This window comes from Aplidium turbinatum, chromosome 2, assembly GCF_918807975.1.
Source record: "Aplidium turbinatum chromosome 2, kaAplTurb1.1, whole genome shotgun sequence".
Classification (NCBI taxonomy): Eukaryota; Metazoa; Chordata; class Ascidiacea; order Aplousobranchia; family Polyclinidae; genus Aplidium; species Aplidium turbinatum.
In genome coordinates, this window is record NC_137473.1 from 10,916,031 (window position 1) to 10,970,736 (window position 54,706).

At 38.7% G+C, this 54,706-nt stretch overlaps 2 protein-coding genes and 1 long non-coding RNA gene across 3 annotated transcripts; 2 read left to right on the forward strand and 1 right to left on the reverse strand.

Annotated features, from left to right (window-relative positions):
* Positions 1–14,132: 14,132 nt before the first annotated feature.
* LOC145765394 (DNA-directed RNA polymerase II subunit RPB1-like) lies at positions 14,133–33,136 on the reverse strand. The gene is made up of 30 exons (XM_082577212.1): positions 32,750–33,136; positions 29,784–29,899; positions 29,492–29,645; positions 28,855–29,018; positions 28,224–28,368; positions 27,940–28,083; positions 27,279–27,440; positions 26,933–27,082; positions 26,500–26,703; positions 26,115–26,227; positions 25,635–25,857; positions 25,090–25,299; positions 24,497–24,634; positions 24,282–24,407; positions 24,067–24,149; positions 23,853–23,973; positions 23,542–23,628; positions 23,241–23,376; positions 22,666–22,847; positions 22,200–22,373; positions 21,784–21,992; positions 21,270–21,372; positions 20,745–20,969; positions 18,983–19,184; positions 18,742–18,865; positions 18,493–18,622; positions 17,813–17,995; positions 17,365–17,586; positions 16,949–17,108; positions 14,133–16,622 (listed from the first exon to the last, which is right to left on the reverse strand). Exons 1-30 carry the CDS (start codon positions 32,828–32,830, stop codon positions 15,100–15,102), a joined length of 5,994 nt encoding a protein of 1,997 aa, XP_082433338.1. The 5' UTR covers positions 32,831–33,136; the 3' UTR covers positions 14,133–15,099.
* Positions 33,137–33,602: 466 nt separating this feature from the next.
* Positions 33,603–53,421, forward strand: LOC145764549 (uncharacterized). Its single transcript, XR_014288488.1, has 4 exons — positions 33,603–33,738; positions 46,194–46,398; positions 47,578–47,681; positions 52,780–53,421. It is a non-coding gene; the product is annotated as an uncharacterized LOC145764549 (long non-coding RNA).
* On the forward strand, positions 35,424–44,003 carry LOC145764803 (uncharacterized). The gene is made up of 8 exons (XM_082576480.1): positions 35,424–35,800; positions 36,529–36,643; positions 37,211–37,439; positions 38,698–40,065; positions 40,332–40,502; positions 40,999–41,169; positions 41,324–41,476; positions 41,635–44,003. The coding sequence occupies exons 1-8, from the start codon at positions 35,550–35,552 to the stop codon at positions 42,009–42,011; spliced, it is 2,835 nt and encodes a 944-aa protein (XP_082432606.1). The 5' UTR covers positions 35,424–35,549; the 3' UTR covers positions 42,012–44,003.
* Positions 53,422–54,706: the final 1,285 nt, after the last annotated feature.

Consider the following 54,706-nt stretch of genomic DNA (forward strand, 5'->3'; position numbering starts at 1 on the left):
ATTTTTAGGGAGCGACAGTTAGTATATTACTAGGAGCGACAGTTAGTATAATACTAGAATTTTCTTGATAGGCATATGGTACAGTTTCTTATACTACACTATTGTATTCAGGGAATAACTTACGGTAATACTAATCTCCAAGTGAAATGGAGCATGATAATACAAATCCATGGCCCTACAATCATGGAAAAGTATTTTAAGCTCTCTTCTTCGAAAGGCAAAAACTTATATTTTCAATGCCAGATGTGCCTTTCGGCCAAAAAGATAATTTCTTGTAACGAGAAATCGCGAAGTGGCTTGAAAAGTGTGTTGTTTCAAGTGGTTTATACCGTGTGAATGTTTGGCACCTAGCAAACAAAATGAGTTTGCGCTAGAGTATGCGCTAACGCTGACGCCGCCAACTTTTTTTACAAGTTGCGTTGACGCATGCGGCGTATAGTTTTTCGAACGTTTACGTTTGCGCTGACGGCGTCAATATTTTTTGTATGCGCGTACATCACTGCTGTAACTCAGTTACTTTTGAAAGTAACTTTGCCCACCTCTGGAAATGTAGTGTTAATGCTGGGTTACGTCTGTTTACATGTACAAGAATCTCAGAATGCGGAAAGCATTAAAACTTCACACTTCCAAGTGACCTTGCACTGTGTTATCCAAAAAAATTAATGGTTGGCATTGCAAAATGAGATTTGTTGATTGTAAGATTGCGTGGTTGAAGCTGCTTATTTTTTCAGGTTCATATAAGCACAATTTGTAAGATTTAAAAATCAGAAGCTTACTTGTGTCAGTTTCAAAATTCTAGTTTAATCTGCATCACTCCTGATCGCTGCAAGCTGTTACTTCTGATTCTCGATGTAGCTTAGGCTACAGTAGATCATGTAGGCTAGGCTACGCTGCAAGTCAAAGTAGCCTAAATAGGTTGTGCGCTAACAGTGCCGAAACAGTTTGCTACTAACCAGGGCTTTCGAAAGAAATCAGGACTAGTGCAAAAGTAATATGAAAAATGGGTTCCCAAAAAAGGTTTCAGCAAAAATGAAAGCAACAAATTTATACAATGCGCTGCATGTTCGTCTTAAGCTCATCATCTCAACCTACTTTCTTAGTTATAAAATTGAATTCCTTTAACATCCGATTTTAACATTGTTACGATATCAAAAAGCTATCTTTCGATATGAAAGTCTTCAAAAGTTACTTTGTGGCAATCCTTATAAACTTCACTTACCGCAGACTACTTTCAATAAAAATGCCATTATTACCGTACCGTAGGCCTATTGAAGTCACGCAGGCGATTGAAGTCAAGAAAAAGTTTCCTTGCTTCAGCTGTTCAACTGGGTCAAGATGAGGTCGCCGCCAATGTGCGGAGGTTGCATGATAGGCCTACTCAGGGCTACGGCCGTGTGACACACGATGAAGAAGAAGACCGTATTGAATATTTTATCTATAGTTTCTAGAAGAAATTATAAACACACAACACAGACATCGAAAACAGCTCAACAAAGCATTCAACCTTTAGGGACCTTTTAAATTGCAAAGTTACGGATCACGGCATTAAATGATAAAGATTTTTTTTCAATTGATGCACAGCGTGCCTTGGTTGCCATGGTGGAGCGCAAACAGTTCTTTGCAGATTTCAGTATGCTATGTAGGCCTACTCCTCTAACAGTTGGAGGATGGTTAGTTAGTTAATTGTTACTTGTTAGATACCGCATAGCCTAGCCTACATATAAGCTACAAAAACCCTCAAAGCACAAAAATATTTGGAAAAACGTTTCACAGGTTACAATCAATCTGTGTTACAATCAATGATATCCTTGAGTAGAAATTGTGGAGTGGTACATTCAGCTTTACTTTATCAGATAGGCTATACCTAGGTAGCCTACGATAAACTTCCAATAAAACTTATCAACAACATGTTTGAGTTTGTTGATATATTTGTCAATACCAACAACTGGCAAATCCATCACAACATACGGTAGAATACTTTTTGTTTGAATAATCCAGTTGGCTATTGGAACGTTTCGTCCTCAGAATTTTTTTTTTTTTAAATTTACAGTCGCTATAATTTTAGCTTACGAGTAGATTAGCCTAATATAACCCTACTCTTCCAAGCTTACTATAACTTTGATTAGCCCACTTCTTTTAATTTCATCAGCTTATTATTACTTCAACAGTCCTTTTGCTGTATGAATAGGTTATTAGAGTAAATTTTTTTAAAACTGTAGGCCTACCGCCTACCTACTCCACACAGCATGGAGAAGCACAGATTTGAAATTTCTCAAGTATTTTAGTGCTGACTCAACTTTTGGTTTAGCTGTTGGCTTGAAGTTGCTACATTCAAATAAGGCTATCTAACCAGTAGGCCTAGGGCCTAAGGTCTTTTGAGCTTCAATTAAGTTACAAAAAGGGTAATGTAAAGCCATGGATTTGACTGTGCCATGCCGTTTTCCGTCGCAGCGGATAAGGAATCCGTTTTTGCCTAATGGTAACTTATTGGAAACAACTTGCTGGCTACAGTGGGGTAGCCTAAGTTAAAATACTCTACATAAACGTTAGGAGAAAGTAAAATAACACTTGATTTATTCAAACAACGTTTATCATTAAGTTGATAGGCTACATTTTTTGCGGAAAATGCTAGGGAAGAAAATTGCTCGACTCCCCCTCAACTCGAAGCCCCTGCAAGTACTGTAACATACATGGTCGATAAATGTAGTGTTGCGTTAGAACCAGGGCTGCGGAGTAGGTGGGATTTTGGGGTGTCCGGAGACGGAATCGTTAAAAAAAAGACCGACTCCGACTTGATACAAAACGATGAACACAATTTTTGTTTGCATTTTTTTTTTCAAAATATTGTTTTTTGTTTTCCGTTTTGCACTCTAGAATTTTACTTGAAAAGAGAAGTATTGGTTATTGTCAGTTTTTGTGACAGTAGCCATTACAATTTTGATCACAACTTCAGTGAAAATAATAAAAAAATTTAAAAAAATCTGGCAACTTTCAAGCTGGAGTAGGCCAGTTATAAATCGAGGAGCCAAGCTGTCAAAGTCATAGCCTATATTTTTCGTCCGACTTCACAGCCCAGGTTAAAACTAATTCTCTTTTTCAGTCACAAAAAGCTAACACAAATGCTGGAAAAAACTTTTAATGAAAAAAAACTCAAAACGGTGGCACGGTTCTACATGTCTGATGGATTAATTTAACGCTGTATCGGTACCGGATTATTTGTCTATTGTGGGCTACATCCACGATTGAAGACATAAAGCAGCGGCACAGTACAGAAAACTATTGCAATCTCAGACGAGTTTCAAACAAGGTTTTCGTTGCTCAGATACCACGAACATTTCATCGACACAAACCTTAAAAACTAAACAGCCTTCCTCAGGGAGGAGAATTTTTCTTTGTTCAGTTTGTAAACATCTGTCGTTTCAGTCCAACAGTATTTGCTCTATGCTTGTAGACAGCTAAGCAATATTAATAGCCTACACTGGTTAACCCATAGCGATGTATAGCCTATACACAGGCATGGTCGTTGAAAGGATATTAATATGATCTTGGGGCGCTAAATCCGGAAACTTTTAAGAAAAAATTAATATACCCTACATCTAAAAAATGCACGGTGGTTTTTTCAAGTTTCGGGACCCTAAGTCTACCCGGGGCTAGGTACAATTGGTACCGTGTACATGCCATGTACAAAAGTACTTAGTGGCCCCCCTTATCAACGCTGCTGTACACACCACACAGGCCTCGACACCGTGCGAACTGCTGGAGGTCTGACTGAGGCCGATGCAATTGCAATTTTGAACTCTAAGCTAAATTTACTTTATATCCTTTTCAAACGATATTTTTGAGAATCTAAATTGCCAAAATGCTATCGCTAAATCTCAAATTTCTACAAAACTCCTACAGCCTACTTTAAACAATGCCAAATCTTTACCCATTAGCCTACAAGTGTTGCCAGACCCTTTTTGGATTGCCAGCGCATGTGCCAAAACCCAGTCCATTATCGGTAACAAAAGACTCAAAATCACACATAATACACACAGAGGCTTTATTAACTAACCTAATATTAAAGCTATCAACTTATGGCCTACTAGCAATTGGCTACTAACAGATCGGCCTTCGGTCAAATTTCAAGCTGTACGTTGTCATGGCCTGTGTATATAAAGGTCGCCATGGGTTAACCATAGCTTGCGTTCTTCGTTTTTAGTTTATTGTTGTCCAAACCGTTTGGTTGCCAAATAAAAACCCAAGATAAGGTTTATACCAAACGATTACTACCATGTATCCCATTTTATCTAAATAAACAACTTCAAATTAATTGAGCATTGAAAGGTTAAGTCTGTGATTGACATTTCCATAAACAAGTGATAACACCCACTCAGTCAGAAAATCATCGCATTTTTACTTTGATTCAACGTTTGCAGACGTTAAATGTTGTTGAAATGGACTGTTTTTTTTAAATTTTAACCAAAGGAAAAGTTTGTTGATTTGAGACAATGGGCTAAGATACAGCACGATAGCCCAAATGCAGAAGTTCCATGCTTTCTACATGTAGCCTACTTTGTACAGAAGTTCCACGCTTTGTACATTGTACAATGTACAATGTACATGCCTAAGAAAAATGAATTGGCAAAAAATTGAAGGATATCGTTAACAACTGCACTGTGCATGAGAAAATTGCAATACAACGCTCTGGTTTTAACAACACCACACACAAATCGAATATGTACAATTACTTAACCGAAGTCATATTACGGTACTGAGTTATAGAGAGTAGCCTACCGTACGAATTTCTTAAAGTAGCATACAGCTGAGGCACTTTTGTCCATCTAAACTTCCAGAATGTTCAATCCTCGTCGCTGTCAGCATTGACAGTATACTGGCCTGTTCTACCAGGAGTTCTTGGAGTGTATCTAGGAGAGATCTGCCTGTAAGCAGAACTAATAGGACTGTATCCTGAGCTGATTGGTGAATAAATGGGCCTGGCAGGACTGCAAAACGGGATGCTGAAACTGTATGATGGACTGGCTGGACTTTCATCATCCGGTAACGTAGGGCTGTACCTAGGAAACGATGGAGACATGTCATCACCCGCAGTGTAAGTGGGACTCGTGGGAGTGTAATGAGGGCTACCTGATGAGTAAAACGGCCTGGTCGGCAAATAATATGGACTGCTTGGAGAATATCCAGATCCAGCTCTCTGACTCAATGGTGAGTAAATTGGAGATTCAGGAGGATAGATTGGACTTGCAGGAAAATAAAACGGGCTAGAGGGAAAATACTCCGGGCTGAAAAGCATGCATAGGCCTATCGGACTTGAAGGACACCTGGGATTACATTGGAAACGGTTTGGTGAAGATGGACGGGGTGTATCGGGCGGGGTGTATGGACAGTATGGTGGCGAAGACTGGGCGGATTTTGGAGTTGTTGGAAAATAACTGGGAGATGTGGGGCTACTACTAAGATTAACGGGTGAATACAAAAAAGACATGCGACTATGACTGGGGGTCTTTGGAAAGGGACAAGGGGAAGTTGGCGAGTAATTTGGGCTGTAGTTGGGGCTTTGCGGAGCGCCGGGAGCCCATGGTTCATTGGAAGGCGATGCTGGCATGTAGCTGAGCGAAGTGGATGAATATGAGGAGGAAGTGAGACTGTAACTGGGGCTCGTTGGGCAGTAGCGTGGAGAAGGTGGTGAATAATTTGGGCTTGCTGGGGAGTAACGTGGAGAAGGTGGTTGGTAATTTGGACTCGTTGAGGAGTAACGTGGAGAAGGTGGTGAGTAATTTGGGCTCGTAGAGGAGTAACGTGGAGAAGGTGGTGGGTAATTTGGGCTCGTTGAGGAATAACGTGAAGAAGGTGGTGGGTAATTTGGGCTTGTTGAATTGTACCCTGGGCTGTATTTTGGGCTTTGTGAGGTTCCGGGAGTCTCTGGTTCATAGGCAGGTGATACAAGAGAATAACTCGGAGACATTCCTGAAGCTTTCGGAGAGGAAATGTAGGGAGATGCAGGACTCGCAAATTCAAGTGATTGCGCCGGACTCCATGCGGGACTATGTTCTGGACTCCATCCAGGTGAAAATCCAGATCCATCTGTTGGAGCAGGAGAAAAGGAAGCCGCGCTGGGAGTCATTCCTGATCGAAAGCCAGTAGATCCTCCGCTCCGTGGGGTTCTGGTTGGAGACATTGAACTTGGAGATGTCATGGAGCCAAAGAACATGCCAGAATCTGTAAATTTAAATAAGTCAAATAACTAGCCTTTCGAACTCGTTTGTGGTATTTGTAAGCTACTTATGCATGGTAGTTAAAAATAAGGAATATCAAATGAATTTCTATTCTAGCTAGCGAAAGTATAGTAAGTTAGTATATTCAGTCGGCGATGGTGGGAAGAACCACTGCAGCTTCAGTAATGTAGGCTACTCCAATCATGGCTATTTTAAAATATTTTTTAAGAATTAGGATTGAAGTTACTCGTAAGCAGTAAACGAGTAAAAAAACATTATAACTTTTGCTTTCCACTCACCTTCAATGCCTCCAGTACCACTGGACATCGTGTTGGTTTTAGCAAAAGACGCCGCCTTCAAAGAAACACATCAAAGTATTGCAATATTTTTGTTTTGCATCATTTAAATGCCAAAATGGACGGCTTGACTATAAACTTCCAATTCCGTTTAATATTTTTACTTTCACTTCAACTTTATCCCTTACTTCGGGTTCAAACTTTACAGCAAGTTGTTCAAGTTTTTTTACATCTACAGACCAAAATAAAATAAATTACTATTTTCATGTAATCGTAGTTGAGACTTTTTGTTGCTGTGTAGCCTAACTGTGATTATAATAGTCATTGCAAAAAATTTTGGTCCAAGTTACAATTCCATTTGGTAAGTTGAAAGCATGATATCAGTACTTTTGTCGAACCGCTAGTTGGGGTTCAAAAGCGATTTCTCCATTGCTACCTAATCTTTATCAAATACAATTCTACTTGTATTTGATAAAACCTAATTGTAAAAAATCATCAAAATAAATATTGAAACATTTAATTTTTGTAAGTGAAACGTAATTAATTACACTTGGAATTAATGGTAATTTAAACATTCAGAACAATGTAGTCTATTGTAATGCAGGCTAAGCCTAATTAAAAAATTTAATGGTGTAATTGCAATGTAATTGAACTGAAGACTATGTAATTGATCTAACTTCGATACAGACTTAAAGGCATAGTAAATAAAATTTTCAAACGGACATTAAGCATTAAAATGCGTAAACTGAACATTCAAGAATACATTTCAAAAAGAATTACCGAAAAAAAAATGTTTTTAATGGCACTGGCAAGGCCCAAAGTTCAATGTTTCATTTATTTTTATTTTTTTTCAAAATGACCAAAAAGTGCAAACACTGCTCAAGAATACGTCACTATCGACAGCAATAACAAAAGCCACGTTACCACTTCTGATGTTTCAACATCAGATCTGATGTTTTGAGCAAACTGTCTGATGTTTTGATGTACATACATACATAGCCTACAGTTAAATCGCCCGCAGTAACAATTATTGCGCGATCAACTGATTGCTCGCCTATAGTGACGCAGACTGTACAGTCGCACGCTTCGCTGCTCACGCCTATTGTCTTTCTGAAAGCTCTGACAAAAGCGGGCGAGGAATGCTGATCAGACCGCAATGGGGCAAAATTTTATTGAAAATCATTTTATGGTAGCATGTTAAACACAAAGAACGTGAAAAATCGCCAAGTCAGGTTTTTCCTTTACTATCCCTTTAAGATATATAGAAACACATTTATGTACAGATCAAACATAAAAAAATCAAGAAGTTATAGTATCAAAGGCCCAACGAAATCATATTAATTTTAATGCTATTGAATACACTGAAAAGTTTTAAATAACAGCTCAACAGAAATATCTCCATTTCTAACAGCAAGAACCCAGATAATGCATTCAATTATGTTGAGGCTACAGTTAAATATATAAAAAGAAATGGTAGCATTGCCTTATTTCTTTTTAATACACAGTAGGGTTATATATTTCAAAAACAAGTTGCACATTTCATTATTAAACTATCGTAATAATTACCAACTGCAGTAAAGCCTGTTACATTTTCTTTATAATTGATTATGACTAGGTAACACAATTCTAATTCATTTCGCCTTGGGAAAAATTAAGGTTGAAAACACAAATAAAAAAAATGATAAAAATATTGTCGTTGGGTTAGTCGCAAGTTCAGTAGACATTTCCCAAAGTGTTTGAGACAACAAAAGTTTGAGAACCACTGCACAGCACAAGGAAATATTTTTCAATCTGTGGTCTTTTGGCAAACCTTTTATACTTGGCACACCAAAATTATTTTTTTTCTCACTTTTGTCAACTATGCCACCATTGTGATGACGAAGAAGAGTAAGAAAAGAGAAGCAAGAAGAAGAGAACAGAAGTAAGAAGAGTAATGACGAAGTTATAAAATTGGCAATTGCAGAAAGGAGATTAATAAAAACAGTTAGAAGACGCCTGATGCAATTTGTAGGTCATATTCACAGACATGGAAATTTGGAAAAATTAGCACTATTGGAGATGATACAGAGAAAAAGAAGCAGAGGTCGACAAAGATTAACTTGTTTAAACAGCTTGAATCAATGGGCCACAAACACAACAGTCAAAATGAACGATTTTATACGAATGGCAAATGACAGAGAAGTTTGGAAGACCGCTAACGTCTGTATCAGATCAGGTACATAATCATCATCATTGTTAATCAACAGCACTATAACACGAGATTGTGACCAACCCTGTGGTTTTGTTGAATAACATTTATTCACTATTGATTTTTTTTTTTTTCGGTGTTCATCATTCTTAGAAAGTCAGTCGCGCGTGACTTCGTGAACGAAAAACCTTTAAGATTGAGCGGCGCTGGTTCGACTCTCGAGGTGTGCGCTTGAGCAACGCATTCTAAGGACTTCTCTCCATTCAGCGGCAACAAGTGCATGGAATAGCTCACAAACAAAAACACTTCAAAAATCGGAAACTTCACTTTGTCAATCTCACCGACACTTCACTCTGCCCGAGCTTGTGTAAGTGTTTCAAAGCCTTTACATACAAGTATCCTATGCGAAACTGTCAGGATTAAAGCGACAATATTAGTAGGCTACTGGCAATGCTTTTTGCTAGTGCGGATAATTAGGTCCAAATCAAACAATATGTTATTAAAACCCCAACAAATTATGTGTTTTTGAAAAAATCTTGAAATGCTCTATTAAATTAAGCAAAAGTTTTATGAAATAACAAATGAACTAATTAGTTAGCTTTCACAAAAAACATCAAAAACTTTTTAAAACCATAAAAAGGGGTATAGCCTATCAAGTTCAAACTTTTTTACGGCTTATATTGCCCTTTGGACAAAAATTTAATGGGAGGATTTTTTTCTAACTGGTCAATTTCGAGAAATATTACGTCATAAAATATACAATATCAAAATAAAATAAAATTATTTGCATTTTTCGTTTTATTATAGGCGGTAATAGATTGAATTTCAAAAGCAGTTCCTTTATTTGAATGCCCATTTTGCTGTGAACAATTCCTAAGCATTTGAAGATTGGACAAGAAATGAAGATACATCTTTATTCAAAAAGACATTTTGAGAAAATTCCACTTAAACTTATTGCAAGTCTATACAGTAGCATATAGTGTACTATATATATACATAACTTACTATACTATACATATCTATACATAGTATACTATAGCATACTATACATATCTCAAATTCAAATTTAAAATGAATGTGAGAAGGGACTTGCTTATCGCAAGTCAATAATCAGTTCAAAAATGCCAAGTGATAATTTTTTTGAGAGTTTTGCGATCGTAACTGAAAGTAAGAAAAACTAATTTTTTTTTGCATAAATGCGTTTAAATTCAGTAAAATACTTACATAGTTATACAAATCTTCATTAAATTTCCTATCTTCTAGAGTAGAAACAAAATTATTTTACATGTTTTAGATTTTAAAACAATTTAAGTTAATTGTCCATTTTCCATTATACATGAATCCAAAGATTCAGTGAATCACAATCTACTTTTCTTCGCATTAATGAGAAAGATGCGGAGGTTTACGAGCTTGTGTCTTGACACTTGCGTCTTACAAGTGCAGAAAAACCTATTTTACTCAAAATAACGTCAGAAACAACTATTGTTACCAATCAAGAGACTAAACTAGCCTACAACTACAAAAAGCCCTTTGGAACAAAAGTCAAAACTAGGTCACACAAGGTCAGTAGCGTAGCCAGGAATTTTGAAAGGGGGGTTTTGACCACCCAGCGGTGGGGGGTCTGGGGGGCCTCCCCCACAAAATTTTGAAAAATTACTTTGAATTTGGTGCATTCTGAGAGCATTTTCAACAAAAATGTGGGTACGAATATTCCTGTAAAATGGTGCTGTCTGGTAGCATAGCAAAAGGATAAGATCATGTTTTCTTCGGCATTTTTCGGAAATAAAGCTAAGTCTCTGTGTTTTCTTGTTGCTAATTCCTGGCTGAGACGTTTGAATGTTTGGTATTGGCAAAACTCGCTCTTTTAATGCAATTTTGTTTAAAACTAGGCAATTTTTTATTAGACTGAAAGCATCATTCTCAATATCGTGACGTCACACGCGTGCCAAAGGGGGGGGGGTTGTAACCCCCAAACCTCCCCCCTTGGCTACGCCACTGCACAAGGTAAGGCATTACTCAAACCATACTAAATAGTAGCCTAACGTAGGTTTTATTTATTGTCACTCTAAAACAGCTAAAGTCCTTTAGCGACAAGGCTCATTTTCAATTTTATATCAGATTTACGATGTTATTACATTAAAATTATCCGACTTATCCTCACCTCGCAATGCAAGAAAGAACACAATCGTTTCAATTTTTAAAGTCTTTGTTTTGAGCCGGCCTGGATCAAACCATACTAGAGTAGAAATGAAGACAGACAGCTCTCAACAACAAGCAACACAAAATAGAGAACAGCCCGAGGATAAAATGCTCCAACGAAGCAATCATTGAAACAAGAAACAACGTAAGAACAACGTAAAACATATTATAACTTTCTGGTCTGATCCTGAGCGCTTAAAGGCTTTTTGGGATTTACCATCATCCACTTCTTTAAGAAAATTAACAGTTCAGTGGCCGAGGGGTTTCGCCTTCAGCTCTAATGCTGGTAGATTTGAGATCGATTCTCGGTCGGGTCAAACCGAAGACTTTAAAAACTGCACCGACTGTGATCTTTCTTGCATAAAGCAGTGAGAATAAGTCGGGTAATATTACAAATGAGCTTTGTCGCTAAAAGACCTTAGCAGTTATAGAGCGACAATAAATAAATTATAACACTATTACCGTATTCTAAACAATTGCTACAGAGAACAACTGGTTTGTTTTCCTATGAGGCTACGCTAAGTAGGTTTCGCGCTTCTCTTGAGAAAATACAAAGCTAAAGGGAGTTGATACCTTTCTTTTAAGCACGTTACAAGTAAACTGCAGCCTTGACAGGGGGTCCAGGGGGTACATTAACAAACTCCATCCCGCATGAGCAATTTTTCAACTTCTCTAAACGTTCATTACACCGGAAGTCCTTTTCTGATTGGTTAAGCACTCCTAGTCCAATTTTACAGAGGAAGTTTAACAGGTCTAGCAAACTTGACGAACAAGTTACAAAAGTGTTTTTAACCGAAGTCAACCCATTGCGCGCTCGGATCAGATACAGCGACGGCAGGGAGTCTAACGTATCCTGAAGAGACCTAACTCCACATCCTGCTAATAATAGGCTACCTCCTACAGGGACGTTGTGAATTCTCCTCAATCATCAGACATGGAGGAAAGGGCATTCACACCGACCAATGCGTCCCTTTGCGGTGAGGCTTCACCGGGAAATAATTTCGATCACGTCGAAGAAGTTGTTGGCGACCCAACGATCGACAATAATCTGATCCAAATCAACAACGACTAGTGATCAGACTCAGGGCCGTGGGAACACTATCTAACCCGCCCCCCCCCCCCGAAATTCATTAGTGGGCCCTTAATTTAAGTAATAGCTCTTCAAAATAGGACAAAGAAGCATTAGGTTATACCGGCAAACTGTTTCAATGCAGAGAATAAATAGCCAAAACATTCATCATATCACCAAAAAGTAAACCACTGTAAATTTTTTTACAAAATAAGTAAATATGCCGACAATGCAGTAGCGTAGACCTATCTGAAAAAAAGTTGGGGAGGCGAAGAGTTTTAACAAGGCAAAATTTATAAAGCAAATCTTGATGTCGGAAAATGTACAGCGGGATAGGGGTTGGGCCTGCCCCTGAAAAATTCGAAGCATACTAGTGCAACAGCCTAGCACTTTGGGCCTCCCAAGGGGGGCGTGCCGCCACGTTAAGAACCACTGAGTTATTGGTTAGTAGGCTATATCCGCTTCTAAATTGGTTGACTTGGGTTCGATGCCCTGTCGGAACATACCAACGATGTTGGAACATACCAAAAACTTTTTAAAATTGGTACTGAATCTTATTGCTGCTTGGCATTCAGCAACGGAATAGATTTACGTACAGCCATTCTCGCTGTTTTACCACATTTGATCATCCCAACACAATTCAATAGAAAATAAATTTCCTGTGCCACCCCTTAATCTCGCTACTATGCCACGTGAAGGAGTCGAATGTCCAGTGGATTCGCAAATTCTTGAGTGGCAACAGCAGGTTCTCCAGCCCTTACTCTGGCAGTTCTCCGCAGACAACGTCAACCTTGATGAGACTGGACTCTTCTGACAGTTGCTTCCAAAAAAGACTATGAGTCTCAGGAGAGCACAGGAAGAAAGAAAAGCAAGCAAATGTTCATTCTTCTGGTCAGGGGGCAAACATGAGTGGCAGCGAAAAGTTTTCTCTTCTGGCAATTCCAAGCAACCCCTTGCCTTCAAGAACAAAACGATTCCTATGCTATTTGTTACTATGCCACTTTCTTAGTCCACACCAATAGCTCAGTTGGTTGGCGTGTGACTTCGTGAAGCTTCAAAATCAAGCGGCGCTGGTTCGACTTTTGAGGTGTCCGCTTAAGCAACGCATTCTTAGGATTGTTCTCCATTCGGCGGTACGTAATGGATGGAATAATTCCCCGGCAGCAACACTTCAACAATCCGAAAACTTCACTTTGCCGATCTCGGTAACCGGTCCTGCGTCAAAAGCCTCCACCTACAGCTATGCAAAACTACCACGAATAACCTATCATGGCTTTGTCAGTCCGAGGATAAAGATTCGAAACCAACCAAACCTTTCTCTCGGTCCTGACGGTTGGCAGGGCAACGAGAGTTGACTTATCATGTACTCGGTTGAGCCTCTATATACGGCTGCACTGACTGCTTTATAAAGCACTGAGAAGCAACGCATATCTGCGATAAACACAGCGCCATATAACAACAGTACACTACAGCGGCGCAACTAGAAAAAATCAAAAGGGGTCGGCAACGAGAGAGAAAACTAACAATTATTATTTGTAGAAGCGGATATATCACAGTTAGATTGTTAGAATATTAGCCTAGTGTAAATTGACAGCGCAATGATCCAATTCTGTGATGTGCGAACTGCAAAGCGACCGTTTTCGCTCTGTGCTCACTCTCAAAAAAAGTTTCCCGCGCTTTCGAAAGTAGGCAGCAAATTGTTTGCTCTCCAGGCCCACATTTTAAAAAGTAGTTCACACACAAGCTTAGGGCCTGGATACACGTCAAGTTTGACAAGATTGTACAGAAAATTTAATTGTCGACTTTTTGATACCAAAATTATAAAATTGGTTTAAGTTGCAAATCTTAAAGGGGGCTGTCATGCCGACTAAACAGCCCCCTAGTTGCGCCCCTGAGTACACACATAATTATCATTACGTTGCAAAGGAAATAGCACAGCCCTAATTTTCCAACGTGCTCTGCACAAGATTGGACGAGTTCAACGACAGAGCAAGAGCTTGCGTGATCCACTGGGCTACGGCAGTATGACACACGATGAAGAAGTAAACAGGCTTTGGGGTAATAGTGCTGAAACAGTTTGTAAATAACCCGTATGGCTGAAAAATATACTGTAGTGTTATGTTAAAGCTGAGGCTACGACTTTTCAATCATAAAACACGAACACAAATGCTGGAAAGAACTTTTAATGTAAAAAACTCAAAACTGTGGCATTGGCCTACATGTCAGATGGGTTAATTTAACGCTGTATTGGTACCGGATTATTTGGCTATTGTGCATCCACAATTGAAGACACCAACAGCAGCAGCAAAACTACACAAAGCTATTACAATCTCAGACGTGTTTCAAACAAAGTTTACATAGTTTAGATGCAAAATATACTATTATCAACATTCTATTGACACAAAGCTTACAAAAGCAAACAGCCAAATAAGCGAAAGCGTCTTCTTTAGTGAGGGGATTTTTTCTTTGTTTAGTTTGAAAATAGCATCATTTCAATCCAACAATATTAGCGCTTAGCTTTAAACAGCTGAGCGTATCAATGCACGGGCCAACCATAGCTTGTATTTTTTCGTTTTTTTTGTTTTTGTTTTGCTCAAACCATAGTTGTCCTATAAAAACCCAGGATGAGCGTGAAACCAAACTATTACCATGCATCCTTTTATCTAAATAAATAACTTCAAATTAACTGAGCAATGAAAGTTTAAGCCTGTGATTGATATTTCGATGAACAAGTGATAGACTTGGTCAGAAAATTATTGCATTTTTACTTTGATTCAACGTCTGCAGACGTTAAATATTGCGGACATATACTTGTTTTTTTATCCAAACACAAATGTCTGATAATTTGCGACAATGCGCCAAGACACAGCACGAAAGTCTAAATGCAAAAGTTCCATGCTTTGTACATGCCAAAGTGGATTGCCAAAAAATTGAAGGATATCGTTAAAAACAACCGCACTGTGCATGAGAAAATTGCAATACAACGCTTTGGTTTTAACGACCACACAAAACGAATATACACAATACACAATCACCCAACCGAAGTCATATTACTGAGTTATAGAGAGTACGAATTTCTTGAAGTAGCATACAGATGAGAGGCACTTTTGTCAATCTCAATTTCTAGAATGTTCAATCCTCATCGCTGTCATCATTGACAGTATACTGGCCTGTTCCCGGGGTGCTTGGAGTGTATCCAGGAGAAGTCGGACTGTAACCAGGACTAGAAGGACTGTATCCTGGACTCGTTGGTGAATACATGGGGCTGGCAGGACTGTAAGACGGGCTGCTGGGGCTGTATGATGGACTGGCTGGACTTGCACCACCCGGTGACGTAGGGCTGTAACTAGGAGACGATGGAGACATGTCTCCTCCTGGAGTGTAAGTGGGACTCGTGGGAGTGTAGTGAGGACTAGCTGGCGAATAAGATGGGCTAGCTGGTGAGTAAGATGGGCTGGTCGGTGAATAGGATGGACTGCTTGGAGAATATCCAGGTCCAGCTCCAGGACTAGATGGTGAATAACTTGGAGATGCAGGAGAGTACGCCGGACTTGCTGGAGAGTAAGACGGGCTTGAGGGGGAGTACTTCGGGCTGGCAGGCGTGTATTGTGGACTTGAAGGAGAGTACTTTGGACTAGATGGCGAATAGTTTGGTGAAGATGGACTGTAGGACGGGGACGATGGAGAGTATGAAGGAGAAGAAGGAGCGTATTTCGGACTTGATGGGCTGTATTCAGGAGAAGCAGGACTGTAAGAAGGACTAGTTGGAGAATACTTTGGACTGGATGGTGAGTAGCTTGGCGAAGCAGGACTGTAACTTGGAGATGCAGGAGAATAGCTCGGGCTTGCTGGAGAGTACGATGGACTTGTTGGAGAATACGATGGGCTTGTGGGACTATAACTTGGACTTGTTGGGGAGTATGAGGGACTGGTGGGTGAATAAGATGGGGAAGTGGGACTGTAACTCGGGGACGTAGGGGAGTACGAAGGACTTGTAGGGGAGTAGGATGGCGATGTAGGAGAATAGCTTGGACTAGTTGGAGAATAACTGGGTGATGTTGGGCTGTAGCTTGGAGACGTAGGACTGTAACTGGGTGATGTTGGCGAATAACTGGGAGATGTGGGGCTATAACTGGGGCTAGTGGGTGAGTACGATGGGCTGGTTGGGGAATAGGAAGGCGATGTTGGGCTGTAGCTGGGCGAAGTGGGTGAATATGAGGGGGAAGTGGGACTGTAACCGGGGCTCGTTGGGGAGTAACGTGGAGAAGTTGGTGAGTAATTTGGGCTTGTTGGATTGTACCCTGGGCTGTATTTTGGGCTTTGTGGGGTTCCGGGAGTCCCTGGTTCATACGCAGGTGATACAGGAGAGTAGCTCGGAGACATTCCTGAAGCTTTCGGAGAAGGAATGTAGGGAGATGCGGGACTCGCAGGTCCGGGTGATTGCGCCGGACTCCATGCGGGACTGTATCCAGGTGAAAATCCAGATCCATCTGTTGGAGCAGGAGAAAAGGAAGCCGCGCTGGGAGTCATTCCTGATCCAAAACCACCCGGAGTATATGAACCACCAAATCCAGGAGTAGCTCCTCCGCTCCATGGGGTTCTGGTTGGAGACATTGAACTTGGAGATGCCATGGAGCCAAAGAACATGCCAGTACCTGTAAATTTAAATAAGTCAATTAACCAGCCCCTTGAACTCGTTTGCGGGATCCGCATATATATTATATACGTGATACTTAGTAGTGGTACGTAGTAGTAGTCCAGTTTTAATCCGGTGAATATGAAAAAATATGAAATATAGATAAATCTTAATTTTTAAATAACAAAGGTATAGTGACTTAGTATGGTTAGTGGACAGAATCGCTGCTTCAGTAATGTACTCAAATCAAAACTATTCTAAACTACTTCTCAAGGTACTTGGAATTGAAGCTACCCGTAAGCAGAAAACAAGTGAAAAAAATTGCAACTTTTGCTTGCTACTTACCACCAACGCCCCCAATATTGGTTGGAATTTCCATGGCATGTTTGCACTTCTCAGCGTCAAGCAACAACCCAAAACAACCAGACCCTCCAGGCATCATCTGGCCAAGCATGATGTTCTCCGACACTCCACACATTGTGTCGGTTTCAGCGGAAGACGCCGCCTTCACAGAAACACGTGAAATTGGTTCATTTTATTACTAACAATTAAAACGTAGAGAAAAGTTAGAGAATATTTCAACCTGTTTCTTTGGCAATTGCTTCAAAGGAAAAAGTTAAAAGATTCGCTATTAAACTTTTTCAGCGGTAAGTTACTGACAACCCAAATCCACTGGTAATCTGTGAATGAATTCAGCTGTTATGATTAAAAATACAGGTTGAATTATCAAACTTAATCCGCCATTAAAAAATAACTCCCACCTCCATTAAAATATCGACAGTTTCTTCAAAAGAACAGCGCATGAGGGCGCCAGTCTCCTGCCGATTTATTCCATGACGTGTGATCGCCATGAGATGACCTTTTGAGGTCATGACTTCACACAACATGGCGAGATGCCTGTAGTTGACATAGGAGCCGTCGAAAGATATGACGTGATTGATTTCCCTTTCCAATGCTTTACGGACAGCTTCGATCCCGAGTACCTGGGGAAAGAATCAAGTAAATGTTTAGTAAAATTTATAACTTGAGATACTGTAAGAAAAAACAGAGGAATAAATTTGAAATAGTTAGATTGATGAAGAGTTGGGGTTATTGTTAATGAGATTATTTTCTAGGTTATTTGAGTAATTTAACAAATGTTTTTGGTTCAATAGTAAAAAAAAAATCAAATTCTACATTCCATAGCTTGAAAAACAGGAGAAAACTCACCGAAAAGATTTCACAAATATCGTTGGACGTTGTCCGTACAGGATCAATATCTCGGTCCGATAGAATCCGCATTAATGCCGTTCCGTCAGTTTCTAAGATCCAGTCCTGGACAGCATTAAATTCGCCTTCCTTGGTGATAACGATCCGTTTCTTGCTCTCCTCTTTCGGCAAATGCATGTAAACCTGAAATAAATTGTTAGGATACTTAGATATTGAGCTGAAGTGGATTGTATTCCGGGGCAGAGATCTTTCTTAATACAGGACTAACCATGTTTGTTCCGATTACACTAAGAGGCTTTGTAATGGACTGGGTACAAGTTGGAAAAATGGCACCGAATTTGGGCCTGAACTTTGTGAATTTTTTTATATACGTTATGATGCTTTTGTAAACCTGCTTCGTTCGAAAAATTTAGCTTTCAGGCATACTTTTCTTTCTATTCTATGATTTTATTTAAAAACTATTGTCTACTTAAGTGAGTCTCGCATACCATACCAATACGCGTACCACAGCTTGGGAACTGGTCTAAAATGTGTGGCCCGCTTACCACACAGAAATGCCACTAGAGGACAGAGAATTTCTGGTCTTGTGATCTAAGTTCTAAGAATCTAAGACATGCTAGTAGTAAAGGTACGGACATCAGAAAAAAAATCTTCTACTAACGTGTTAAGTTAAAGTTCACCTTGGCAATTTGTGGGATTCCTTGCAGTGTCATATCTGTCAGCATATTGGCTTCAATATAACGAAGGAAAACGTCATCTTCCATTTTGTCACTTTGCTCTTCAGTGTCTTCTTCCGTCTTCTGCTCCTCACTGAAAGTAGTAAAGTTTTACTGAAAATCATTTCATGGTCGTGCAGAAGTCACGGAGCCATTAAAAGCTACAGGACTCTTGGAAAGCAAAGTTTGTTGTTGAGATCTGTATTTCTGTACCTGTTCATAATTCTGATTCGCAGCACGAGTTTTTCTGCATTGTCATCATTGAAGATGCAATTCAAGTCATCACCGAACCCAGCGCTTATCTTCTCCGCAATCTGTTCCATGCTCAATTTCTTGTCTGGAAAATTCACTTTAGCTTTTAAAACAGGAACCAACACATTCAAACGAGAAATCGTGTTCAGTTACACACACACTGTGTCAACACAATAGAACAAACAAGCTCTTCTTGTCATACCAGTCATTCTTTTTCTGTCCAATTCAATTCGAAGCAGCCACGACGAAATTCTAGTGACGTCAAAATCGGGCATCTCGTAGTAAACGTTGACGAATTCTTGGTCCTCTGGGATGACCGTGTTCATCGGATCGGGATCGTAATAGATGGCAGTGTTTGCCGTCACCTTCCGCAAAGTGGCGTGTTCAAGACGGCACAGGACATCCTAAAAAATGTAAAAATGAGTTAAATTAAGGTGAAGAAAAATGCATTGCAGCAGAGCCGAGCAAATGGTGGACACTTGCTGTGAGTGACATGATCGCACGATAAAGGTAACAACGTGGCCGAATGGATAGAGCATGCAGCCCTCGAAATTAGCTTCCATCTACCACGGCAAAAACATTGCTGTTGCCAAATCAACAAACCTTGGGTTACGGCGGCAATTGCCGTAGGCTTTAATCAAAAGAAATTTTCTGCGCTTCTTCTTCATCGTGTGTCACACGGCGGTAGCCCAGAGCATCAGGCAAGCTATTTTATACGCTGACAATGCTCTTGTGAAATGTAAAAAGTTTGCAACCTGATAAATACTGGCTTAATTGTTACGCAAAAGTTATTCTTTCATCGAATGCTTATTTTTGACCGGTGTCGTTGCGAATATAAAAGTGGTACGAAATTGGATAAATGGTTCTTTGGCAGTAAAGAAAAGTAATGCTTCCGATCATATGGCATCGCGCGTTCATGAACGGCAGTTTTGCGTCTTCAAGTGTTCCAGTGACGACGCGACAACCTCATCCTCCGATGATTCCGATTCTGACTAGTTCTTTATCTAACAGACTTTGTGTTGCTCGCAGTATCCTAATTGTGCCGAAATTATGTTAGTGTACTGTATACGTAAATCGAGGCAATCTTCTCGCAGGGAGCTATTGATTTATTATCGGTACCTGATTGAGCAATTAACGTTATTTCATGATAATTTAACGTCGCTAGATGTCGAATTAATGTAAAACAAACGTAAATATCTTATTGGGCATTGTTGTTACGCGATATAACTCGCCGGGAAACTTAAATCGATTTGTGCTGACTCGAACGTTGAATCAACCCAAAATTAACTTCCTTTTCCCTCCCAATAAGTTATAGCGTGAATCACCGTAACAGCGTGCGTATCGCGTTGATCGCTGCTTTTGGTATTATTACATCACAACAAATCAAACCGTGCGGTCGTCATAGACTATTCGATTAATTTTTTCTTTTCTCGTTTTACATGTTTTGGTACAATTTTTTCGTAATAAACGTTCACAGCAATTGCCGAGGCAATTTCAACTTTTGCCGTTTGACCTCGTCAACGTTTTTGCGAAGTAAAAATATGCTAATTTCGAAGACTGTGTGAGTGTTCACAGCAAGTAAATAGTCCGAGGTGAGGTCTTGGTGCGATGTTTCTGCTGATTAAACTCACGCTGCGAGTAAATCAAACAGGAAGAAATTTTGAATAATTTTTGTCCGAATTAAGTGATCATTTTGCGACGGCATTTTTATTGCCGTAGCAGAATGGCCATTATGACGTTTGCGGCGGCATTTACCACGGCAATTGCCGTGTGCCGCCGCTAATTTCGAGGACTGAGCATGTGATTGACACTCGAAAGGATGCCGGTTCAATAGCTATCGAGAGCTTTCTTTTTCGCTTCCTGTCCATCTAAACGAAATCAACAGAGGCTGGATTCGATAAATGACAAATAAAATGAAAAAAAGAGTTGTTCATGGTGGGATTAAAACCCGGGTCAGTACTAACCTTGCAACGTTGAGCATCTCTGGTGGGCAGGCCAACAAGATAGACGGTAAGCGACGGGGTTTTCGGCTTTTTCGACACGTTGATCAACTCCTTAAGACGAGGCACACCGAGAGTGACGTTCTTAGCAGACACACCAGCGTAGTGGAAGGTGTTGAGAGTCATCTGTGTGGCAGGCTCACCGAGAGACTGCGCAGCAAGGGCACCCACCATTTCTCCAGGATGAACCTAAAGAAAGTACAAAGATATAATAGCGAACAGAAAGAGGAGTTTTAAGCAAAACAAAACTGCAGGTATAGTTTTAATGACAGCAGCACGTCGATACGTTAACATTCCACAAATGCAATGTAGCAGCTGCTAGTAAATGTATTTAACGCAATATATTTGCACTTATTATAATAGCAATCAAATCAGACAGCAAAAATACGCGTTATGCCGGATTTCTTTAGGATGTAATTATCAGGTACAATCTTATACAAATAGAATATCCTATTGCCATTTATGACGATGATATTTCCACACCATTACCTGGGCTTGTTGAAATTTTGTTTCTACTTCACCGAGAATCCATTCAAATGCTTCAGGAGACAAACGGAATTCGTCGGCTACTCTTCGAGAGCACAGTGTGGATCTGCATAAACGACAATGGGATGAATCGAAGACGACAAAGCCAAAAACCCTCATACATAGTAGCGTTGACAGGGGGTACGTTTCGACCCAGGATAAATTTAGGAATCTGCAACCCTTCAAAAGGGCCAGGGAACTTGAAGAAACCACCGCGTTTTCATTGGATGGAGTGGTTGAAGAATAATCTTAAAAGTGTTTTCTTTAATTTGTCTTGACTTAGGCCCCAAGGATCTCATTGGTACCGGGCCCAAATTATTCTCTCAGCGGCCCTGCTCATACATACATAAGAAATGTACTGTTATACCACCACTACACAAAAAATAATAGCATATGGCAGTACTTTGAAACGAAGACTACAGTTCAGAGTCACGTCATTTGCAGGCTCTGCTATGGTTGACAAGTCCACTAGACTTACCTCAAATGTACGTTGAACAACAGAGTGGCATTGGCTTGGGCTTCTTTGCTCAAACGGTCCTCGCCGCATACGATCACAAGCTTTTTACTCAGATCTCTTACACCTTCTATGACACGATTGGGGTTGAGAAAGGACGGACTCCTCAAGTCAACGTGGAAGACTTTCTGAGCATTCCAGATCAATCTGCTGAGGTTGACTGGCAAGACAACCTAAAAAAATACATTTCAATGAATTTTGAAAGCTTAAGAGACGTTAAAACAACGTCTTCTTTGCAAAGCAGTTAAAGGCACAACAGATTAAACATCTTGCCGATTAACAGCGCACATAAAAAACTGCATTTTATGGGCTTATTATATATTTTTATGCGCATTTTATGCAGTTGAATAATGCGTACGGATTACTGTAGCAAAAAACACCTTGCTGTCTCCCGTTGGAAAAATCGCTCTGATGTTTTCGCGATCTTGCTGCAGCTGTTCGAACTCGGCCTCGAGTTCACGTTGAATGGAAACGTCAGTCTGGATCTGACGCACGACGTCTTCAGTCAAGCAACGTCGCATATAACGTTCTTTGGTGTAGTCGAAGCGGAATTTCTGAAAAATGTTAATTGAATATTCAACAGAAATTACTTCTCGCCTACTTCACACACAATGCAAACAGCAACACTGTGAAATGCCACAAAACACAAACATTTTTGTGATTTTAAAAAGCTTCAGTTGAATTCTTAGTACTGTAGAGTGAATTGTTTTTTTTAAACCTTACACGGAATGTACAGACTGAAATGGTGGTAGCGTATTAGCTATCGTGGTGGCAACAGTATTGCTCTCCGGTAAAGCAGCAAGATTTGAACATTCCACACTATTAACACAGGCTGAAAGAAATCACCTTTTCGAATGATTTGTGACTGGGTTTGAGGGTTGCCAGGTTTTGAAACTCGACTTTCTCGCCGGCCAGCCCGTCTTCACCGTAGCATAGCTGAATCATGTAGTCATTGCACTGACGAATGGTGCCATCATAGCGGACCATGACAGCTTCCATAGCCTTGACCAATCGACGTTGGATATAACCTACCACAAGCAAATGAACAGGTTGTTTTTCGCAACCAGGCTTACGCCCAATGGTTGAAGATTTAGATTAATACAACGGGAAGGCTAAGAAGACCATCTTCGTATCCTGTGTTAAAGACAAAGCCGCATGGTCTTGAGCGGTGTCGAACCGGCGCCCTTTCGAGTGCCGAACCAGCGCTGTCACCACTCGGCTATACAACCGAGATAACCTGTTGTTCAACAATCACAAGAAAGCAATTTTGTCCATTTATTTGACAACCGTACAGAGGGTGCATGCCGTATAGGCTTAAAATATACTGAAACAAAAAGCACGTATAAATTTTTTAGAATGGAACTGAAAGACGAGCTCTTCGTCCAAACAGATAAACATAAAAAATAAATAAACGCACTAACCTGTTTCGGCAGTCTTCACAGCAGTGTCAATCAACCCTTCTCTTCCTCCCATGGCGTGAAAAAAGAACTCCGTTGGAGTCAAGCCAGCGAGATAAGAATTCTCCACAAAGCCACGAGCTTCTGGACCATAATCGTCCTGAAAATCGAACATTGCAAGAAGATAGATTAATATCACTGTTAGCGTTTATATATTATACAGATACAAGAGATATAACCCCAGGCCAGTGAAACAGTCTGCAGACGTTACAAGGGACTGGTTTTCTTGATGAGAATTCTTTTGCGTATAAGCCATGAAACTGACCTTAATAAAATGGGGAAGGGTCCTGTGTCGAAATCCGAAGGGAATTCGCTTTCCCTCCACGTTCTGTTGGCCTACCACGGCGATAACCTAGAAATGCCAAGTTCAATTTATTGAAAAAAAATGAACTCGCTCTAAAAGAACGGTTTAAATTGCACTACAAGCATGTTCCCAATTAGGAAATTATGAAACTTTAAAAGCCACCAATGCTTATATTTTGTGATTACACGACTCAACAATGTTCATTTCTCAAATATTTTCGGAGCAACTTTGCCACTTTTTCAACGCGGTGTAGTTCAAGATGTAAAACATACCTGAGAAATGTTGATTTTCGACCCTTTGGAGCCGGCGACCACCATAGCTTTGAAGTTGTTGAAATCAGACAAGGACTTCTGAGCAGAGGAGCCTGTCTTGTCTCGGGCGTCGTTCAGGATTCTGAAAATTGAATTTTTTGCTTTAAGCTGAACGTTGTAATATACAGAAAGAATGATGCAAAAGATGCAAAGTTGACAAAAACAGCAACTGTACCTGTTGACTTGATTTTCAAAAGTCTGTCGCAAAGTGTTGCCAGGTGTAGGTTGTAAATCTTCTTTGTGGGCTTTTTCGATGACCTTAAATAAAATAGAATCAATTTAATCGCTGCAGTGTATGTTTTAGAAGTTGAAAAAAAAAAAACAGTACATAATGCTTTGCAAACAAAATAGAGTTTATAAAAATAAATATATAAAAAATCTTTGTCTCACCTCAATAACCTCTTGTTTAGCTTTTCGAATCTGATTTTGAATGTCTTGATAAGTCTGAGCATCAGCAATTGTATCACCAATGCCAATAGAATGGCCTTCAACCATAAGCCAATTGTTGACAACCGTCTGCAAGAAGAAAAAGTATGACTCAGCATTGTTGTCAGATAAACAAGCATCAAAATTCTGAAGAGTCATACTACGCTGCATATTATTACCTGAATGTTGCTGTAAAATTCTCTACAAACTTCAGGAGATTTTTCAAGAGCTACCACGTGACAAAGTGATCCAGAAGATGCACCGAGCGTCTTTTTGCAAACAATCCCACTGTGTAGAATACCGTTCTCGACAAGGACCTGCAAGAGTGTTTGCACTGAGGTACTGTAGAAACATTGTCTGTGTATCTCCACTACAATTGTCAAGTCAAAACAATTCAAAGTTAAAATAATCAATCAACATCTTTCCTCTTTAAACACCTCTTTTGTAAAATGTCAAAAGAAATACAAGGTTTCTTAAAACAGACTTCAAAATTAATTTGGTGCAGTAATTTTAAAGGTACAACATAACCTCTATTTGTCTGAATATAAGCTAAGATAATTTTTTTTAGTAGGATACGACAAATTGAGCTAATAAGACATATTTTTTTGAAGTGACCAATTTATAATAATAATTGCAAAGGCAGTAATGTAGTAGTGGTAGTGCAACCATAAAGCTAAATGCTAATGTTTAAACTAAAGACAACTAAAATCTTTGAAAAGAAATGTTTGTAAACACCTGGGACTAAAAAACAAAAAGATTTTCGGTAGCCTACCCGCGTGTCTCCCGGTGATATATATTTGTAAGGCCCGGAATCTTCTCCGTCCGGATGAGTGCTGTGGGCACGGATGCAATTGATTCCGGGAGGAATGATCAGGGAAAACAACTGCTTTCCCGTCCATAAAGGTTTAGGCTTGAGAATAGCAGGCTGAGGCAAAGAGCCGTCCCAGTCACCCAAATACATGAGAAGATTCATAAAGTTTGGCTGCAATGCAATGTTAAAACAAATCTAAATCTTGTACATATATTAGAATTTGTCTAATTCGTCAGTTCGCCTTATTGGTCACATTTTTGTTGGCCCCAACAGAAGTCGCTATAGTTTTGACCTGTTTACACAATTAGTTAGTTCGCTAATTCATCACTTTTTTGTAATCCACTCGACGTGACGGTCCACTTGAATTTTACAGTATTGTCAAAATGGTGCTACTTGACAGCATTACATCGTAAAAAAGTCACCAAATGTTCAATTACGACAGAAATTGTTCACTCGTAGCTAAAAAGTAATAACGTTAGTTCTGGTACAAGTAAATCAGTCAATACCTTGTCAATGAACGTATCTCGCTTTGTCATTTTACGGACCGCTGTGAGCGTGTCTTGTACGATGCCCATGACCGGGCGGTTGCTTTGTGGCGTGATGATCATTCTGTTCACCATGGCGAGTTGCAGGATTTCCGCTCTCGTTTCCATGCTCTGCGGGACGTGCAGATTCATCTCGTCACCGTCAAAGTCAGCGTTGTACGGCGTGGTCACGGAAAGATTCAATCTGAAACGAAAAGGTAAGGTTGTTGTCCCAATCTAAAATTTAAAAAAACTGTGTTGTAGAAAAAAAAAACAAAGAAACAATCGGAATTTGCATTAATTTACTTACAAATCCAAAAAGATTTAGTTTTTTTAAGACAAACATCACGTTTCGGAAGTTTTAACTACACATCAATTTCAATTGTGATGTAACGTATTTGCTTGATACTTTTTTTAAAAGTTGCAACGCAAAATCGTGAATACAACTGGCAGTGCAAATACCTGAAAGTTGACCAGGGCAGCACACGGACTTTGTGACCCATCATAGACATTTTGTGAAGAGTTGGCTGACGATTGAACACAATCACATCGCCATCCTTGATGTGTCTTTCAACCTACAAAAAATCTTTGTCGTATCATATCACTTTTACACAAGTTCATACCACAAAAACCAAGATGGTGGTTGATATGAAACTGTTCATAAGTGTCACTAAAAACGTTCAATATCAAATTTCTTTTGAAGTAGTTTTTTTCTCAGTATTAAAAATAAACGTAAATGTGTTAAGTCTGGTTGCGTTACTCGGCTTTATGTGCTTGTCGTACAGTCAACACTCAACAAGACAAACTCTGTTCTGAAGCTCTATGTTCATAAGTGGTTTAAACTTACCTTGTAGCCCACTTGCAAATGCAAGTCGGATGGTTTGGGGTGGTAGCGCAAGTCAATTCTGTCACCACTGTCCCTTATAATGTATTTAGCTCCTGGATATTGGTTGTTGCCTCTTCGCACGAGCTCTTGCATGCGGTCGATGTTAAAAGGAGTCACAATCTCTGGATAAGTGAGATTGCACGCGATGGACCGTGGCACTCCAACCTGCAAAGTAGAGTGAGTTGCATAGTTTGTAATATATATAAAACTTACGTATACAATGATGTAAAGAATTTTGGAATTCATAATCTTTTTATATGGCATGAGAACCAACAAAAGTATTTAGCATTTTCACATCCGGTAAGTACTTCTTTTTTCATGAATAGATTGAACTACGTTCTTTCTCGTTGCTCGGTAAATGCACCGGCGCTGTGACCGGCATATTCTGTATTACCTCATCAATTTTGAGATTGGGATCAGGAGTAATAACCGTACGAGCTGAAAAATCGACACGCTTTCCCATCAAGTTTCCTCGAATGCGACCCTCTTTGGCTTTCAATCTCTGTTTTATAGACTTCAACGGACGTCCAGATTTTTGTAATGCCTATAAACATGAAACAAAAGTAGTAAAACTAAAAGCAGGTAATGATTACAACAAAACAGTACATAGTAAATTATACTGCATGTTGGGCTGCACCATATCTTAAAGTTCTACATTAAAATGTATCTTACACTAACACAATCCATACATTAAAATGTATATTTTCAGGTAAAAAAATTCAAAACATCATTTGGCATACTTTTGGCACTCCAGGCATGTCATTGTCAGTCAGTGTAGCGACATGGTATTGCAGAAGTTTGACGTCTTCGAGGATGATGTGCGCCGCAGTGCCATTTTGCTCGTTGCGTTTAAGCTGCTGATTTGCTTTGATGATGTCAGCAAGTTTGTGAGTCAAATCATCCTGAAAATAATGCAGGTATTCTTACAAAATCAAATTAATACTTTTAAAAAAATCAAGAAAATTCTTTGATTTGGACACTTGTTTATTCTAATAGACGTTTTTCAACATTTTGTTAGTTGTAGAGCTGAGATCCAGGCTTGGCATCCATCAGCCTAAAGATGTCAGGAGAAGGCTACGTTGGTACGTACACGTGCAATGCATGGAAAACTCCATGGGAATAACCCTCGAAGATGTCAGAAGAAGCATTGAATCGACAACATTCGGAAAGATCTGCGACTGGAAGATGTTGTTTCAATCGACCCTTAGGACCTGGTGGCATGGAGAAATGCCGTCAGACAAAACAGAGATTCGTTGGCAATTGGCATCCAATCCTCGCAATACGGGAAACAAGAGACGTTAAATCGTATAGGTAGACAGTGATGTTAACATTCTTGGAATCATATTTTATGACTTCTAATTACATCTTTACAAAATCCAGCTCCAAGTATGTTATGCTTACCTGACTCCTAGCACTTCCACCTCCCATCACAACAGAGGGCCGGACACATAGAGGAGGAACAGGGAGCACAGTGTTTATCATCCATTCTGGACGAGCAAATCGAGGATCCATTCCCAGAATATCAGATTCCTCATCAGAGATACGCTGGAAGATAAATAATTTCATAAAGAAATTCTTTTTCAAAGGTATACAGTGTTTTGACAAAGGCCGAGTACAGAAATGCAAATATTACCATCATTGTTATTTAAGGCAATAAAATGTAAATTTTTGATTTTGTTATTTACCTTAAATATTTCGTGAACACGTTCAGCAGAAACTACAATTTTTTTCTCTTGGGAATCTTCATTGATGTGTTTCCATTCAGCAAATAAATCCATCCCCTGCCTTCGAATTTTAGGCTGATATCGGCCACATCCGCCATGGCCTACCCTGGATTGAAAAGATGAGATATTTTTACAAAGCAATTGCAAATAAATTGATGGCTACTGATACAAATTTCTTATTTCCATGAACAACCAACCAAATATTTACAATTTCCATTTCTGCCAAGGTAATGCGTAAACATATATATATGATACTCATGAAAAATCATGTAATACCCAAGTATAAAAGTCAAGTTTTGAGATCTTTAATTTGGGAATTATAGTCCAACTAATGAATATTGAGCAGCACAACTTGTCGCAGATTTGGACAGTGAGATATAAAGGGCAATTGGAAATAATTATTTGGGTTATTTTGGTTATTTTTTATTTTATTTTTTCACAAAGATTAATCCTACTCCTTCAAAGTCAAAGTACTCCTCAAAAATCTACATTGCGTATAACATGCAACAAAGTGCCATGCGCTATGAGGTTAAGTCATGAAACAACCGTTGGTAACTTAAATTGTTTAATTTAAAATGTTGACTTTTCTTACTTTCTTGGTTCTTCTTCATCTCTTTGCTGAACATCAAAGGTGTTATCCATGTTTTCACCTCCTTCACAGATATTTTTACCTTTGCATAGTTCATAAACATGAGCCAAACGCTTTCGTGGTTGGCCTTTTGACTTGATCATAATCTGACGGATTTTTGGGTTTCCCTAAATCAAATGAAAATTATGTAATAAAATAATGGCAATGTAGAAAGGCACTGATTAATTATAATAAAAGCTATAAACTTTACATGCATTCCCACAGTAAACAGTCAAATAATGAATGAAAAAAGCACTCAATATAGTTTAAGTAAACATGACTTTCTTTAAACACAAATGATACACAGACAAAATCGCATATATACTGGTTGGTTAGTGGTTACAAGTACAGGACAATCCATCACAAAGATTCTAAATAATCTCAAATCACAAGATAGTTGAACATATACATATCAATTAAAAAATGCATAACAGAACATGAAAAATTGACTACATAACTATCTGCCTTTGTAAGTAATACAAAACGTAAAAAGCTGTAAAGTGGAATCTTCTTTGTCATGTCCGGAATAAAATAATTGTATTTTCTGTTGGACTCCCACAGCCGGATAAAACTAGGACTAACGAACAATTAACATTCATACCTTTTCCACCAATAGCTTTGAACAGTAGAAGCATACACAGCGTAAAACTTTTATAGATTTTGTAAGAAATCCCACGTGAAACACTGGCTTTGCAAGTTCGATATGACCAAAATGACCAGGACAATCGGTCATATTTCCAGCACAAGTTTGGCACCTGAAAAGTAGTTTGTATTAACAACTTAATGTAAACCTACATTACTCATGTAATATGTATAATTCCCAATGTTACATAAAAACATCAACAACTTATTGTTTTAAATTGAAAAAAAAAATAATAGTAAAGCATAATCACCTCGCCATTCGATCAACTACACCCTGTCTGGGGTCCATCAAGCCCAAAAGTTTAGGTCTTCCACCTTCACTTACTTCTGGAAATTGAACGCCTCCTTCAGTAACAGACATACGTTTCTGAAATTTAAGGACATATGTAAGTAAAGTGCACACGAATATCACTAGTCAATGAAAAGAGATGAATCTTAGGCAGCTGATGTAAGTGTATGGAATACAATTCTGTATTTTAACACCTAGTCAGTTAATATCCAACTTTGAATCAACAGATCCATAGAAATGTTTGCAGACATTGAACCAATGTAGAAATATGCTTTTTTGCATTGGTTTCATAAAATGCTATGTAACTTGAATTTTTTCATTTGTATCACACAATCTTTTTCTTCTCTCATATTGGCGTTGAATGATAGGGCACCCATTAGACAGAGATAGCTGATGCCTGGTTAGGTATATCATTGGAAACTGGCCCTACATATTATGGAGTGTCATGTTCTAATTATATAGCATGTCATATGAACCTCATCACACTCTTCGCCAAATTTCAATGAAACATATCTACATCAAGCACCCAACACCAGACAGTTATGGTAGAAGAAGAAGCCATGAAAAAAGTAGCTGTGATTGCTTAACACAGTGGAGATGTGCTACCTGAACAATGCAAAGAAATTTATTCTCACACGAGTATTCTATTTGAATAAGCTTAACTGAAGATGATCTAGCTTCTAGCTGATCGAAATTTAGCTATATATGATTGAACTGACTCGTGTGAGAATAGAATTCTTTGCATTACAAGACATGTAACCGAGTCGTTCATATCAAGCATTGTTGTGGGTTTGACACCAGTCAGAAGATACTTAATTTTCTTGATTGCTACCTGAACAAGCTTCACACATGCCATATGTCATGCCATTAAAAGTTGAGATGTGATGATACAATTTGTGATCACAGAAGTGTGAAAATGCCAGTTGCATGTCTAAGAGCATCCTTATGACACTCAAAAGAATGTCAGTTCAACACCAATTAAAAACATGGGACAGCACTTCAGAAAGATATTAAATAACATTCTTGAAGGGTGGGTGCAATGCTTAACTTTCTTGCATTTTCACAGTTAAATCTAAAATCTTCAATAGGCTACTAGGTAAAGATTTGAAAAAAATTGACAATGTACGTTACTATGGCAAGGTGTCATGCATTAAGTACTTTCATTGTATGACTAGTGCGTGGCATCACTGTTTTTATCATTGAATATCTCATAGTCAGGGTGTGAAAAAGTGTAAATTAGAATCAGTCAAGATTTGAACTATCTTTAAGTTAACATTTTGCGAATGCTTCATGGGTTAGTGGCCTGTAATGCTTGCTGGTTTATTAGACCATGAAATTAAGACAAATCCATTTTACACTGTTAAGAAACTTAATTTTATCATTAATAATGATAGTAATCAGCAATTTTTAAAGGACATCGTAAAAGGTTACACAGATCAGTTATTAAATGTATTTTTAATTTATACACAGATATTGGAAAACATTTAGTCTTGTCATAATGAAATTTATAAGACAGTGGCTATTTGACCGGCTCCGGTCTTTGAATCTGAAACACTATTTGACCGGTCATGACGTCACTATTTTTTCTTTTTCTCTTTCAGAGCAAAAGACGAGAAGCGCCTATATAAGCTGTAAATTTGACAGTTTTAATCAACACGTTCTGTGGCGCGTGCGATACGTCTCCTGCTCCCACTCTAGAGGGAATGAGTTCGATACTACACGGATGCGTTCTTTTTCTTTTTTTTTCTTTTAACTAAATTTTGACCCGAAGTGCATTTCTTTAGTCAATTTTTAATTTGAGTTGCCTACAGCGCAATTTTTTATGTCTTTTCAAATGTGAGTAATAAAGTTAGAGTTTTTTTAATTTGCTTAAATTTGAGAATTTCTCTGGGTAATTTTCCGTTTCAAAAAAAAATTTTCAAAAAAAAAAAAAAATGACCGGTCAAATAGTGTTTCAGATTTAAAGGCCGGAGCCGGTCAAATAGCCACTGCCAATTTATAATCAACAAAACCATATCTTTCACCATAATGCAAGACATTGCAAGATTGTTTGTTTTGCATACAGTACTTTTGTTAACATGAGGTTGGCATAGACGAAAGACATTGAAGATGTGGCAGTTATATGCACAAAGTTACGTTTTTGTGTAGCCTACTATACATAACATATAAATCAGCATTTAAAAGGATTTGCGATGTATGCTTGATTAGCCAGTAATAACATTTGAAATACAATGAATAGATTACTAACAACCTGTTTTTGCCTGATGCTGCGAGTTTGCTGTGGTAATAGCGGTTTGCACTAGCTTTTAAACACTGTTCCCTATCTACATGCAGCAAAACCCATCTTTTTCTATACTAAATTAATGTTTGAAGACGTTTAATCAATGTAGAAATGACAAGTTTTGCTGTCTGAATAGTCATGGGCTGTGATATGCCATAGCACATGACTAGGGAGCAATGTTATGAAAGCTGGTGCAAACCGCCATTACCACAGCAAACTCGCAGCACCAAGCTAAGACAGATCGTTAGTAGGCTATCTACATTGTGAAGTAAGCAATGGTCATGCTGATAAAAGCGACACTCTAATCTATTGAACAATAGGTTGATTTGAAACCCATAATAAATGTACCCAGCTATGCAATTGGCAACACAGGTTGAGGGATTATTCCAAAAAAATTAAAACACAAATTTAAGTGTTATTTATATTTTAATTTCTATCTTAACTATAGTGCTTAAAACAATATTAACAAAATAATTCACACATTTAACTGAGGATAACATTACATTGATTGGAATAAGTCTTAAATTGACTTCAAGTGGAATGATGTGCAGAAAGAATAGGATTAATGGCGAGAGTGTGCTTTTAGGTATACTGTAAGGTGATGAACATGGAATTTAAGATAAAAAATGAAACATAAAACCACATACTATTTCATCTGGACTTAAAATGCCAAACTGCACGCGCTTGACATTCCGCAGCTCAATCGTGGATTCGGTCAGCTGAGCCATGTTGCTGTGATAATTTCAACACGTGCACCGCGCTCTCCAGTAAATTTCTTTTTGAGTGAGCACAAGAGGCGCGCTTGCTTTATAAGCCCGCCAGGCGATGACGTCACAGTGACACCAGTTATTCACTTTTCCGGTCTTATCGGCAAAGCTTGACGTCTTTCTTGACTGGAGACTTACAAATTTGAATCTTTCTAATCCCTTTGCAGTCTGTGCAGTTTATTTTAAAAAGCTAATTTTTATTTATATAAGCTTATAAAAATCAGCTGATTAAACTTGCGCAGTTTTGCTTCTTTCAGAAGTACTAACCGCGCGACACCGCTCAGACGACTGCAGTCCAGTTGCCTGGGGTGCCGTATTTATAGCTTTCGAAGTAGGTGGAGCGTTCTGCTCTGCCGCTTGTTCGTGTTCCAAATATGGCAACAAGATTGTGACGTCAACACCATTTCATTGGTCAATTTAGAGCAATGATTGACACATTTGTTAGACAAAAAATTAAAAAAAGCAACTCTTTGAAAACGAGAGAATGATGAGCACAGAAACTCTCTTTTCAGCCTCGTGACCAAGATGTGAGCGGTAGCTAGTTATGTGAGCTGAGCTAGACAAGGAAAATCTTTATTGAAACCATTTTCGTTAGTTATTTATCAGCTATCTTTGACCACTAAATTTGAGTGTGTTTTTTAATCAAAAGGGGTTTTAAACTATTCTTAGCAATACTAGATCAGTCAAAGAGTTGTTTTATGTAAGCTAATATAGTGTTTCTGTTAAATTAGTTGAAGAATAAGTCATAAAACTTAAGTATTGTGCTGACACAACAAACTGCTGAATCGCCATTCTTCTGCCGCCATCAAACGGTCGCCATATTGGATTGCCACGCATCGACGTAATACTGATTGCGAAGTAGCTCAATGGTAAGCACATACAAATGTAATGTAGCTTTGTGTTGAGGCAAAACTAAATCATAACGTCAAATTCTAAATTCTACAAAAAATAAACTTTGAAATTTTGTAAGTTTTGCTGTTGTTATATTGATTGAAGGTACCTTATTGAATGCACCTTACCTACACTAAAGGCATGCTTATTGATTAAAAACACCTCGGCGATCCCACTTGCAGTAAAAATAAAGCCAAAAGAAATATTGAACGTTTTAATTTTAATCAAGATTTTTTACTTCATTTGAGACTTGATTTCACACAGAAGTGTGACTTGATTTCACTTTCTTCTCAATATATATTGGTTTATTAACTGAACAGCTTAAGTAAGTTGAATAATAGTAGTAATTATTAAAAATATGGTAATGTAGTAGTCCAGTTTTAATCCGGTGATAAACAAATCAAAATCAATTCGAATCGACCAAAATACAAGGTGAAGTTGGTGAATAGTGTTTTCACAAATTTACCTTATAGCTTTCCTATTTTCTAATTTTAAACCCTGAAAGTTAGTGTTTATTAGGGCAAGAAAATAGCAAAGGAAAGGTGTACCAGTGTAGGCATAAAACAGCTTCGAGATGTCTTTTGTCTTTAATGCATGAGCGATTGTCAAATTGTTTTATGGGCCGCACAAAATTCTTTGACGGGCCACAGGTTCGTCACCTCTGGTCTAACGCGTCCTCTCTTGTCAAGCCCACCTTGCTGCTTTCCTCGTCAACTTGCCTTTTTCACGTTTTCTTGGGTCCTCCTTGTTTTCTATGAGTGACCCAGCACTCTTCTCAAAACATCATCTTCATCCCATCTCAAAACATGCCCATACCACCTTACTTATTAGCGGTGGGATGGCGCAGCAGCTAAGGCGCTCGCTTTCCAATCATGCAATCCTGATTCGACTCCCAGTTTAAGCTGGTTGTTGAAAAACACCGCTCACCTCTACCCAGGGTGTAATAAATTGGGTGGGCGTAGTTGCTGAAGGAAATGCGGCTGAAAGAAAGGAACTGGCCACCCTACTCTCACTAGCGCCGAAGTCTTAGTATAATGAGAACCTTGTCCTTATCTTATCCCCCGATGCTTGGATCATGTATGGGACTCACCTTTTACCAGCTTACTCCATTCGCTTTCGCCAACTTAACATTCTCATTCAATTTCAACCCAAGCAAGTTCATAAGTTCTTCGGTATTTCTTTTGTCCATCAGCTTCACACCAGACATTGCTCTCACTATCGCTCTCGCAGTTCTTCTTAAATTGTCAATTCATTTTCTCGTAAGCACCCTGTCTCACTTCCATACAGCATTGCAGATCTCCCACAACTAGTATATATAAATTCTTCCTATCATTTTCAACGAAAATCTTCTACCACATATAACAACTCTCGACACTCTGAATTTCACCCAACTAAACCTTACTCATGCAGTCACTGCCGCTTCACAACCACCACTGGCATTCAATCTATCTCCTACATAGCAAAGGGCATTCACTGATTCAACTTTCAATGGTATTCTAAAAAAATTAATTTTTTCCAAAAGTTATTAGTACTATTAAGTTTCGAAGTGGCTATTCTTACAACATATTGTAAAACTAGCCTCTGAAGCTATTCTTACAAGCACCACTCAAGCAAGACGTTGTTTACTCGAGCAAGACCTTAATGCGCTCAGGCGTTTCATCCGACGACGCTCATACGTAATTTCGCGCGCATGCGTATTGGCTTGTGCTGCACACTTGATCGTAGAGTGAACCGCGGTAGTTGCTGATTTTGCTGATCGAAACTACACGTCAATGAATCCATCGTCATCATGATTACGAAGGGAGCATTATATTACAGTTTTGAGACACTTTCTTCGGCTATTAAGCAATGGGAAAAAGAAAACTTTGTCAATGTTTATGTGAGAAATTCCATAACAATTGAACGCGCAAAACGACGTCTAGCACTTACATCCACAAAAACCTGGAATGAACAGTTGAAGTATCGTACAATACAGTATGCTTGTGTGCATGGAGGAAGAACACCCAAATCATGTAGTCAAGGAAAAAGACCAAATCAAAGGTAAGTAATGATGGTTTTGTCCTTGGTGCCCATAGGTTGAGCTACTCATGTAGCCTATATGCATAAGTTTTGCTAATAGATTGAGTTTTGCATAAGTGCAAATTGCCTACATTCCTTATGAATGCTAAGAACTTAGCAAAATGCATATATTCTGCTGAACCATTCCCGCATGCTGTCTATTGTAATAAGTTTTGCTAATAGATTGAGTTTTGCATAAGTGCAAATTGCCTACATTCCTTATGAATGCTTAGAACTTAGCAAAATGCATATATTCTGCTGAACCATTCCCGCATGCTGTCTATTGTAATTTCCATTGAATTGTCATGCCCAGAATTATTCCTAAGTTGCATTGAATTACCCATTAGTTTTGTCAATTTACCCATATGTTACGTCGAATTGCTCATCAGCACAATTCGTCGAATTACCCGTAAGTCTCATGAAATTATCCATAAAGACATGCCTTATGGGTACTTCAACGCAGCTTTTTGGCAATTTGACGTCACTTATGGGTAAATCGACTAGATTTATGAGAATGCTCGGCTGAACTTGTGGTAATTCAACGTGACTTTATGGGTAATTCAGGTGGGCTTATAGGTAATTGGATGCAACTTATGGGCAATTTGACATGACTTGCAGGTAGGCTACTTTAACGTGAGTTATGGCTAATTTAGGTGTACTTATGGGTGATTCAACACGGCCTATGTCACCTCATCTTTGTTGTTTTTCAGTACTTTTATCAAAGGTTGTCCATTTGGAATCAAAGTAAATGCAACGTCAGATGGAAAAGCGCTATGCATCACTGAGATTAGTAATGTCAATGATCATAATCATGATTTCAATGAAGTAAGTGGAAATAACCCTTTGTAGTAGAGTCATAGCCTTTGAGCTATGGTCACACTAGCCCTGTATATGATAAGGAGGCTTTCATCAGAAATTATGTGAAGGATAAAAAAGAGCAATAACATTAGGGGGGGGGGTTAATCGGCTTTTTTTTCAAATTCAATTTTAACCCAGGTTTTAGGATACAACAGTACATTCTAAGACCACTAGTAAAAAAAATTGAAATTTCCGTCCAAAACCCCCTTTATCCAAAAAATTACTTTTCGTGTATAATTGCATTTTGATTATGACACTTGAAGTTCAAATATTGTTTGCTACTGTACTAAAACACGTTAAGAATGTTGCAAGACAGTTTTTCTGATCTTGACTTCATCGTAAGACACGGTAAAGTGGTCATTTCACTTTGCGCGCATGACTACGCACATGCTGAATATGACCAGTTTGTGCGAAACTGGTCATATTCAAGCCGCCGATTCACCAAACCTGGTGATCTTGCCCATCTCTGTGGGTTGGACACCTGTCAAAAGATATGTCATTTTCTTGACTATGTGCATATAAATTATTTTTCAGAATGCATTTAATTTGATGCCTAAACAACGAAGATTAAATGAAACAGAAAGCAGTGTGATCGGAGAAATGCTTGCCACCAAAGCAAATAAAAAGTTGGTACAAAAGCACATTGCAGCTTCTACAGGAAAAACAGTTATTCTTAAAGATCTGCATAATATTGCCGCAAAACAGAGACCTTTGTATGAAAACACCTATGATGAACTTATTAATGAAATGAACAAAGAAAAAGGTTAGTCGACAGACAAAACTTTTTTGTCTGTTATACAGTACAAGATATGTTCATGCTAAATAGTAGAGATGACTTTCTAATTTCTATGTGCAGTATGATAAGTAGAGATAGAATGAGCTCCGGTTCCGGTCAAATTCTGGCTCCGTACTGGAGGTGATGTGACTCCGGCCTAGAGCCGGATGTGTGTGTGCAAGCTGTGGTCAGGGTCATGACCTTGGAAAAATCTAATTTTTTGCATCATTGTAGTACTGCAGCAATGCAAGAATAGGCTACCAGGTTGCCTGTAACATTGGTCAACACCGTAGGCGTATTTGCAATCTACAGGTCGCTGCTGCAGATTGAGTGTCACATGATATTGTGAGCATTCTTCTTGAACCATTTCAGATATAATGTCAATTAAGCAATTCGCGATTGACCTCTTGCCGTAATGGTTTAGACTGCAGATGAATTATTTCGATGACGTGGGTTCAATCTCACCATTGCCAGTTCAATTTAAAGTGTTGACCGCCTGGTTTACCGGTCAATAGACTCTGTCTACTGCAGCAAACTGCGGATTACCAGTACGCACATCATAGTAGGCTACACAAGAAAAATATCTAATTTTCAGACGTTTTTCTATTCAGAAAACGTTTGTCTAGTATAACCAACACAGAATATTAGCAGTACCCTACAACGTGTGGAAAATTTGCAACATTGAGCTATAAAGGGTCAATTGAGAGTATTTTTTGCTTCATTTTCTTCATAAGAATTCATTCTACTTTCCCAAACTCATGCTCCAAAGATTTTTGTTGCAACATAAGGCGCTATGGGGATTGTAAGATTGAAAGCGGGATCAAGGAATTCAATCAAAGGTCTTCAATATCTTGAAACAATTCTACTTTGAGTGGATAGAAATAGAAAACATTGCTAAATTTGAAATCTACGTAAAAGTTTACTCCTAATGGATCCTTTTAACGGACCCTAAGCATTGCAATGTGGCATCTTTTAGAGAATGGGGTGAGAGTGGTATACAACCGCTCAGTTGGAACATTGATTATATGATGTAAATATTACCAAAGGCCTAAACATCCTTCCTCTGGCCAATAATTAAAATAACATAGAATAGAAAACAAATTTCACTAAAAGTTGATGTTTTTGCTTTTAAATCTGATGGAGTGCCTAATAGGCCTAATTGTTTTGCGCTATTTTAGTCTGGCCCAGGATTGTCAAGATTCTTGCTTTGTAGGGTATACTAATCCTCAGTTTATTTTCATTTTAGGTGCTGCAGTAGATGTGTTTGCAGATGATGACAAACAATTGCAGGCGATATACTTTCAAACGAAAGACATGCGGGAAACCTTTGCGGCATATCCTGAAATGCTGCTGATTGATGCAACCTACAAACTTAATGACTTGAGAATGCCATTATATGTGATGCTGAATGTTGATGGCTTAGGTCAGAGTGAAATTGTGTGTCTGTGGCTTGTAGCCACTGAAGACAAACTGACCATCAGCAAGCTGTTAACTCAGTTTAAACTCCACAATCCAGCTTGGGATAAAGTGGAGGTTGTAATGGCTGACAAAGACATGACAGAGCGGGATGCCATGATGAAAATGCTGCCTACTGCAGAAATTTTAATTTGCTATTTTCATACCCTTCGCACTTTTCGTAGAGAAGTTTCCATGGAAAAATTAGGCATTTCTTCAGCCCAAAGGCAGGTATCACTGGAAATTTTAGGAAAACTGGCAAATGCCAAAAATGAGTCAGCTTATAATTTACTGTATAACCAATTCGTTGACACAGTCCCAATTGCTGTCACAACATATTATAACGATAACTGGCATGCTATTCGACATCAATGGGTGGATGGACTGAGCAACTTAAAAGCTAATTTTTTGAACAGAACTAATAATCGACTGGAATCCATCAATGGAAAGTTGAAAAGTGTCATAACAAGATACTCAGGAATGACCATGTTTTTTAAAGATCTGATGGCATGTATCCAATCTCTTTCCACCGAACGTGACCACAAAGCGTCAAATGCTTTCCTTAAGGTTCCAATTGATGCGATTTCAAGTGTGGCGGAGAGACAATACCAACAGCTACTGACACCATTTGCATATATTCATGTGCAACAACAATTCAAGTTAGCGGAAAAGGTTGTCATGTCAGAGATTTTGAATGATTCTGCCATAGTAAAATCTCGTGTCCATGGGGAATTGGCAGTCACAACAACAGCATGTCCTTGTGGATTCACATCATCAATGCTGCTACCTTGTAGGCATGTCTTGGCAGTTAGAAGGCAGCTCCATATGTCAGAGTACAATCCCAATCTTTGTTCAGAACGGTGGACAATGCAATATTTTCTTAAATCCCATCGCCTGACAAGAAACTCACTGGACAACGGTCCTGCATCCACATTACCAGCTGTTGAGATTCTTAACAAGCCTCAAAGAAGATGTGTTTTATCAGAACAGCAAAAGTATCGCCGTGTTCAAGATATTTCCCAGAAGATTGCGTTAATGATATCTGAACAAGGAATGGATGAATTCCAATACAACCTGGATAATTTACGACAAATTGCAGAGTTCTTGCAGGAAGGAAAGAAATTCCAAGTTGTGAACTTTTTGGGTCAAACTCAGAAAGGTAGGCCTATATGCTAGCACTATTTACTAAATCAGAAAAACTAGCCTATTTTTTCAAATATCTGAAGAGATATGGGTTAGTTACTGCAACTTGCGTCGTGATTTTGCAGTCAATTTTTTTTTGAGCAATGATTTTTATGGCGTTGAGCTATCCAATATGTGGGCTAATATGTACTGCATGCGCAGTTGCGCACTAATTTACGATTATACAAGGTTGCAGATGCTCAGTAATTCTGCTTTTGTGAACAACTGCATGATCCTTTTCAGGCACTGATACTGGAAGTGCTGCTGCAACATCTTCCAGCAATGATCCTGGAATTGTATTTCCTACGGTCTCAAACAGTACTTTACAGCACACACCCTGTGACGTCTTGTCGACCGTTGATACCAGTGCGATTATGATGCAGACTCCGTCCAGTTCTGTTCAGTCTTTTAGAAGTATGCTGTTTCTGAAAGCTTCATTTCTGATTAGTTGTTTTTTTTTTCTTGCATTGCATGCTGCGCTTACACTACGTTTCATGTTTCTTAAGATTATAGCACGGTCTGCATTATTTGATAAGTAATGAGTTTATTGGCAGGTGATGCAGCATTGTGCAAATAATCATCGAGAAACACCTAGCAGATTTTGATAGATACTGGATTGGTTGGCATTCGGTAACCACGCCAGAAGCATGTTTTGGCTGCAACAAAATCTTGTTTTCAAAAGGTTAATGTAGATTTGTTGACACCTCAAGTGCTCGCTTCCAACTCAAAATACGGTATATCACAATATCTACTGCCAGTGCACGTATTTACGATTATACGACATTATGTTCCGCCCAGGACCGTAACCTCGTCAGTTTGGCCCCCAGTGCAACACATCCAATAATTGTCCAGTAAAGACTCGTGCGACGCTTCTATTGTTTCTTCATTGCTCAGAGGTGATCCTTTTCAGGCACTGATACTGGAAGTGCTGCTGCAACATTTTCCAGCAATGATCCTGGAATTGCACTTCCTACAGTCTCAAGTAGTAGTTCACAGCACACACCCGGTGACGTCTTGTCGACCGTTGATACCAGTGCGATTATGATGCAGACACCGTCCAGTTCTATTCAGTCTTTTACAAGTATGTGCTGTTTCTGAAACATTCATTTCTGATTAGTTGTTTTTTCTTGCATTGCATAATGCATTATGTTTATTAATTTTTTAATAAAAACGTTGAAATAGTGATGTTTTCTACGTTGTAGCCTATATTCGATTCTCGTTGTGTTTATTAACAGATGATGCAGGATCAATTAAATTTCCACCGAAGATGATGAAACGTGGCAGGCCAAAAGGAGCTGGATTGACAGTCATTGGGTTACCACGCAAGAGACAAAAAAAGAGCGGACCAATTCCATTCAGACTGAAGTCGTCTTTTCAGAAAGAAGCAGGTTTGTTGCATTTATGTTTGTGTGACTTCATTTTTGTTATAGCCTACGTTAGTTTAAAAAACTACACTTTGACTTCTGTGGGTCTGCCTAGCCGATAGGCTACGTCAAAGCGTACGTAGGCTACATCAAACAAAGTCACCCATGGTCATATTTTTCAGCAATACTCAGTTGGTTTGTCGATTCTGAGGTAGTAGAAGAGGTCTTGCGTCCATTCAGCGATCGACTGATCGAAGAAAATGAAATTGAAACGTTGCCCGAAAGAATTCCAATGAAGTGTTTAGATGAAAACATTGCCATTGCTTCTGTGCGAAGACATTTTTCTTTTGACGGTTGGACGTTGATGGAGAACCTACTGACCACTTTGCGAAATAAAGGCCGCTGGTTGTGCATCTCCTGTTATTTAGATCTTGATGCAGGCGACAGCATCATGTGCGACTCGTGTCTGGATTGGCACCATCTGAGATGTCTTGGTAGAACAATGCCGCCAAAAACGAAGTCTTGGTTCTGCAGGAAATGCAACCTTATGGAGAAGTGACAGTGAATGTTCAGGTGATACTGCAATCTCGCTTTGTCAATTAAACCAAGGTTATGTAAACCGTGAACTACGAAAAGACTTATTGGCCTTGACGCGTTATGCTTGAAACTTGTAACATTTGATAAAAATCGTTTCTTCAATGGTCCTCACATAAAACGCTAACGATGTGTTCTTGAATGACTAATGAGTCCAATCCTGGCATTAAAAGTTCTGATGCATTTAGGACATTTAACATTCTTTGGGAGAGCTAGCTGAAAGTCATGGACTAGTACAGGTTTGTAATGTAGTTGCTGCAATATACTACGGTCCAACAAGACCTTCAACAGTTCATTAATATTCAACTATTTTACTGTTTCCAACTTAACACAATTAGTATACGTATGTTGAACTCTTTCATAGCAAATGGTGGTACAGAACTTGAAAATAGCAAGTAAAAGGTAGCTCGAAGCTGCAGTTTTTTTTTTGACTGACTCATCAGGAGCTGTCATCAGAATAAAACAAACCTAAATGTGGTGAAGTACTTATAGTAGAAGGAAAGAAGAAAAACTGGAGCTTCAAACTATCAGCTACCTTATACTCGCTAAATCCAGATTTGTTGCATGTGTGTAGTATTTACATTTCTTCACTGTAATCTTAGGCTATGGCATAAATGCTTTGATTTCTTATGGCAAAAAATGGGTGATGAAGATCCATAAGTTTATAACAGTAAAAAATCAATTGTTTATTGTTGAAAGTGGTTGGCTTCAGTTGAAGATGCCATGAGATCCATTGAAGAGTACGAAGCAAAAGCAGGAACGAAGCTTGTTGTTGTTCAGAAACGAGCATACGGTGCCATGTTAATGTTGATTTTTAACATCCTGTCATTGTAATTCACTAGTGTACTAAGTGTTGATATTCATACTACAATAATAAGCCTTTTCTTTGTTGACAAAGATTCTGAAAAGGTTTCTGCAAAGCACAGTGTTTTCACCAAAGTGGAGGATAGGCATCATAAAAGAGGAAACGGTTTACTAACTGCAAAAAATGCTATAAACATATGTAAATGTGTTCTGTTTCATCAACTTTTCATCTCGTTTCTTAAAGACACTCAGTTTTCAGGTGTAAAAGCTTTGTTGATTCAAAGTAGCCTAGCCTACTTCACTGACCTCTTTTGTATTTTTTCCATCTAGTGTGCCAAATCCATACGCCTATGTGGTGTTATTGATTGGACCAAGTGACATGTCCAGCGGTAACCAAAGGCAGGGTTTGGGTCACAACCAATCTTTTTGAGACAATTTATTTTTTACCATATTCACGTAGTAGGCTTGGTGGTTTTCAATGTTACGTACAGTACCGTATATTATTTCTGTAGGCTACTATCATAAGATGAAAATTTAGTTGATTGTAACTCATCGTAGATGAAGATAATACGATTGTTGCATCGTTGCGGCCAAGGCATTTGCCTCTTGGATGCAACTTACAAGACGTCCAAGTATTCCCTTCCTCTATTTTTTCTTTGCGTCAGAACGAATGTTGGTTACCAGGTTGTTGCTACTTTTATTATCCAAAATGAACAAGCTTCGGACATAGCAGAAGCACTTTCTGTTGTAAAAGGGTGGTCAGAAAACTGGAACCCTTCGTTTTTCATGACCGATACATGTGAGGCGGAAATCAAGGCCATCGAAAGCGTTTTTTCAAGTTAGTGAATTGCATTAACATTTTCGTTGCTTGTGTGCTGTCTCCATTGCTCATGCATTTGTGTCGTCACTGTTAAGTTGCTACTGTACTTTACCACTCAGTGCCCACGACTTCTTGTTCCGCAGATTGCTACGTGTTACTCTGTGCCTTTCATCGCGAACAAGCCTGGGAAAGGTGGATGAGGAAAAGTGACAATGGCGTTCGCGATGATAAAGCAATTGTGCTGACATACTAGACGCAATGAGGAAAGCAACTACATAGAACAGACTTGTTTGCAATCAAACCAGGCGACAATGAGCGAATGGCAAACGCGATACCCCCCTATTCAGGGATAATATGCGTGTCTGTGACCGCAGGGGACCTGGAGCCGAGTTGTTTTGCACGTTGATAGCACCATGCAGTTGCAAGCACAGTAATAGGCTACTGAGCTCACATTTTGAACAATTCAGTGATCTTCACACCAAGGCTTTTTTTCAGTTGCTAACACGGCCACAAATCGCAGCGCATATGCGTGCTTAGTGTTAAGTAACAGCCTAGTGGAAAGTGTTGTGGATTGAATTTGCTAGTTCAAATAAGTATATTAATTCCGGTACCCAAAGCCTCAAATGAATTCACGAATATCGCAATTGTTAACAATGGCATATAAATTAGGATGTTAGTGCACACAAAGTAGGGAAAGTATTGCTTGAAGAGTTGATTCCTGGGACAAAAATTGAACACTGTAGGCTATGTCGAGCAGAAACTGGTTTAGTGTTTTAAGGTGGTCAAAAATGTAAGCATGCGTCTATTTGCATCCAACAAATAACGAAACTCTAAACTTCTCAGTTTGGTCGGGAAACAAAAAGGGTTGCGAGGACAAATGGCAGGTCTCATCTAGGCAAGGAGAGGAGGGACACATGGGTGATGATCTGGCCTAACAGTTACTGTGCTGTGCTCAAAATATGTACAGTTTTTGTTTAACATGTGCGGTATTCACTTTTTGTAAATAGCCTAGCTTTTCGGAAATGCAACGAGTCATCTGGCGCTATTTGCTTGTGTTTGAAGCCCGGTTGCTCGCTTTGTGAAAAAGCTATCAACCTCAACTTTTGCTTGTCAATAGACAGAGATATGTTGTTTAGATTAGCGTTTATTAAATGCTGTTATCTTTAAAAATATTTGTGGGATAAATGGTTAAAGTCGGTCAAGTTCAACTCTTTACCTAAGAAATATTTTTAACTTTTAGAGTCTGGCTGACCTTAATTTGGATAGACGATAGCTTGTGCTTTCCAGCAATGGTTCAATTGTTAAAATCGAAGCAGAAACAAGCAACTTACAACTAATTTAATAAAGACATATAATGATCGCAGACCGGGGAGACTTGTATACTTGCTTCGATTCGGAAATGCAACGAGTCATCGGGCGCTATTTGCTTGTGTTTGAAGCCCGGTTGCTCGCTTTGTGAAAAAGCTATCAACCTCAACTTTTGCTTGTCAATAGACAGAGATATGTTCTTTAGATTAGCGTTTATTAAATGCTGGTATCTTTACAAGTATTTTTGGGATAAATGGTTAAAGTCGGTCAAGTTCAACTCTTTACCTAAGAAATATTTTTAACTTTTAGAGTCTGGCTGACCTTCATTTGGATAAACGATAGCTTGCGCTTTCCAGCAATGGTTCAATTGTAAAAATCGAAGCAGAAACGACAAAGATATATTATTGATTAAATGCTGGTATCTTTAGAAGTAGGCTATTCTTCGGATAAATAGTTAAACTTGGTCAAGTTTAATTCTTTTCTAAGGAGATATGTGGTGTTTTTCGGGCTTGTGTTACATAGCTATTAGGTAAAAGCGGACACTTGCACGCTTTTTTTTGTCATGGTTGACTAATTTCACCCCACTTTTCCACCATTTTATGGTGGATTCCTCCTGTGTGACGTCATCGCCTTTTTAACCAGGGTCGCGACTTGTATACCAGTTCCAGATCACGCATGAGCGCATATTGATGTCAAACGTAATGCTTGAGTGGTGCTTGTAAGAATAGCCTCTGAGGCTATTTTTACAATATGTTGTAAGAATAGCCACAGCCATTAAGTTTATACTGTCCAGCTGGTTTTTTTTTTTCGGTCATTTATCGGTCATTGACCGATTTTTTAGCAAAATGTCCGAAAAAAATATAGTCAATTCGGTCAAACTGTCCGAAAAAATGTGAAAATGACCAAAAAATGTGAAAAAAAAAAATATGACCAAAAATGACTAAAAATGACCGAAATAAATAAAAAATGACCGAATTTTTTCAAGCCATTTCGGACAAATGACCGAAAAGTCTCAGTGATAAAAAAAAACCCAGCTGTCCAGTATCTCATGTCTGAATAAAGTGAATATATAAAAAGATATTAGTAAACTGTAAAGATGCCAACATCAGTATTAAAATTTTGTTTCTTAGCCGCACCAAACTGAATGATGTCTATTGTTAATGCAAGTAAAGAACACTTGGGAATAGCAAGGAATAATTATGTATGTTTTACCAGGTTGACATTCCGCAATATAAAATCAGATTAATTCTACAAAGACAGAGGTGTTGGACCTAAAATATCATGGACTATTCACAGCTATGCTTGTCCTTCTACGGCTTCTAGCGGAGGTTGTTGCAAAAAGTGAGGTCTTTGTCTCACAGAAAAGCTGGCCATTCGAAATGCTGTCTGCAGCCACCTTCTAAACAAGTATGTTGAATTGGTAAGTCAATGTCGTCATCGAAATTAAATTCATTCAGATTTTTAGGTAAACAGTTAATACATTTGGTATCAGATTATTTATACATGCAGTTGGGTTTATATTCCCAATCTTTGGTGATAATCCATCTCGTCATTTTCTAGTTTTTTTTTTATTCATAAACTAGTGTGGACCAGTCTGGTACTAATTAGCTTTTCAGCAGCAAAGTGGCTATTTTTACACACTTGTTGCCATGGTTACAATCAGGTGTCGCCAGAGTTGGGATTAAAGTTAGGAAGGGTTAGAAAAAGGAATAACGTTAGGGTTGGTTTTGATATTTGCCCAGGACTAAAAAAATTCCAAATTACAAGTTTTTGTTTTCAACAGCGTTCAAATTTTTCTTAAAAACTGGTTTGATATTCAGTTTTAATTGCAAATATATATATATCTCTTGAAAATTCCTTACATTTGTAAAATGACGCTTTTATTTGACCGATTCTTCTTTTTACATCATTGGTGCGTGTGTCTGCCATCTTATGATAGGAAGTGACCTGTTCCAATTGTTTTCCTTCCAGCTTAATTTTTTTTTCATTGGTTTTATCCATCAGCATTGTCTTCGTTTTCTTTAAATTTAGTTTCATTTTGTATAATTATACTTTTTGCTGATTTTATTGATTTTGTCCATACTTTCCTGCAATTTTTTGTTGGTTTTAGCCAGAATGACAGTATTATCTGCATATATTATGTTGGTCACTACTTGTCCTGTGTCCATTAAATCTGACTTCGTTTCTGTCCAGTGTTTTTAACGTTGCCTTGATCATTGCTTCGTAATATAAATTAAAAAAATTGGTGATAGTATGCAATGCATCCTGTCGAACTCCTTTGGATGTCGGAAAGAATTCAGTGAGACTGCTACCACTTCAAAATGCTGCTGTTTGATTACAAACTTAAAATATATGTTTTTTATAAGTCTTCTTTCTAAGAAAGGGACATTAAATTTTTCAAGCAATTGTAGTAATTTTGTGTCTTTCATCGTGTGAAATGCTTCACTGTAATTAATATATAATGGTGTATTTTCCTTTGTCTATGCTCTGTTTGCCAATTGTTTGTAGAAGGAAGATTTCGTTTCTTTTTCTGGATCCATTTTTATATCCTTGATTTTCATCTATTTGTTGCATTATTGGGGTTATTCGTCTTTTGCAGGGCTGTTTGGCGTAAACATGATACGTTCAATGCAAGATTTGTTCCATGCGACATGAGCCCTGATGATGATGGATAACATGGCAAAGTTACTGAAATGGCCATGGGTATGTAGTATTATTTTATATATATATCACAAGATATACCGAGATTCAATTGGGACATCTGATTCAAAAGTGGCCCAAGTCAAAAAAAGTGATTTTGAGATAATCGAGTTTAAAGATTCATGCTGTGATAAAAATTGTCACTGAAGGTTTTCCATCTTCATCTTGCATGTGAGAAAACTTGAGTGAGCAAGAAATTGTTTGTGATAATTGGTTTAACTGGGTGATGACGTCATCGCAGTTTATTACGTAGGTTTTAACTTGAGCCACTTTTCTATGATTAGATAAGTCAAAACTAGCGCCCCAAGTTAACTTGGTACAGATAATAAAAGCTTTTCTTACAACAGAAAAGTGGCCCAAGTCAAAAATTTTGCGTTTTAAAAAAATATTTTTTGCCTGCTTTTATGTTACACGAAAAGCAAAGCTTTTAATACCTTTTTATTAAAATAAGGAAAAACACCAAACAACAAAATACTGAAAGAACAAACGGTTAACAACAATACGGGTTATAAAAGAAACGTAACTTTAAAACCAAGGCTGTAGAAGCTGGCAAAAAATATGCGATTCCCACTCGATTTATAGCTGGCTGACTCCGACTTCAGTGTTGCCAATTTTTTTCATTTAATTTCACTTAAATTGCGATCGAAATGTCGACTTTCACAAAACTAACAAGAACAAACACTTCCATTTGTTGGTAAAGTTAATACGGAGTCGGAAAACAAGAAATAATATTTTGAAAAAAAATGCAAACAAAATTTTTATTGTGTATCGTCTTGCATCAAGCCTCTTGTGGTTAGTGGTTTAGCGTCTTGTGATGTATGAAGGGACCATAAAACAACAGTAATCCTGGCAAATCCAAACTTTTGCTGCTGTCAACAGAAGACGCATGGAGCCGGTTCAAATTGCATACATTTTGTCTGTCAGATGAGCTTATAAGAGAAAGATTGAATACCATACTCGCATCTATCCCTGACAGTCGAACGGCTTTTGGATTGGAAATTCGTTATCATCGTGGATGTTGGCGCAATTATGTCAGCAACCCTCTGAGAAAGTCTTTGTCTGATGAAAATACAGAGCATCTGCAGCAGGTTAATCTTCGAGAGGCCAAAGCAATCTTCTTTCATCATGTCCGTCAAGTTATCTTTGAAAATCATGAAATCCGTACACTGCAAGGGGTACTAATGGATTACAAACGCATTACTTCAAATTGTGGTTACTATTCCACAGCAAAGTCCAGTTTCTTGAAGGAAATTCTGATCAAGGAATTCAGAAATGACATAGCATTTCATGCAGGAGGTCAGAAGAATGTGAGTGAACTGGTATATAATACGAGAGCTGCAGGTTCATATCTTGAGGCTGCAATATCCTCTCTAGGTGTAAGCGACGATAACCTGGTGAAGAATGTAGCTGGGAGACTCAGAGATCAGATCATCAAAACAAAAACTATTCCTTGGCCTCCATACATACATGAGTTAGAAAATGGAGACCTAAATGATCTCCTCTTGAAGCTCATCACTTGGTTAAAGCACCCCACGAAGTCTGAAGTTGATGACACCCCCCCAGGCAGATCAATTGCATTTATTTTGACCAGCTACATCACTGGAAGATGTACTGCATTTGAAACAAACCTAGCTGTACTGCTACATGGTATGGCAAAGAGCAGAGAAATGGTAGACATATTACATAAGGATGGCCTGGGAATCAGTTACAACGATGTACTTATGCTTAGAGATTTCTGGTCAGTTACTGACCTGAAGCATTCAACTGAGTGTCCATTTGAACTTACTGAAAGAACACCCTACTCATGTGTTGCCCTAGACATAAGGATAGAGTCAACGATGAATAAGGGATCCAAGCTTAAGTCTGGATGGTTGGCTGTTCTCAAAAACGAGAAGCAACTGCTGTCAAACACGCGGAATGTTAATAACGTCAACCGGATAAGAGTCTGTGTTCATCGTCACGCAAATCACAAAAGGCTGGGTTCAAGAACGTAGAAGAGCAAGCTACAGCAAAAGCTGACAATGACATCCATGCCTTGCCCTGATATTACACTTCAATAGTAGACATTGGACTAATATGGCGTCTAATAACCCCCAGTACTGAAGACAGATGTGGCGGAGTCGTTAGCGCGTTGGGCTCGCAGTCGAGAGCCTGCATGTTCGACTCCAGCCACCCGCACTGTTGTTGTTTCTCTGGGCAAGAAACTTTACGATAATTGCCTCTACCCAGTGATCGATTTCGAGTAATGGGTAGTACCAAATTTAAGTCATAAGCAGAGTAGACAACCGCAAACAGACATTGCCGTCGGCTGCAGCGTGGGGCAGGTGTACGTCGGAAGGCGTACACCGATGCATAGCGCTCAAGTTCGCTTTTTCGCAGTGCAGGATAAAGATAAACAAACAAACAAACAGAGAAAAAGCAGATGGAACCAAGTTAACGTGAGGGGGAGTATGGTGAGAAATTTGCAAACTTTGTCCTGTACCGACATACGAATGCAGAACGTATTATCTTGGTGAATGACTCGTACGAGCAAGACTTCTCCATCAAAGATAGTGAACGACAATACCGTTAAAAAATCAGTCCATTTGCAATGTGTTTGTGAAGTCAGAGAACAAATTTCCTTCTAGTAGAGACCTTCATGCTCTTCTTGCTAAGCCAGATAATAAAGTTTGCCTTCAAAAGAAGGGCATTTACAATCATTACTCAGCTCATATATTGTGTTGTTGGCAAACCAGCAAGGAATCTCACCACAGATGAAGTATTGCAGAATCTCACATGCGTCCATGCAGAAGCAGACGCAGCTCTGTTCACACTCTATGGTAAGCTGCCATCCGAATGGTATTCAGAAGCGGTTGTCATAGACACTGAGGATACCGATAACTATGTTCAGGCAGCCGGTGTAGCTCGGCAAATATCAGGACTCTTGTGCTTGAAACGCAAATCTCAGCTGATGTCGGTGCTGGGTGTTTGTGTGATGAGGCAATGGCGGAGTCTTTAATCCCACTTCATGTTCTTAACGGATGCGATCATAACTCCAGCTTTTATGGAGTAGGCAAGAAAACTATTGTTGACCGTGTAGTAGACCAATCATCAGAAGCTCACAACCTTCTCAAGAGTTGTGGAACAATCCTCCCGGTCACACAAGAAATCATCTTTGACTTACAGAAATTTGTTATCCGGTACATCTATCATGACACCAAACACAAGACACTGGGAGAGGTGAGAGCAGCAAAGTGGTCAGTACTCAAGAAAAAGACGGTCATCAGACTGGTACCTGACTCTGATAGTCTACGACCACACTTAGAGCGCACCAATTACCTCACATATCTGCAGAAGAACTTCCAGCTTCAGAATCATCCGTCACCAATTGGCCACGGATGGCACCTTGCAAATGGCATATGCCTCCCAGTACGCTATACCCAACCTGCACTTCCACGATCCCTGGAACTTCCAACAACTCCAAGTCATCTATATATAGGGAACAGCGATGATGACAGCAGAAGTGATTCTGACAGCTGTGCATCATATTTGTCCTGCAGTGATAGTGAATCTTATAGGCTACAGTAGGGGACCACATACGTCTGCCATCTTGGATTTTGAGGTCAAGGGGACTCTGAATCATGAATTATGTCATCCCATTGTGTTTGTGACACCAAAATTAGTGTGATACCTAAATTATCATTTTTGGCCATCCACGTCAAGAAATAGAACTTTATTAGTTTTCAAAGATGGCGGCCATTTTGAAAAACATCTAAAATAACAACTTTCCCGCCATTTTCGTGAGGTATGTGGGAGCTTATTTTTTTAGTATCAGTTGCCCTTGTTAAATCCACTGAGAAACTTTGGTATCCTAAACACGGTCAAGGATCCTTTGAAAATGACTCTAGGCCTACTATAAAGCAAGCTACAGCTGCAAAAGCAAATTAAGACAATTCTAGGTAACAATGAAACTATTCTTCAACATTGTTTGAGTTTAATGTTAGCTTATTCGTTAACAAAGGAGTAGAGACTAAAAAAATACGCAGTACAGTATTACCAAGCAATCAATTTATTATTACAAGCTACAACTTGGTTCTATTGATTTGGTAAAAATTGCAGTATCGTAAATGCAGTATGGATTGCAAGTAAGCTTGGGCCTTTCTTGCAATAATCTTTTTTTTTATCCAAGAAACCAAGTTAACTTGGTTTACTTTTGGACACTTAATAAAAAAAAAATTTTTTGGTTTAAAGACTCCAAATTTTGTCAGCAACAACCTTATATCGTTTTCTGCAAGATTCAATCAAAACCTCATTTTTGGCCCAAATTAACTTGGGCCACTTTAGAATCAGATGTCCCAATTGTTATAGTAATTTGTTGGGCAAGGTTGGTTTTAAAATTACTGATGGACTCTGGACAGTGTCCGGATAGCTCATCGAGTTCTTACAGTTACAATTTATCACAAATCAACTACTTTATTGAAGATATTTACCAGGAAGCTATATACAGCAGCTGCAATATTTCAATGAACCGTCATAGTGTTGTTTTGCCCATTATTTTTTAACGTTTCAAGTAGGGTCGCCGTTGCAGATTGCAGGCCTCCAGTCCACATCACTCTGTCAGCAGCATCTTCCTTCCTCCACTCCGACCATTTCTATATCTTCTGTCGCACAGTCTCCATCTTCTTTTCGGCCTTCCTCGCTTTCTTTTTCCAATTGTCTTATTCTTCTTCCAACATTAATTACTGTATCTTCGTCATGTGGCTATATTTTCAATAGCGTTGCCAGATAAGGAATTTTGCCCTAATTTGAGAAAAGTTTAAAGCTGCTTAAAACAAAATCTTGCATTTTGGAATTTTTTTTTAGTCCTGGGCAAAGATCAAAACCCTAACCTTATTCTTAACTTTAACCATTCTTAACTCTGGCAACACCTGATTGTAACCATCGCAACAAGTAGGTAAAATAGCCACTTCGATTTATAAAACCTACATTAAGATATTTTATCTATACGATTTAGCGTTGGATGCCAACGAATGTCTACTTTGTTTCATCTGATGGCATTATACTGTTGCACTTACTGTGAAATAGAATAGCATGAACTGATCATGGATATTTCTATTCTCAGTTTTGGAAACTTAGAGGATTATCTCTGAAGCAGACCCAGTCATTGAGATTGTCTGTGAAGTATTCCATCCACTCGGTGCAATTGAACACGAAGCTGTATTAGAAGATTGCTGGACGCTTGTCCAAGCGCAATATCGAAGAATTAAACCAGCATTGTTTAATCTTGCCGTTTCTTCACAAATCGCTTGGTTTCATGAAACTAATAGTTTATTTCACGTGCGGAGTAATTTTGTCAATCGGAGTTTCGATGCTATTGTTTTTCCCAGACAGAAAATCTGTCTTTTTGTCGTCGACTCAATGTAAAAACAACGATTGATTTGCTATCTGGGTTGAAACAGTGTGCGGCGTGCGCCCAACAACATGCTTGAAGCTGTGCGACATATATCTTTTGAGCTTTCTTTGCATGCACTGCACGTTTGCTTGACTGACTGACTGATTGATTACACGGTTTGTAGACAGTAACCACTTTTTGGAAACTTAGTGCTTTTATTGCTTCGTGTGAAAAGATGGAAAACAAAATTACATTTCAAATAAAATGTAAAGCGAAAGAAAGTTGAAAACTACATGGAACAAAAACATCGCTAGTCATGCGATCAGCACATCTACCTTGTGTGCTACAAAACTAAAAACCAATTTCTATGTCAAAGCGAAAATATTACTTGCCATAACACAGAAGAGCTATGAAAAAAATAGGATTGACAATACAAGAATACGTAGATCAGCTTGATCCTTCTGTGTACCAGTATTGCATTTTCGTCGGAAGTAGCAGGCACTGTCATAGGTTGGCAGTACGAGATTTCCATTATTGCCTGCAATCCTTACATGTATTGTTGATTGATAAGTATCCCTCGCACATTCGACAGCAAACCAATTCTTGTTTTACACTGATTCATCAAGTCAATGTAAAGAAAACTGTTTTGCCAATTAGAAACAGAAAAACATCACAAAATGCTGGATTGAGTGTTCAACTGAATAAAGCGATATAAATGTGCCGGCCACATTTACATCAACTCAGTTACCTCATAAAAGACAATAAAATAAATACGGTACAACGCTTTGAAGCTAAAATCTACATGGTGAAGAAAAACCTTGGCAAGCTGACAACCTTCCCAGCAGCAGTGGCCAAGTATTAAAATGACGCAAAACGAAAGTGATGATTCATCGGAGTACCTTGAAAAAAAAATCCGAACAGTGTCAAGAGCACCATGCCTGAACTAGGTCCATGCGTCAAGTTAGATCTAAGCAATGAACCCGACATATCCTTGTGTGCGCACAGCACAAATTTGCAACAAAATCTTTCAATACATACAATACATAGAACGTGAACTACCGGTATCGATAATATTAAGAGAAGCGCGATGGAAAGTTTTGTTACCTGAAAAGCGTCAATAGGGAAGTAACAAGACGAAGTAAATAGTCTCCCAGTTTGGTTATATTTTACATTAATAAGGGAACCGGTGGGTAGCTTAGTTTCAGTTTGTACCAGCCAGAAAGAAATCAGAAGTCACGCCACTGGCTACTGATGTGCCTGCTCAAATATTTGTTAGCTCGCGACATTTCTGGATAAAATTAAGCTTTTTGAATAGGACTACGCTGACTTTCACAAAACCCGTCTCGTTTGCATGTGTTGCGTAGTGCAAGAAGTTTGTTGACAGGTGGTTTTTGCACAATAGCACATATCCAACAAATTTTGATGAAATATGGCTTCATTGAAAAGCATGTTTGCACCTCATTTTTGCTACGTTTCCTCCTTTTCAGATAAGCCTGGCAAAGCGTTCTGGCAAAATCACGTCTACAACAAGACGGTATTAAGATTGTAAAATTGACTTTGATCCTCCCCCCCAACTAGGGCATCACATATTGAAAGAGCCCCCAAACGACGATTGAAGTTAGGGAACGTTTAAATATTACGTAACGCTTTTTTTCCG

Coding starts and splice junctions, on each gene's coding strand:
- LOC145764803 (XM_082576480.1), top strand. CDS start 35,550: ATGATTACGAAGGGAGCATTATATTACAGTTTTGAGACACTTTCTTCG. Junction 35,801..36,528: donor GGAAAAAGACCAAATCAAAG/GTAAGTAATGAT, acceptor GTTGTTTTTCAG/TACTTTTATCAAAGGTTGTC. Junction 41,477..41,634: donor GTCTTTTCAGAAAGAAGCAG/GTTTGTTGCATT, acceptor CATATTTTTCAG/CAATACTCAGTTGGTTTGTC.
- LOC145765394 (XM_082577212.1), bottom strand. CDS start 32,830: ATGGCTCAGCTGACCGAATCCACGATTGAGCTGCGGAATGTCAAGCGC. Junction 24,408..24,496: donor AATTTTACAGCAACATTCAG/GTAATAATATGC, acceptor TTCTTCTTGCAG/ACGGTTGTCAACAATTGGCT. Junction 21,993..22,199: donor TTCCAACGGGAGACAGCAAG/GTGTTTTTTGCT, acceptor GTATTTTTTTAG/GTTGTCTTGCCAGTCAACCT.